Consider the following 72,089-nt stretch of genomic DNA (forward strand, 5'->3'; position numbering starts at 1 on the left):
TATAGTCAAGTGATGCTGAGGGAATTAGATTAGGAAATGAGACACTTAAAGTAGTAGATGAGTTTTGCTTTTTGGGGAGCAAAATAACTGATGACGGTCGAAGTAGAGAGGATATAAAATGTAGACTGGCAAAGGCAAGGAAAGCGTTTTTGAAGAAGAGAAATTTGTTAACATCGAGTATAGATTTAAGTGTCAGGAAGTCGTTTCTGAAAGTATGGAGTGTAGCCACGTATGGAAGTGAATCCTCGGCGATAAATAGTTTGGACAAGAATAGAAGCTTTCGAAATGTGGTGCTACAGAAGACAGCTGAAGATTAGATGGGTGGTTCACATTAATGAGGAGGTATTGAACAGAATTGGGGAGAAGAGAAATTTGTGGCACAACTTGACTAGAAGAAGGGATCGGTTGGTAGGACATCTTCTGAAGCATCAAGGTACCACCAATTTAGTATTGGAGGAAAGCGTGGAGATTAAGAATCGTAGAGGGAAACCAAAAGATGAAAACACTAAGCTGTCCGCAGCTCGTGGTCGTGCGGTAGCGTTCTCGCTTCCCACGCCCAGGTTCCCGGGTTCGATTCCCGGCGGGGCCAGGGATTTTCTCTGCCTCGTGATGACTGAGTGTTGTGTGCTGTTTTTAGGTTAGTTAGGTTTAAGTAGTTCTAAGTTCGAGGGGACTGATGATCATAGATGTTAATTCCCATAGTGCTCAGAGCCATTTTTTGAAAACACTAAGCAGATTCAGAAGGGTGTAGGTTGCAGTAGGTACTGGGAGATGAAGAAGCTTGCACAGGATAGAGTAGCATGGAGAGCTGCATCAAACCAGTCTCTGGACTGAAGACCACGACAACAATAACAACTTTGCCACAAAAGTGACATTGTTTCTTATTCTCTTTCTAAATTATGTTATACTTCTTATTCTTTAGTATATATTAAAAAAAGGATTGGGATATATTTCACCTCTCTCGTTGTTGTTTACGCAAGAGGCCAGCTGCTGTAGTAGCATATTTGCGTGAGTCGGGGTATAGTGCTATGAAAGTGTTGCTGCATTAGTTTTTGACTTGATAATTTTGTTTCCTACAATGTTGAACATTTTTAAAAAGCTTTTATACAGATTTAATATACAAAGTCTTTCATTAAACTTAATTTCACACATCTAATAATAGCTCTCGGTAGTGTTTATGAACGTTATTACTCGGCAAAGCCAACTGGTTACCTGGCTGGGGTGGCGGCACGGTTGTGTTAACGGACGAGAAACTGGGTCAGCAGGCAGTAACAGCAACTTTTGCAAAAAAAAAGAAGTGTTACGTACGGTATATCTCATCTTGGCTGCTCACGACCTTTCCCTGGTAGTATGCATACAACTATCATTCTCTATGAAGTCAGCTATGCCTTCAGTTTTGTCGTCTGCTGTTTTAAGTCGCCGATGATAATGTCGGCTCTTTCTTCGAATCTATGCCAACGGCATTTGTTATAATTTGAGTCTCCTCAAACTCAAATGTTTCTTTCCTTCAGTAGTAGTCACTCACTTTTTTGGCAGCATACACGGTCTTTCTAGTCGCGTACTGTCGTTAACAATAAAAACTAATGTTACAGCGACAACAGTTAGCTGACTTTGTGATCTAGAGAAATGGTTCCCTACCTGGGGGTATTTATACCCGACGGGTAAAATGAGATTTTATGAAGGGTAAAAACTAAACGACTCGATTTTCTTTCAGTCATGAAACTAAATTATTTTCAAAAAGTCATTACTATTATCATAATTTTGTAAGGCTCTGCTACTGATTATATAAGTTATCAATAATTACTTTTTCTTAGTTAGTAGCATTAATACGCTGGAGGCTACAGGCTCGTCACATAGTCCATCCACAACACACATATATTGCATTCAGTCCCGTTCAAACGGCTACTATAGTGTTCTATACAATTTCATTATTATTATTACAGAGTGGTTAGACACAAAATATTAACGGCCTGAAGTACCCAAATTTGAGCCAGTTCAAAAGTAAACAGATGAACAATGAAGTGATTTACGAACAGAAAGCATAGTGCACGCATCTAACCTTGTTTTATTTTAAATCGGAGTTGCGGTGTACAGGTCAAGCAACTCCCGCAATAGAGAGGAGTAATGCACGGGAAGCAAGTTGTGTAAGAAATGTGTGTACCCTCACTGCGAAGAAGTTGTGGGTAACACTTGCGGTGCACCACGAATTCCTTCGTCATTTATTCTAAGCGACACACACACACACACACGAACTACGTATCATTCCTCTTATCATTATACAGGGTGTTACAAAAAGGTACGGCCAAACTTTCAGGAAACATTCCTCACACACAGAGAAATAAAATATGTTATGTGGACATGTGTCCGGAAACGCTTACTTTCCATGTTAGAGCTCATTTTATTACTTCTCGTCAAATCACATTAACCATGGAATGGAAACACACAGCAACAGAACGTACCAGCGTGACTTCAAACACTTTGTTACATGAAATGTTCAAAATGTCCTCCGTTAGCGAGGATACATGCATCCACCCTCCGTCGCATGGAATCCCTGATGCGCTGATGCAGCCCTGGAGAATGGCGTATTGTATCACAACCGTCCACAATACGAGTACGAAGAGTCTCTACATTTGGTACCGGGGTTGCGTAGACAAGAGCTTTCAAATGCCCCCATAAATGTAAGTCTAGAGGGCTGAGGTCAGGAGAGCGTGGAGGCCATGGAATTGGTCCGCCTCTACCAATCCATCGGTCACCGAATCTGTTGTTGAGAAGCGTACGAACACTTCGACTGAAATGTGCAGGAGCTCCACCGTGCATGAACCACATGTTGTGTCGTACTTGTAAAGGCACATGTTCTAGCAGCACAGGTAGAGCATACCGTATGAAATCATGATAACGTGCTCCATTGAGCGTAGGTGGAAGAACATGGGGCCCAATCAAGACATCACCAACAATGCCTGCCCAAACGTTCACAGAAAATCTGTGTTGATGACGTGATTGCACAATTGCGTGCGGATTCTCGTCAGCCCACACATGTTGATTGTGAAAATTTACAATTTGATCACGTTGGAATGAAGCCTCATCCGTAAAGCGAACATTTGCACTGAAATGAGGATTGACACATCGTTGGATGAAACATTCGCAGAAGTGTACCCGTGGAGGCCAATCGGCTGCTGATAGTGCCTGTACACGCTGTACATGGTACGGAAACAACTGGTTCTCCCGTAGCACTCTCCATACAGTGACGTGGTCAACGTTACCTTGTACTGCAGCAACTTCTCTGACGCTGGCATTAGGGTTATCGTCAACGGCACGAAGAATTGCCTCATCCATTGCAGGTGTCCTCGTCGTTCTAGGTCTTCCCCAGTCGCGAGTCATAGGCTGGAATGTTCCGTGCTCCCTAAGACGCCGATCAATTGCTTCGAACGTCTTCCTGTCGGGAGCCTTCGTTCTGGAAATCTGTCTCGATACAAACGTACCGCGCCACGGCTATTGCCCCGTGCTAATCCATACATCAAATGGGCATCTGCCAACTCCGCAATTGTAAACATTGCACTGACTGCAAAACCAAGTTCGTGATGAACAGTAACCTGTTGATGCTACGTACTGATGTGCTTGATGCTAGTACTGTAGAGCAATGAGTCGCATGTCAACACAAGCACCGAAGTCAACATTATCTTCCTTCAATTGGGCCAACTGGCGGTGAATCGAGGAAGTACAGTACATACTGACGAAAGTAAAATGAGCTCTAACATGGAAATTAAGCGTTTCCGGACACATGTCCACATAACATCTTTTCTTTATTTGTGTGTGAGGAATGTTTCCTGAAAGTTTGGCCGTACCTTTTTGTAACACCCTGTATAAGTAAAAACGTTCCAAGAAAAGTGTTTGAAGTCACGCTGGTACGTTCTGTTGCTAAAATTGGTAATAATTGGAGGAGGGGATGTGGGGGCAACAGGTGGCAGAAGTGAAGTGCGGGGTTCTATGTCTGATTGTACGCAGGGGTAATGATGTAAGAAAGGTTGGGAACCACTGGTCTAGACGCTAGTGATTTTGGCTAGTAATACCGAGATCTGATCTGATTTTCGGTGATCTTTCCTTAGTTGGAAAGTCTGGAAGGAGATCCAACCATTCTTGCGAGACAAATTGAAAAGATAGATGAATACAAAAGCAACGAAACTGCCGCTAATGTCAGTGAAGTAGCATAATGTAGAAAGGCTTGCGTCGGCCTAGGTAACACAAGACGATTATTTATTAGCAGCAGGAGCATCAGCATTTTTTCTGATTAGAGAGCTAGACGCTAGACGTCTACGGACATTATTCCTTGCACGATTACAGATTACTTCTATAGGATCTATATCTAGGTAGTAATGGCAGTAGTAGGAAGAGAACAATTTTCTTGCAAAATTTTGTCAGTGGAATTAAGAGGAGAAGGTGAAAGACGTATGTATTCATTACCAGCGATGGCGAGGCATGACAGAATCTCTGACCAGAGAGTTATTTATCGTTGCTAGTCTGCGCTTGACCGCGCGAGTGTTCTGTTGTACTCTGTTTGTAGTACAAGTCAGTCTGCGCTAGTCTGCGCGAGTCTGCAGTAGTAGTCAGTCGTCAGTGGTAGCGAGTGGACGGTTGTACTGAGCAGAAGTCGGCATGCGTCGGCGGTGTGCTCTTCTCGCGACTCTGGTCACGATTCGGGACGATGTGTATTGTTGTAGAAGGTAAAGACGCAGTATTGCGCAAATCTAATAATGTATGTTAACTGTAATTAATTTGTTCAAAAAATGCCCCAATAATAATTTTTTTTATAAAGTAACTCTTTTAAAGAAAAACATTCATTCCATTTTAAAGAATATTTCCTATGCATTTCCTCCAAGAATCAAAATTAAATATACGCCAGCATTGCACGAAGCTGTGTCGATAAATAAGAGCAGATATAGATGCAGTTTTTTTATTGAGGTAAGAATTTTTGCTTTTTTATTCAGAATACAGGGCCGAAGGTCAGCGCTGCTGTCCTTATAAAATTTATCAGGTTTAATTATTTCTGTTGAGATGTTAGATACGGTTCATGGTTCATTATCTAATTAATATTATTGTGGGTTTATGATCAATTATTATTCTTTAATTTTTTGGGGAGTTTACGCTTGGCTTCATTTCAATTTAACTATATTTGGCTCCATTTCCATTTACATTTTTATTGACATAGCTCTGTGGAGAGGTTACACTTGGCGACATCCGGACCAGGATCGTATTTCTTTGTGAATCTTCTGAGAAGTAGTCATATATCTGCTCTTATTTACTTAAATATAATTAGCATTTGGCGCAACGCATTTACTAATCTTGTCACTTTCTTTCACAGATCATCGGCAATTCGTTGCTCTTTGTTGTATTCGTGTTTGTTGCATCTTGCATTGTCTTTGCTTCATTTGTGATTAATTTGTTTTGAGAAAAATGCCGCGAAAGACTGTTAACAGTACATCGCGATGTATAATGAGTGAAATAACTGACTTAAATAACATGACCGACAGTACTTGCGACACGCAGTATATTAATGACAGTTCCCCATTTACAGACAATCAATGCGTACTGATCACCGGTAATGATTTTATTGCTAATGATGAGCAAATTAATTCAATTGTGTCCTCTGTTAATTTTACGACAATTGATGACGCGGGGCGTTCTGTTGCAATAGCGCTACCCACCTTGACACACGCGGTTTGCAAAGTTTACGTAATGAACAGATATATTTTTCTAATGAAAATGAACAGTGTACTCAAAGTACGTCAGATTTATTTAATTCCGAGATAGTGACTAACAGTGCACATCCGATTGGCAAACCTTTTCAAGAATCACAGAATATCCAAATGGATACACAAAACGTGACAAATGCACATACACCATCACACAGCACAGAGAATGCAACAGCTACTTTTGGTTTGGATGAAATTATGGCAGTATTGCTACAGTTTAAAAACGAAGTTAATGAAAATTCCAAACAACAGAATGAAAGACAAGACGACAATCACAAACAACTTAGTGAACAGAACAAACAACTTAATGAAAAACTAGACAACAATTCCAAACAGCTTAGTGAACAGCTCAAACAGCTTAATGACAAACAAGACAACCTTAATGAAAATTTCAAACAACTTAATGAAAAACATGACAACCTTAATGAAAAATTAGACAACAATTCCAGACAGCTTAGTGAACAGATTACAGCCGTTGCCGCGCAGTGTCATGATACTAAAGAACAATTACTTGAAGAAATTGAGGCTCGCGCTAGGAAAAGTAGTGAAGAAATTAGATCTGTTGCTCAAGATTTAAGGGATGTGCAAACAGCTACAACAGAAACACTTAGGGACGAAATTAGTGCAGTCGGTAAACAATGCTCTGAAAAAGCAACACAGTTACGCGACGAGTTTAAATTAATGACAGCAGAACTTTCACGCACACTGGATACAAAAGTAGACGCGAAGTTCGACCAACAGAACAGCCAAATTGACGAACGCTTTAATCACCACCTACAAAACAGTGAAACGCGTTTCCGTAAATTTATACAAGAACAAAATAAAGTAAAACGACAAGTCATGGAAACAATTACTGCACAGAGACAGGAAGATAAACGTAAATTGTTTGCGAAAGCAAAAACATACGTAGACAATAATATTGCTACAGTATCGGACGAAATTAATACAATCAAGCAGTTGAACACAGAATTGGGTGATGAAATTTCTGATCTTAAATCAAAAACAGATACACACACAGCAGATATTCAGACAGTGACAGACAGACTCGAACAATTAGAACTAACACAGGATTCCGATGTCATCAAAGCTGACGTTAAAAAATTGAACGAAACCACACGTAAAATACAGAAACAAATTAATGCTTGTGACACTAAAACCGATGATCAGGTAAAAATACTGACTGAAAATATGATGAATTGGCCAGTCGTATTGACGTTATTGAAAATAATAATGACAGCAAATCAGACGATACTTCACCGGTTTCGTTTAACCAAACACCTGAATTCCAAAATCTACAGCAGACAATCAGTGAGATAGATTCATCTAATAATAAATTACGCAGAAAATTGTCAAGTTTACAGCAAGAGGTAACAGAGATAAGAAATATTTCAGTTCATAACACGTCACAGCATACGGCACATTCCGAACATTTCTCACACTCACACAGCCAATATAATTTGGGTAATTTACAGAGAGTACGCGACTTAAAATTCGAAAAGCTACGCGACTTAAAATCCTAAAAGACACAGACAAACAGATTCTCACACAAACCTGAACGTGTTCTCAAATTCAGAGACGATAATTTTGATTACGGGCAATTTTTATCTGTAAGAAAATCTAAGGAATTTAAAAATGACAGAGCACAGGTATACGCTTTGAACTGGATACGTCGATTTATTTTTGTACTTTCACCAGCTTGGTCTCTAACGCAGAAACTAGCTTTGAACTGGATACGACAATTTGGTCTTGAATTTTTACCAACATTTCGTGTAAAGCAGAAACCACAATTAGCATGGATACAGCAATTTATTTTTGAATTTTCACCGGCATTGCCTGTAATGCAAAAGCTAAAATGTATTTGCAGCGCGTAAATGACCTCAGGAGATTCATTACGCTTTAATGAGTATGTGCCGTAGCGTGCACAGGGCCCCGAGCCATAGTAGTGCTGTTTCATCTTTAGTTTTCTGCACTGCTGCCTTCTCTTCTACTATCCTTTATATCTATCAAAACAGCTCTTTAACTATTGCTCTACCTAGTATTAAGAAAAGTGAGTAAAGAAAACCCGATAAGACAAATTTTACCGAAAGTGACAATTTTTTTATTAGACGCTCTCGAAATGACAACTATCGCCGTAACTTTAATAACAGACAAAAATTTAATCATCAGTATGTGTAAAATTATTAGCAACAGGAACTACATTTTAGTAACAATAGAGGTTTTTCACCGCAATAGCAACAAAACCAGCCGGTTAGCATACCTAACCAACAATGCAGTGTACAAGGTCAACCCAAGCTTTAATGTTTCGCCGCGTGCACGTATTGTCTCAGCTCCGACAAATAGTAACGCAAAGCAACAAGGAAATAACTACGTACAGAAAATACACTATTTCAATTCCTATCGCAATGCGCCGTATAGAAATGACTATCACGACAGACGTAAAAATAATGAGCACAATTTTCAGCGTACATTTAATAACATTATATCTTATCAGCAGCAAGAACATCCGCCACAACAAATAATCATGAATGAACCAGACAGTAGATATCATCCCGAACGTTATACGTCAGGAAGAAATAACAGAACGGTTCAAATAGTTGAAATGCCACAGCATCCTCCTGAAAATAATAACACGTCAGATAGAATTTGATTAAATACAGTACAGGTTGCATATTCCAGTAACGCAAGCAATAATTTTGACACGCAGAATCTTGTTCACGAAAACGTTATTTGAAACATGCTTTGTTGAATGCACCACTTTTATCGCACCCAGATCTTACTAGAAATTTTTCCATTGCCACCGACAGTTCTAACACCGCTTTAGGCGTACATATTTTTCAGGAAATTGAAGAAGATGGTTGTATGGTAATTAAAAACATCGCATTTGCAAGTCGCATTCTGTCACCTGCTGAACGAAATTATTCCGTTACAGAACTTGAAACATTATGTGTTGTTTGGGCTTTTACGAGATTTAGGCATTTTCTTTATGGAAGACATACCACCGTTTACACAGACCACAGAGCGATAAGTTTTTACGTTCGGCTAAATTTACTCACGACAGATTAAGCAGATGGAAACTTTATTTGCAGGAATTTAATTTTACAATTGTTCACATTCCCCGCACACAAAATGTTGTAACAGACGCACTACCTCGTTCTCTCAGCAACAACCAGCAAGACATCGCAACCAACTTCTGCAAAGCAAATTTCAGCGTCATGTACATTCAACAAGTTGCATTTGAAAATTTCATTTCGTCGTCATTACAAGACATAGCACAAGAGCAGAATAAAGACAACGTATGGAAAGAGATTAAACACCTTTGGCAAGATAGGAATAATGTTACCATTAGAAACCATTACACTGTATGCAATGACATTCTGTTTCGCTGCTCTCATCCTGACAGCAACAATTAGTTATTATGCATTCCTGATGAACTTGTTAACAAATTAATCTGGTATACTCATTTAAGTTACGCAAATTACGGAGCCAGAAAATGTTTTCTTATACTGAGACAGAACTGTTATTTTACCAACATGGAGAAACGTATACGACGAGTTTTAGCGTCATGTAAAATCTGCCAGAAAGCTAAATCAGATACGACTTCACATATTCCTCCATTACATCCCATTGTACCTGTTAAATTGAGACATATGGCCGCTGTAGACATTTTTGGTCCGATTCCCAGAACTAATAGAGGTTTTTGCTACATCTTTGTCGCTGTCGAACTCACTTCAAAATTTGTTACCTTCACTCCGTTACGCAAAGCTACTGCTACAACTGTTTCGAAAGCATTTGTAAAACATTGTCTATTTCATGTAGGGCATGTGTTGAAAGTAATTTCCGACAATGGATCACGGTTTCGATCTGCTATATGGACACGTATGTTACGAGCTGGAAACATTTCTCCGATCTATATATCCAGGTACCATGCTTCTTCGAACCCTTGTGAACGATTAATGAAAGAAATTGGTAAACTGTGTAGAATTTACTGCCATAAAAAACATATTGATTGGGACACACACATACTCTCATTCCAGGATGTAATTAATTCCATACCAAATGAATCCACTATGCTATCTCCGTCTGTTATACTGAAAAATGTTGCACCACCTAACAAAATTAAAGAATTAGTAAACTTTCCTACATCTCGTCGACTACGACACCATGAAATAATTGACATTGCGCTGAACAACATCAAACGTGACGCAGAGCTCCGGAGAAGACAGCAAAAACAGCTAGTATGTGACTTAATGTCCTTCACCTTCTGACCTAATTACCTGGAATTACTGCAATATCCGTTTGTCCTGTATATCCTAATGATCATGGAGCACTATATTTGGTTTTTGCACTAATTCTACGTTGGTGTACCTTACAAGAACGTGGTGTTGACACGACATGCTGTCCACCACCGTGAGCGATGGAGATGCTATTATGGTCCCACTGTTTGGTGTACCTAATGTACTACCAAAAAGATAACATGGAATATTACTCCGACATTTCAGTGTCTTGGCTACGCTGATTAATACTTCTGCGAAAAGAACTTCAGATTGTCTCACTTGGTGTTGTGCTTCTGTAGAAAGATATGGACTTTCAGTGCAGCTGCGTGCAACCTAAAGTGCTACAACCATGATGCAATCCTTCCCTTTCCTATCCTAATTCTTTTTTGCTAACATGATTTGTATTCATGACCTATACATTTTTGTGATTTCCTGATATGTTCTGAACTACAGTGCGTGTGCACTTTTGTCATTTTTCTAACATGATTTCTACTCGTTGCATATACATTTTTTTTTATTTGCTGATATGTTCTGAAATACAGTGCATGTGCACTTATGTCATTTGTTAATATGTTTTGTACTCATTGTGTATATATTTTGTCATTACCTGATATGTTCTGTACTCGGTGCATGTGCACTATGTTTACTTCATGTTCTCAACCTATATATCTGTATATTCTGTGATTGTAAAGTTAGTTAGTTAAGAAAAAATTTGTTGCTCATGGCAAGTCCAAATGACTCACCATCGCTGCCAAATTTTTGCCCCCCAGTGGAGGGTTATGAAAGACGTATGTATTCATTACCAGCGATGGCGAGTCATGACAGAATCTCTGACCAGAGAGTTATTTATCGTTGCTAGTCTGCGCTTGACCGCGCGAGTGTTCTGTTGTACTCTGTCTGTAGTACAAGTCAGTCTGCGCTAGTCTGCGCGAGTCTGCAGTAGTAGTCAGTCGTCAATGGTAGCGAGTGGACGGTTGTACTGAGCAGAAGTCGGCATGCGTCGGCGGTGTGCTCTTCTCGCGACTCTGGTCACGATTCGGGACGATATGTATTGTTGTAGAAGGTAAAGACGCAGCATTGCGCAAATCTGATAATGTATGTTAATTGTAATTAATTTGTTCAAAAAATGCCCCAATAATAATTTTTTTATAAAGTAACTCTTTTAAAGAAAATCATTCCAATTTAAAGAATATTTCCTATGCATTTCCTACAAGAATCAAAATTAAATATACGCCAGCATTGCACGAAGCTGTGTCGATAAATAAGAGCAGATATAAATGCAGTTTTTTTTTATTGAGATAAGAATTTTTGCTTTTTATTCAGAATACAGGGCCGAAGGTCAGCGCTGCTGCCCTTATAGAATTTACCAGGTTTAATTATTTCTGTCATTCCTTAACGATATTTTGTGGGGAGTTAACATTTGGCACATTTTTTTGTTATCATTCATTTTCATTTCTGCGGAGAGGTTACAAAGGTTATTGCTCCTTAATAACAAAAATTAGAATTTTCTTGCCTCTGCATATTTTTAAACGTTCCTCCGCATTTCCCCAAGACAATCGGAAGTTTTCCTGTTATAGGTATAGAGGATAATGAACACCAAATAAAAAGCTGCACTCACAATAACGAAACATTGCTGCTGGCATTGTTGTTTGACAATACTCTTCCCCCACTTTCACTTTGCAACAATTATTTACAGCTTGGTGAATATGAATCTTCGGAATGTCTGAGTAAACCACTGGTCACTTTAATTATGAAGCTTCGATTTTCTAGTGTACTCATTCTGGCATCTTTTGAAAACGAATCGCATAGACTGAACAGTTTTTCTGAGATTTTCTTAGCTAACCTGGAAGTCCAATTCTGTACGTCAAAACCTGAAAAGTTTTTCATCATCATCATTTAAGACTGATTATGCCTTTCAGCGTTCAGTCTGGAGCATATTCCCCCTTATAAAATTCCTCCATGTTCCCCTGTTCAGTGCTAACATTGGTGCCTCTTCTGATGTTACGCCTATTACTTCAACATCATTCTTAACCGAATCCAGGTACTTTTTCCTTGGTCTATCCCATGCGTGTAACATGACCCCACCATCTAAGCCTGTTCGCCCTGACTGCTACATCTATAGAGTTCATCCCCAGTTTTTCTTTGATTTCCTCATTGTGGACACCCTCCTGCCATTGTTCCCATCTACTAGTACCTGCAATCATCCTAGCTACTGTCATATCCGTAACCTCAACCTTATTGATAAGGTAACCTGAATCCACCCAGCTTTCGCCCCCATACAACAAAGTTGGTCGAAAGGGAACGGTGCACAGATAACTTAGTCTTGGTACTGACTTCCTTCTTGCAAAAGAGGGTAGATCGTAGCTGAGCGCTCACTGCATTAGCTTTGCTACACATCGCTTCCAGCTCTTTCATATGTTGTCATCCTGTGAGAATATGCTTTCTAAGTACTTGAAACTGTCCACCTGTTCTTTGTTCCTCCTATGATGTGTTTAACTATGCCATTTGCAGAGCATTACCTGCTCCGCCGTCTCGTGACTCAATGCAAGGGGTCCGTATGTCAGTACTATCTGCTCTTTCAAACACCACAAAAGATCTGCATATGTTGCTGTGCAAGACCCATTGGGAGAAGAGAGGTTTTATAATGTATATATATGTATGTATGTATATGAATACTGTATAGGCTTTATATGCCTAGTTTAGATGTGTGTCTGTGACCAGCAATCAAAACGTCCTGCCTCCCGGGTGCGAACGCCGCCACTGATAAAATTTTGAATGAAAATCATCAACGATGGCGCCCGAGGACTTCCGGTATAAGAAGTCTCCCTCGTTCTGCTAATCGTTTTGTAAAAAGGGGGGAGGGGGAGGGTGAGCGGAGAGAAGTTCAGGGCATTCCGTTCCCCTTGATGTGGGAAGCTGCCCCCCAAAAGACGGACACGCAGCCTACGATCTCTCAGATGACTAATGTTTCAATACTAGTCCTAGTCTCCCCATTCGGACCTCCGGGAGGTGACTGCCAAGAGGGCTAGAGGTTTGAACGTGGCAGAGAAGTTAGGAAATCTCAAAATGGAAATGCCACGCCTCAATCTAGATGTAGAGCGGATTAGTGAAGGCAAATGGGAAGAAGACAAGGATTTCTGGTCAGATGAGTATAGGATAAGAGCAACAGCAGCAGAAATGTATAACGGCAGTAGGATTCGTTATGGATAGGTCGGTAGGGCAAAGAGTTAATTATTGTAAACAGTTAAGAGATGGGGTTTTTCACAACAGAATCGACAGCAATCCAACACCGACAACAGTAGTTCAGGTATACACGCCAACGTCTCAAGCAAAGGATGAAGAGATAGAAAATGAATGGCTTTCATTAAAAACGGCAGCCAGAGAAGTTGGAAAGAAAAACATAGTTACAGGGAAGGTAACTGCGAAGAAACCTTGTGTATCAGAAAAATACTTCAGTTGATCGACGAAAGAAGGAAGTACAAATCACTTACGAATGAACTAAATAGGAAGTGCAGGGAAGCTAAAGCAAAATGGCTGCCTGAAAAATTGAGAAAGAAACAGTTCTTGGAAGGACTGTGTCAGAATACAGAAAAGTCAAAGAAACGTTCGGTGAAGTTAAAAGAAAGGTCAATAACATCAATAGTGCAATGGGAAGTACACTGATGCGCTCTATCAGGGAAGGTCTTTTCTGCTGAGGTGGTAAAAAAAAAAAGGAAGCGACAGGGAGGAGGTTGGATATACTCGCCCAGTATCAGTATATGAATACAAAAGTTCTTTGGACGACTTAAGACGAAACAAGGCATATGGGATAGATAAATCAGTGGAAGAAGCGGTAACAGAACGGTTATTCACCTTAATGTGTAGAATGTATGAGACTGTGATATACCGTAAGAATTTCGGAGAAACATCATCCACACAATTCCGAAGATAGGAAGAGCCGACATGTGAGAGAATTATCGCACATTCAACTTAACGCCAAATTCATCCAGGCTGCTGACAAGACTAATATGGCAAAGAATGGAAAAGAAAATTGACAATCTCTTAGATGACGATCAATTTCGCTTTCAGGAAGGTAACGGCACCAGAGATGCAGTTCTGAAGTTGCAGTTGGTAATGGGAGCAAGACTGAAGAAAAACCAAGAAACGTTGATAGGAATCATCGACGTGTAAAAAGCGTTCGACAATATAAAATGGTACAAGATATTGGAAATTCTGAGAAAAATAGGGGTAAGCTATAGGGAAAGACGGATAATATTCAATACGTACAAGAGACAAGAGGGAAAAATAAGACTAGAAGTCCAAGAAAGAAGACTGGTGTAATCTTTCACCCCTACTTTTAGTATATATATCGAAGAAGTAATGGCGGAAATAAAAGAGAATATAGGATTAAAATTGAACGTGGGAAGATGGTCAATGACAGGATTTGCTAATGGCATTGTCATTCTCAGTGAAAGTAAAGAATTAAAGAATCTCTTGAATGCAATGGACATTTTAATGAGTACAGAATACGGATTGAGAGTAAATCGGAGAAAGACGAAAGTAATGAGAAATATCAGAAATGAGAACAGCGAGAAAATTAACATCACACCTGGGGATAACGAAGTAGATGGAATTAAGGAATTCTGTTTCCTAGGCGGCAAGATAACCCATGATGGATGGAGCAAGAAGGACAAAAAAGCAGACTAGCACTAGCACAAAGGGCATTCCTGACCAACAGAAGTCTAGTAGTATCAAACATAGACCTTAAACTGAGGAAGGAATTTCTGAGAATGTACCTTCGGAGCACACCATTGAATGGTAGTGACAAATGGACTGTGGGAACACCGGAACAAAAAACTATCGAAGCATCTGAGATATGGTGCTACAAATTAATGTTGAAAATTAGTTGGACTGAAAAGGTAAGGAATGATGAGGTTCTTCACTGAATCGGCGAGGCAAGAAATATATGGAAAACACTGACAAAAATAAGGGACATTACGGTAGGACATCTTTTACGACATCATGGAAGAACTTCCACGATACTAGAGGGAGCTGTAGACGGTAAAAACTGTAGAGGAAGACAGAGATTGAGATAGATCCAGTATACACTCCTGGAAATTGAAATAAGAACACCGTGAATTCATTGTCCCAGGAAGGGGAAACTTTATTGACACATTCCTGGGGTCAGATACATCACATGATCACACTGACAGAACCACAGGCACATAGACACAGGCAACAGAGCATGCACAATGTCGGCACTAGTACAGTGTATATCCACCTTTCACAGCAATGCAGGCTGCTATTCTCCCATGGAGACGATCGTAGAGATGCTGGATGTAGTCCTGTGGAACGACTTGCCATGCCATTTCCACCTGGCGCCTCAGTTGGACCAGCGTTCGTGCCGGACGTGCAGACCGCGTGAGACGACGCTTCATCCAGTCCCAAACATGCTCAATGGGGGACAGATCCGGAGATCTTGCTGGCCAGGGTAGTTGACTTACACCTTCTAGAGCACGTTGGGTGGCACGGGATACATGCGGACGTGCATTGTCCTGTTGGAACAGCAAGTTCCCTTGCCGGTCTAGGAATGGTAGAACTATGGGTTCGATGACGGTTTGGATGCACCGTGCACTATTCAGTGTCCCCTCGACGATCACCAGTGGTGTACGGCCAGTGTAGGAGATCGCTCCCCACACCATGATGCCGGGTGTTGGCCCTGTGTGCCTCGGTCGTATGCAGTCCTGATTGTGGCGCTCACCTGCACGGCGCCAAACACGCATACGACTATCATTGGCACCAAGGCAGAAGCGACTCTCATCGCTGAAGACGACACGTCTCCATTCGTCCCTCCATTCACGCCTGTCGCGACACCACTGGAGGCGGGCTGCACGATGTTGGGGCGTGAGCGGAAGACGGCCTAACGGTGTGCGGGACCGTAGCCCAGCTTCATGGAGACGGTTGCGAATGGTCCTCGCCGATACCCCAGGAGCAACAGTGTCCCTAATTTGCTGGGAAGTGGCGGAGCCGTCCCCTACGGCACTGTGTAGGATCCTACGGTCTTGGCGTGCATCCGTGCGTCGCTGCGGTCCGGTCCCAGGTCGACGGGCACGTGCACCTTCCGCCGACCACTGGCGACAACATCGATGTACTGTGGACCTCACGCCCCACGTGTTGAGCAATTCGGCGGTACGTCCACCCGGCCTCCCGCATGCCCACTATACGCCCTCGCTCAAAGTCCGTCAACTGCACATACGGTTCACGTCCACGCGGTCGCGGCATGCTACCAGTGTTAAAGACTGCGATGGAGCTCCGTATGCCACGGCAAACTGGCTGACACTGACAGCGGCGGTGCACAAATGCTGCGCAGCTAGCGCCATTCGACGGCCAACACCGCGGTTCCTGGTGTGTCCGCTGTGCCGTGCGTGTGATCATTGCTTGTACAGCCCTCTCGCAGTGTCCGGAGCAATTATGGTGGGTCTGACACACCGGTGTCAATGTGTTCTTTTTTCTATTTCCAGGAGTGTATAAATAAGGGGGTTGGCTGCATTACCTAATGTGTGATCATAAAGTTAACACAGGAGAGGAATTCGTGGTGGGTCACATTGAGCCAGTCAAGAGACTGATGACTAAGGAAAAAAAAATATATTCTTCATCTCCATAGGTCAGTGCTCATTCCATTTGTCTACCATACGGAGAACTCGGGTTCAATTCTCGGTATTTACAGCTGTTTTTCCTTTATGGGTGGACTGGAACGAGGTCCCTACTCCCTGTAAGACTAACTGTGGAATTACTTGAATTGGAAGTAGCGATTTCAATGTCTGGAAATCGAGAATGGTAGCAAAGGTGGTGCACTGACCCCGCTGGGGCTTTATACCGCATCTTAATTAGGACACGTGGCAGAGTACGACACGACGGCCGGTCTGTATTTGTATTGCAGACTGTTCTGGAAATGATCGCGAGATATACCTGTGTGCATAATGTCTTAGTAATACCCAGTGTGTCCGCAGCTCGTGGTCGTGCGGTAGCGTTCTCGCTTCCCGCTCCCGGGTTCGATTCCCGGCGGGGTCAGGGATTTTCTCTGCCTCGTGATGACTGGGTGTTGTGTGTTGTCCTTAGGTTAGTTAAGTTTAAGTTGTTTTAAGTTCTAGGGGACTGATGACCATAGATGTTAAGTCCCATAGTGCTCAGAGCCATTTGAACCAATACCCAGTGTGCTATTTAGAGTTCCAATATTTCACTCAGCAGTGGAATTCAGTGTAGTAGGTATCCATATTGGAGAGTAAAATTTCATACAGTTTCCTGACTCTAAATACCCTGAATGGGAAATTGGTTTTAACGTAAATAATTACTTTCTTAAGTGCAAAACTTTGATTCGTTTCTCACCTAAATTTACCTTCGTAGTCTCTAGTCGCTACATTCTGTGTGGCTACAAAGATTTGTACCTGGTTTATTGTTTGTGGTTCGAGGGACTCCACCTCAAATACTACCTTGTGGAACTGTTATTTTGTTTTAGTCTCTATAACGCAGCGACTCGAGCCTGAAGCAAGTTCCTGAGCGCCAAACACAGTTAATACTTGGCAGTTCCAACGAGCTGCCATCAGACTGGGTGTGGTATTCTTATCAGGTGACTAGGCTCATCAAAGATGCAAACAACAAATTTTTGTGACTCAGTAAATTCAAGAAATAACATACATTTTAGACGTACACACATTCAAGATAGACATTTAAAAATTTTCTTCCTTTTATTTGTCAATTTGATTTAATAATTCAGTTTGAAGTACCTCGGTGTAAACGTAACAAGTAGTGCCATTTCTTAGTGGCGCATGGAACTTGTTGTGTAAAGGCTTTTTTTTTTTTTAGCTTGGCGTGTCAGTTTGATGAACTTTCATCTTCGATAAATATTTTTTCTCCACAATCGATCATCATAAACGCAAAGTTCTTCAAACCATTGATCTCAAGTGGATTGTAGGACCTAGCTTTAATATCCTCTAATAGCATATCGACTGCTGTCAAGAATTCTTCCAGGTTATTGCCGTTGGCATGCAGCAATTTTGTTTGTATGTCAATCGGCAGTCTGGATTTTAATACTCTAATCAAGTCTTTGGAAGAAATTGGTTCAGACAAATATTTTGTTTTGTTGAGATATCGCTCAAAATATTTCCTGAGCATTCCAAGTCTTGAATTATATGGTTCTGGGTTATATACTTGCTTTCTTATCCTTTCCTGTATTGCAGGAGACCAATATTTGTCGATAAAAGCCTGCTCAAAATCTGCGTACATAAGATAAGTGTCTATTGCCTCACTACTCCACATAGCTCCGTCTGCTACCATATGTCCACTTACATAACTAATTTTCTGTCCTTCTGTCCAGATCCTGGGTAAAACTCCTTTAAACGATTTTATGAACACGATGGGATGAATAGATTTCTTTTCTGGATTGAAAGTTGGAACTTGTCTATATTTAATAAGTTTTTCCTCCATATGAAGTGTTGCATAATCTGATACACGATCCTGCATGCCACTACTATATGGGGAATTATCAGTATGTCGATGTTCATGTACACCAGCATTTTGTTGGATGTGAGATGGATTAACTCTCTCGCTTGTGTAGATGTTCTCGGAACCTACTGACTGATAATCTTGGTCAGACTGACGCATATCGCAATTTGTTTACGCACCTCTTGCAGACCTTTGAAAAATTCTTAGTGTGCAAGCTCTGTGTCTATCAATACTTCTTCGAATTGTTTCCGAATTTTCAATAAGTCGTTTGATAATTCTTTGTTCTGAGAATCTCTGTCATTTATAGCTTCGGTGACTGCAGTTTGAACTTTCAGCTCAACAGCGTCCGATAATTGCGAATCACGCTCACCGAGCCACTGATTGAAAACATCGTAAAACTGTTCCATCTCATGTGTAAGCTGTTGCTTAACCACGTTAGCTTGCCCTATTGTAACGTTATGTAATTGTTGTGACAGGTCTGTAACTGTGGCCGGTAGCTGCTCTTGCTTTTGTGGTGCTTTATCAAATTTTAACTGAAGATTGTTAACCGCTTCGGGTAGGTGCTTGTGTGCATCCCGAAAAATTTCAAACTCTGTTATTAAAGCTGTCTGCGTAAGAGAAACTTGTTCTATTTTAGTTTTAAGTTCCTCTTGCGTATTTACAATTTGCATTTGTGAAGCTGTATTCATTATATTGGTCTCTGATTTAAATATCGACTGTGATTCTGCTACTTGTTTTTGCAGGGCTGACGGTAGTTCGTTATGAGACGCAGCTTGACTTTCTCAAAATTCTCGAGACATTTCCTCTATTCGTTCCAGTAAAACTATCATAGAGTCAACTACCTCGTGCGCATTAGTTTGAGGCACACTAGTTTCACCCGATTAAGCCATCTTGGTCTGAGGTTGTGTCTTAACCATATAATCACACAATAATTAATACTAAATAATCCGTTAAAAACGTGTGTAACAAATACTGTTTACTCAGTAGCTAATGACGTGCTAATGGTTATGCAGATGACCGTTTTGTGACAAATAGTCGCTTTGAACTGACACACAATTTGTAACACAAACTACCGCTAATCTACTAAGGAAGTATGTGCCTATCTACACTTAACTCTTTGCTACTACCCATAGACGAGTGAGAAAAATAGAATATGACAACGTACACTTACTCCTTGTAGATAACTGCGATATAGACTGGCATATCTCCGCTATTTATCTCCTTTGTTGTAACTTTGTTCTCTCGTTTCGTCACAAATGGTTACATGAAAAAGAAAATGCAATTAACATCATACAATATGAATCACAATGACAACCGTGTGTTTGTGCTCATGTATATTGTCCTGTCACGGTCGCCAAATGTGGTAGATTTTTTATGTGTTTGTCTATTTTTTGTCTGTCTGTTGTCGATGTATTATGCTCGCAGTAAAAGGTCGTAACAACGTGATAAAATTGTCTCTGATAGTGCTGTTGAAAGAATTACTGTTTGTTGCGCGTATGAAGAGTCTTGGGAGAGACAGCTGGATATTTTAGCTACTACTCATACATGAGATTGCAGGTTCGAGTGCTGTTGTCCACGTCTCTTCCTGTACATGTCGCATTCAACTTGAAACAATTCTGCTATTTCAGTACTTCCAAAAATACTAATAAAGGTCGTGACGCTCACCTTTGTTCTCATGATATAATAACGGTTTATTGTGTCTCTTGTACAAGTCTCCACATAACATCAAAAGAAGCGAACAGAAAACTCTAGTTACCCTAGTTACGAGTAAACCACAGAGAGAGTAATATTCCGGGTCAAAGATATAATTATCATAGAGTTTCTCAGATAACGTCTTTGCCACTTAGCTTTCTCACAGTCGATTCAGTACATTACATATTTATTACACTATAGCTTGTTGAAAAAAATCTTTGTGATAATCTTTCAAAAGTCACTGCAACCACATAGTAAATCTTCAGAAACAGTACAGTATCATTGATATTAATAGCAGTGTTGTCCTGTGCATCAGTAGTAATGTATCTTGGGTTGTCGGGTGTTCTGCCGGATATCAGCGTCGTACTTGCACGATATTTCGATCACGTAGCTCGTAACCTTCATCAGGTGCGACCTGAGACTGCTCCTCGAGTGGACCTGGTCCAGTATTTATGAGGAGAGGGCATTGGAGACAGCCACATTTAAACCCACATGCTTCTTTAGGTATGTGGATGACACCTTCGTGATCTGGCCACATGGGATGGACAGGCTCAATGAGTTTCTTGAACATCTTAACTCATGCCACCCTAATATCAAGTTCACCATGGAACTGGAGAAGAATGGCCAGCTGCCATTTCTGGATGTACTAGTCCAGAGGAAAGCAGATGGATCAATTGGCCACAGTGTGTACCGAAAACCAACACACACTGATTTATATCTGCAGGCCAGCAGCTGTCACCACCCTGCACAGAAGAATGGGGTTCTGAAGACTTTGGTCCACAGAGCACATGCCCTGTCAGACCAAGAGAATCTACCTATAGAGATAGAACGTCTCAAAACAGTTTTCTCCAAGAATGGATACACGGACAGACAAATTGAGAGGGCACTCCAACCAGCCACCATACCACAGGTTCCTGAAGAAGACCAAGATGAAACAAAGAAGGTGGCATATCTGCCCTATGCTGGCTCTATTTCTGCCAGAATCAGTAGGATCCTCCGTAAACACAGTATCAAGTGTGTTTTCTGTCCATCCAACAAGATTGGGGGACTGCTGGGGAGTGTCAAAGACGACCTGGGATTACGAAAACCAGGGATTTACAATATACCTTGTCAATGTGGCAGGTCCTACATTGGCCAGACGACAAGAACTGTGGAGATCAGGTGCAAAGAACATCAGAGGCACACTAGATTAAGACAGGTGACTAAGTCAGCCATTGCTGAACACTGTCTAGAACTAGATCATGCCATGAAGTATGAGGATACCAGGATTCTAGCACAAACACCCAGATTTTGGGACAGTGTTATAAGAGAATCGATAGAAATTAAAATGGCTGACGATCTTATGAACCGTGACACAGGATACCAGCTAAGCAGAGCCTGGGATCCGGCTCTGGAATTGTTAAAGGAGCAACGGGGCCAGCTGCAACACTGCACAAACAGAAGAACCAGAGACATGGAGATGGAAAACGAGCCCCTGACGGACTGCCAGGAGCACCAGACCGAAGATGGAACACCCAGAAGTGGGACTGGTGGGCTTGGACCGCAGAGGGAACATCCAGAGCCGCAGTGGACGAAAAACGGAGCGGCAATGCTCCAACAGGTCGTGGTGAGCGGGCGCGGACGGCAGGGGGAACGCTTGGTACCCCAGACCGTAGATGAAACCCCCAGGAGCGGGGTTGGTGGGCGCGGACCGCAGAGGGAACACCTAGAACCGCAGCGGACGGAAAACGGAGCAGCAATGCTCCAGCAGGTCGCAGGGAATGGGCGCGGACCACAGAGGAAGCGCCTGCAGCCGTTGGTGGAGGGGGAAGGCCATAGGCATAAATACTGGACCAGGTCCACTCGTGGAGCAGTCTCAGGTCGCACCTGATGAAGGTTACGAGCTACGTGATCGAAATATCGTGCAAGTACGACGCTGATATCCGGCAGAACACCCGACAACCCAAGATGTCATTAGATCGCCGGGAAAGCCTGAAGAGTTACATCAGTAGTAATGTAGTTTCTGGGAATGGGTGTCTGAGTGCTTATTATTGTGCCACGTTGTTGTTATGTAATTACGGTGCTATATGATATAAATCATTTGCAATACCTAAGTCAACATTCGGTTATCATTGATGTTTTCTTTCCATCTAATGTCAATTTCACAATCGTGCACGTACAAAAAAAAAAAAAAAAAAAAAATTGCTCAATTTTTCTTGTAGCACGGCGTTGGAAGAACGTTACGCTCACGGACATTATTACAAATTAGAAGGGTAATTATACAATAACCTCCGAGGAATGCATTACAAATGTGGCTTTATTCCATCAGTTTGAGAGAGTCAATTGGTGCCGTAGCTGTAGACGTAATTGTGTGCTACGATCCAGACCCACATCTTACCAACTAAAGATCAGACCATCAGCGACTACAAGTAAAGGTCTTCTTCCTTGCCCAGTCTACCACGAAGTGAGAGCGCTTGGGCCGTACGCTCTTGCTCTAGGGAAAATTGTTCTGCCTAATGCCTTGCCCGTATCTGTAGCGGTTGTTCAGAATTCATTAACAGTGGACACTGATTCGTACAGAATTCGTTCGTTTGAATCGTTTATGTGGTCATTAACGGCCAGCCTGCGGCTTATAGAAGCTTTGTTCTTTTGGAACATTGGTGTAGAATCTTAGTACTACTGAAAGGAGTCTACTGGGGCACATTTGTATGAGGCATCTGAATATGATTTTTATAAAGGATGTATGTCTTTGATAGGCTTTATGTGGCTGATTGTGTAAGATCGCAGACCTAGAGATACTGCTTATGGTGTGAGATTATTATAGTGTTGGGGTAAGAGAGCGCTTCACGCTCAATTTTAGGTAGCTGTCTGTGAGGGAAAGACGATGGAGCAGGCAGTTTTTGCGGTGTGCTGTGTGAAGCCACAAAGTGTCAGATTAATGTAGGTATGTCAATATTATTGAACTTGGAAGCACAAGTCTTCATGCAGACAAGAACCAATGTACCGAAGTCTCATTGTATCCAAACGAACCATTATTTTCATAAATAGAAGCACATAAAGGTGTGAAATGTTCCTCTATTTATGAGCATAATGGCTCGTTAGGATAAAATGAGACTTCAGTACATTGGTTCTTGCTTTCATGAAGATTTCTACTTCCAAGTTCCACAATATTGACATACCTACGTTAATCTGACACTTGGTGGCTTCACACAGCACACCACAAAAACTGCTTACTCCATCGTCTTTACCTCACAGACAGAAACCTACAACTGTCCGCCAAGCGCTCTCTTACTCCAACAAAATAATAATCTCAGACCAGAAGCAGTATATCTGGGTCTGCTGTCTTACACAATCACCGATATAAACCCTATCAACGACATACATCGTTTATGAAAATCATATTCGGGTGCCATATACAAATGTGCCCTAGTAGACTCTTTTCATAACTCCCCTGCGGGGTTTAACGAATTTGACACATATTTGGAAGTACCTTGTACAACAAATGTGTGGTAAATTTGGCTAACTGTACAACATCATTAAACTCGAAAGAATTAATAGTGCTCAGGTGCACTAGTATAAATCATAACCTGGTTATAATATGAGTAAATTGTCTCGTAAACAAGGTTGCTGACAAATAAATCGTATAAGGCAAAATCAATATACAGTCCTAAAGGTCAAGATAATGGTATAGGATTGGGCAAGGCAAAGATGAGTCATGGCTGAAGCCTATGAGCATGTTGAAGTGACTGCATCATAAAGTCCATTTCTTTTTGTTTGTGCAGGTTCAAAAACTCAGTAGTGACCAATGTGGATTACATTCAGTGTACCAATACATCTGAATTCCATATATTTTTTCTGTCATGTGCAGAGATACAATTGGTACTCGGCAGCAGATTACCACAACCGTAGCTGGCGATCTTCATAATGTCAATAATGTGATGACCAGTGTCATCACTGCTCTTCATAGTGGAGATTCTTCTGAGACCGAAAGAAATATATAGTCACTTATGTTGAAGTATGAATACCAGTAGTAAATTGCTCCAATATCATGACAGAGGTAGGAAACTGGACAATAGCAAAGGTAAGGTAGTGGAACGTGACCATTTCTACCTATGTCAACATCGAGTAATCTATCTGATCAGAAAAGGTTCAGTATCCTAATGAAATTACAGACTGGATGAAGCAACAATGCTTTACATCAGAGTGAATAGGCAAAATTGAAAGTGTACTCTGAATAAGAGAAAATCTATAAGTGTAGCATCAGGCTGCCAATTAGACACAGAATAACCTAACATTACACAGAACATCACTGTTTCATAACATTGTACTGTGGCTCTCAGTGGCTTTGTATATGCAGTATTGACACGTAATTACTTAAGAAAACCTAACAGTAAAATCAATAATTGAATGGCTCCAGGTGGCCTTGTACTTGAAATACATACAAATCTTAATAACTAAAGCAAGTGTAGAGAAAATATCAATCAGAGGCTCCAAGTGGCCTTTCTTACATACATAAATTCTGATCTTAGTAGCTATAAATGTTTTGGGCTCCAAGTGGCCTTTCTATATACATAAGTGCTGATCTTAGTAACTAAATGTGAGAGAAAACATAATTTCTGGCTCAAGGTGGCCTAGTTTTACATAGCATAAACATCAAAGCTGAGAAAGTATCAGAGACCTATGCATAATTCTGAATGAGAATATGTAACTCGATATGTTTTTTACAGGAACAATGAGCAGTATTGTATGGAATTACGGCTCTGTATGGCCTCTATGAGTACATATTAGACAAATAGAATCATAGAATCAAAGTATGGTATCATTTTAGTAAATACACAATATTTATAAGTTGTGTAGCACCCTTGGGGCTTCATAAATTTCAATGTAGTAAATGACCTATGTATCTAACAATGTGCATAGCTACAGGGTAGGATGTGGGAATGATTGATATGGGTAGTGAACTTAACTGTAAAGAAAATGATTAACTGTCAATCGTCATTTGTCTTGGGACAAGAACTGTTATGGCCAAAGCAAATAAACAAAAATGTGATTACAGTATATGCAAGCATAAAGACAGAAGTACTAAGTGCAATATAACTCACTAGCTAGGGAAATTTAACATATCATAATAAATCATAAGATAAATATGCAAAGATGAGCGTGAATTGCAGAAATAGTGGAACCTGAAAATGTGATTATTAATCTGGAAAAAATGCAGTCATACATGCAAACATAAGAAGGCAGTATCATATGCAGTCTCATAAGGAACGGTGAAAAAAGAATGTTTTTAGGCGCAGAGCTTCAGAGACAGTCTCCCACAAACACCTTCAGTCACGTGGCAGAAGAGAAGACAGATTTTCCTAGAAAGGACGCAATATAGACAAAATACATATTAGCATCATAAAATATTATAGAAAAATTATGGACGTTTCAATATGATCCTCATTATTGGAGTGCAGCTCAGGGCATGTACACTAATTAAACATCAATATTCCATAATTATTCCATAAATTTTGTGCAGCACATGGCATGAACACTCAGCAAATATTCTTATGCCTAACACATAATCCAGAGAAAAAATATCTTTAATCCTAAATCTTTATAGGCAATCTCCCTAATTTATCTAGTACACCAATAGGAAAATTGTTATAAAAACGTGGCAGGAAACAGTGTGAATAATGTCAATGGTGTTTAGTATTCCATATAAGTTGCTTATGTCATGCTTTCTATGTAATACAATTCCTGCACATCTCTACAGGTGGCAAATTTCACACCTTCATGTGCTTCTATTTAAGAGCATAATAGCTCCTTTGGATACAATGCAACTTCAATACATTGGTTCTTGCTTGCATGAAGACTTTGTCTTTCGAGTTCAACAATACTGACAAACCTACATCAAACTAACCCAAAGCACACTATAGAAACTGCCTATTCCATCGTCTTTCCCTTACAGACAGATACCTACAACTGAGCGCCAAGCGCTGTCTTACTCCAATACTATATTAATCTCAGACGAGGAGAAGTATCTCTGGGTCTGCGGTCTTACACAGTCATAGATATAAAGCCTATCAAAGACATACATCGTTTATAAAAATCATATTCGGGTGCCACATACAAGCGTGCACCAGTAGACTCCTTTCTTTACAGCGCAATGAATAAATGATTGATAACTCTCGCTTCTAGTAGACTGCTGACATTTATCCTAACCACACCATCTTGTCATGTGCCGACTCGATTTTAATTGTGCTAGTTAACTGACTTAACAGGCATGTAAGTGTTCCATTTCAATTTTTATGATGAAACTATGTTACCATCACTTATACGTTTTTGTATCACAGTTCGGCTTTTTGTTCCTATAATCTAATCTACAACTTTGTTCATCGATCTATTGGTTCTTTTAGTTATGTTGTTACTCGAGTCAGAATGAGAATCACTAATTATCGCTATTAATATGTAACATATATTGCTTATTACAGGGCAGAAACTTCAATTGTTCAGTTGTTTCAGACCTACTCCACGTGGTTTTTATGGGGCCATGTCGAGTTCTTCCGTTTATATTATTCTGCGCTGGATCCCTATGTTGCAAGCAGTACTATCCACTGCTGGCGAAACCAGCGGCTATGCATGCAGCTGCAGAAAATAGCTGACGCTATGTAAATAATCCTCGAGTGATGTGAATTTAAGCGTCAGCTGGGGAGATAACTGTTTATAAAACGGTACGCTGCCAGTTGACATTTGTTGACCTGAAGCACGTGGTCTATCTGGCATCGTAACTTGCTCGTTTGCCGAGACGTGTTGGTTGCGACTCTGCGGCTTGAGAAACAACTGTGCCCAACATGGACAGACGTTGGAAAATATATGGAAATGGAAATGAGAGTTTGGCGTCATTGGTGGGGAGGCCCCTAGCAGGGCAGGTCCGACCGCCTTGGTGCAGGTCTTATTACATTCGACGCCACATTGGGCGACCTGCGCACCCGATGGGGATGAAATGATGATGAACACAGCACTCCCCGAGCGGAGAAAATCCCCGACCCCGCCGGGAATCCAGCCCGTGCCCATAGGACGGCAATTCGTCACGCTGACTACTCAGCTGTTGGGGCGGACTGAAAAATATATGTACACATGGGATTAGGTGTCTATGTTGGAGCTTTCAGTGATATCAAGCACAACGTCTTGAGTAACATACACAAAAAATTACGGAGAGGTGTAACCAATGTTTGATTTACGATGTAATTTATTACATTATCTGTATTTCAGGCTTAGGCTATTTTGAAGTGTAACAACTGAAATAAATGAATACACAATAAAAATACACATAGCAGAAAAGAAGAGCAAAACCATAATATTCTTATTTTTCTCCCTCTTTGAATGCTTGGACCTGTAAGAGAATCTTTAAAGCTTTTGTGTAGATGGTGTTGTCACTTTCAGCGGTATTTATATCCATTTCTTTTGTATTATGAATCATTATCAAACATGATCTTGTGTAAGATGGTTGTAATCCTTAACGATGTTTATAACTATTTATTTTTATAACGGACCATGTGTCAAATATCTAATGATCTCAAAAGGCTTAACTCCTATGTATCTTAAATTACGAAAGTGTACGTCCCAATATTTACATGCACACTGTGAAGTTAGTTCTCCGTGCCATATGACGTAAACATAGGTATCTTGTAGCAGAGATAATGTGACTATCTTGTTAAATAAACATTTCCGCATCTGCTTTCTTGACAAACGATAGTTGACATGGTGCAGACTGATGTGTCTGTCACGATCATTGACTATCGTTTCGCTTAGACTTACATTGGATTCTGCTCAGACACAGTGGAACGAAATGTAAACCTTTGAACTGGTCATTATTTCACGGCCTTACCTTGTTAATATGTCATGCAAGTCACCCAGCCAATTAATATAAGACAAAAATTGTTCTCACTTTCACTTACGGAACAACAGTTTTATGTAATCGAAGATGAATATTTTGACGATCACCACCCGCATCCTCTACCAACTACTCTGCTTCCATACTGACACCTCCGAATATCCTAAGCTACCCGCAAAATCGTCGCTACCCACCTCCTAATTTTAGCTCTCCTCACTGCTCCTGGTATACTGCCCTTCCCCTACCAGCGCATTCCACCACACTCTCCGTGTGCTCTCCCAAAGAAATTTCTATCGCCTTTCCGTATCCGACCATGAAATTCGACCTGATATATACCCATCCTGCCAGATCTTAAAGAACCCTCCCCACCTCACCCGGTCAATTCTCCCTTCCTCTCAACCCACATCCTAGATCTTGGTCCGGAACGGCATGCCTCTTATGCCTCTTCACCCTCCCGAATTCCTCCTCCAAACATCTGACCACACAAGCACTCTCTTAGGCACTACTCCAATTGTCACATTCCCATGATACCCCTCTTTCTGGCAGAATAACTTCACTCCTCTATGTATTTATTTCAGTCAGTCAACACATTGGCTTTTATCTTTTGCGAAGTATTCATTTGACATTTCATATTTGTCAGCACTTAATTAATCAACAAATCTGCCGTTTTTATTTTTCAGTTATGCAACTGTATCGATGTCCCTTTATTATGTCAAACATTCATTTTGTCAACTGCCGTGTACAGTTTAATAGATACCTTAAAATTTTTACTCACATATGGCTGAAGAGTGGCGATTTGTATCCGCTGACAGGCTCTCCCACCCCTTATGGCGAGAGGGGAATGAAATGACAATAAATAAAAAATTATAACGATAGTCAATATTGGACAAGTGGGTAAAATGACAGTAAAGAAAAAAAATCTAACGATCATTTGTGTTCTGCAGATTACACATGATTTATAACAAGTAAGTAAAAAAACAAATCATTTAATCTATATAGTAATCATAGTTTTGCCCTACGACTAGACGGCACAGTAGCTCAGCGTGTCCGGTCAGATGGTTACCTGCTATCTGTAATTAAAAAAAAAAAAAAAAACTGACTGAATGGATCACCAATGAACTTGATCAGCTGTCATGGCACATTCGCGTAGCGCATCTACCTAGTAAGCAGGAGAGCTGTGTTCGAATCCTAGCGCTGGTATAAATTTTAATTCATTGCTTCGGTCTACATCATTATCATAGATAATGATGTTTATGTCAACATTCCAGCTGACGTAGTTTTGCCATATCTTCGACATAATCATTAAGACTGTGGTGTGGATACCAGTTGTGTTCGGAGGGCTGCATGCATATGTTCCTCATTTGAGGAGCACTCAGACATCGTGTTGCACCTCAATTCTCCCACTGCATCATCCGATCGTGTCCTACAAAAAATTTCTGGTACTATTTGGAACAAGGGATGAAATTTTTATTTTTCTAGATGTACCTGAAGATACAGTCGATCTCTTCTCCACGGAACTGACGCCATTATCTAGGCCAAGGGCGGCATTAGCATGATGTCTCCTGCGGCGACAAATTCTTTTGTTGTGTATGCTGAAACAATGTGTAACACAATCAGACATCTGATGATACATAGCATACCTGAATGTGACTAATGTAATTAAAATCAGTACATTCGCATAAGTAAAAACTGTTTCACGGTATATTCAAACAAATTGAGATGTTGAGTGAATATTTTACTCTACTTTGAAGTGTCTGTTGTTCTGAAACGGCCTGGAAGATTAAAACTGTACGCAGGAGCGGAAGTCGAACCGATACTTGCATTTCGCGGGGAACAGATTCTGTACTACAGGGAAGCTGCAGTTCAGGAGTAACACAAGGTTGTAGCCCGTCCTCGGTGTTATTCAGTCTGTGTGTAAGTAATAGAACCCAGTACGTTGTCCTCGATGGTGAGTGTTCATCGGAGGTGAGGGTATCATGTGGAGTGCCCCAGGGAAGTGTGGTAGGTCTCCTGTTGTTTTCTATCTACATAAATGATGTTTTGGATAGGGTGGATAGCAATGTGCGGCTGTTTGCTGATGATGCTGTGGTGTACGGGAAGGTGTCGTCGTTGAGTGACTGTAGGAGGATAGAAGATGACTTGGACAGGATTTGTGATCGGTGTAAGGAATGGCAGCTAACTCTAAATATAGATAAATGTAAATTAATGCAGATGAATAGGAAAAAGAATCCCGTAATGTTTGAATACTCCATTAGTAGTGTAGCGCTTGACACAGTCACTTCGATTAAATATTTGAGCGTAACATTGCAGAGAGATATGAAGTGGGACAAGCATGTAATGGCAGTTGTGGGGAAGGCGGATAGTCGTCTTCGGTTCATTGGTAGAATTTTGGGAAGATGTGGTTCATCTGTAAAGGAGACCGCTTATAAAATACTAATACGTCCTATTCTTGAGTACTGCTCGAGCGTTTGGGATCCCTATGAGGTCGGATTGAAGGAGGACATAGAAGCAATTCAGAGGTGGGCTGCTAGATTTGTTACTGGTAGGTTTGATCATCACGCAAGTTTTACGGAAATGCTTCAGGAACTCTAGAGGAAAGGAGGCGCGCTACTGAGGAAATTTAGAGAACCAGCATTTGAGGTTGACTGCAGTACAGTTTTACTGCCGCCAACTTACATTTCGCGGAAAGACCACAAAGATAAGATAAGAGAGATTAGGGCTCGTACAGAGGCATATAGGCTGTCATTATTCCCTCGTTCTGTTTGGGAATGGAACAGGGAGAGAAGATTATAGTTGTGGTACGAGGTACCCTCCGCCACGCACCGTATGGTGGATTGCGGAGTATGTATGTAGATGTAGATGTAGATGTACAGCAGTAAAGGAAACCTACAAGAAATTTGTAACTTGAACAAAAATTCAGGAAGAAAATATAAAGACATTCAGCTGTGCGAGGACACAGTAATTCAGTCAGAGACGGTCGAGGACCTTGTAGATCAGTTGAATGGAATAGATAGTGTCTTCCAAAGAGATGTAGAACAAGGACAGTGAAAGTCGGATTAAATCAGGTGATACTCAAGGAATTAGATTAGCAAATGAAATGCTAAAAATAGTAAATTAATTTTTCTAGCTCCATGGAAGTAGAAAGGATGTAAAATGTGGAATGGAAATACATGAAAAGAGTTTCTGAAAGAGTTAATTTGTTAACATTGAAAAGAAATGTAAGTTTTAAGAAGCTTCTCGAGGAATATTTGCATCGATTGTAACCCTGCAGGATAGTGAAACTTCTATGAGGAACAGTTCAGACTAGAGGAGAATAAAAGCTTTTGAAATGTGGTGCCACAGAGCAATGCTGGTGACTAAAAGAGCAGATCGGATTATTAATGAAGTACTGAATCGAACTGGGGAGAGAGGGAATTTATGACACAATTTAACTAAAAAAGAGACCAACTAACAGGAAAAGTCCTAAAGTAATAAGGAATCATTATTTTGGTGATGGAGGGAACTTTGAGTGGTAAAAATTGTCCAGGGAGACCAAGGTTTGATTGCAGCAGGTGCCAACGATTTAGGTTAGAACACTTACGCACTTCTCTTGCCAACTAATCTAAGTGGTGACAATTTACGGCCGCGCGGGATTAGCCGAGCAGTCTCAGGCGCTGCAGTCATGGACTGTGCGGCTGGTCCCGGCGGAGGTTTGAGTCCTCCCTCGGGCACGGGTGTGTGTGTTTGTCCTTAGGATAATTTAGGTTAAGTAGTGTGTAAGCTTAGGGTCTGATGACCTTAGCAGTTAAGTCCCATAAGATTTCACACACATTTGAACATTTGACAATTTACGACCTACTTCGCGCGTAACGTTCTGAACTGCATAAAATTGCTCTCCCTGCGTAACTTGGTGGGTTAACACTTGTACGAGAAAGGATTCTACGAGGCCTTGGAACAGCCTAGGTTTTGGTTCTAGAACCGATCGTTAATGCATAGGCATAGGCTTTATTTGCTAGATCCGTTTCAGTAAAATCATTTTGACTCGTGACCATGTTATGATATAAATAGAGCAACATAATGTCCCGATAACAACAGCAGCATAAATTCTATAATAGAGTAAAAATTCTGTGGCTAAGGCACACTCCTGTGACTGGTAGGGAGGCACGTGGGACGAGATTTCTGAGCTTTGTTAACTTTTTGCAGAATACTTCTGAAGATGACGCAGACTATCAAGTACAAGGTTCAGAAACGTGACGATAATCTGTGTTTACTTTATACATGAGAAATGAACATAGTGCAATTTTAAAATTGAGACTTCTCCTCAACTGTAGAGAATAAAGACAAACACAAAGAATAATGTGTCATTGACATAGAAACCTTACTTTAAAATGAAAGATGATTAGACCAGTTAGGTGAAAAGTACAAACGTGGAGTCCCATAAAACATCGCTTACAAAAAGTCTAAGTAATCTACAAATGTATCTGCGGTTCTGATACTTCGGTCAGAGTGAGACGTAATGAACAATTTTGAGTTATTCATATAACGTTTCCACACTTTTGTATTCTGGAATAAAAGTGTTCGAAGTCATTTTCCACTGCAAAGCAATTTCAGTTTGAAGAGGAACTTTAACAGGTGTTTCGTTTAGTTGATAACCACGACGCCTGCCCTTAATTTGTTAATGGTAACAGTGTCATGCCATTTAAACCAGAATTAATAAAACATGGGGTATGAGTTTTGAGCTGCCGGATAGCCCAGTTCCAAGTTTCTTTGAAGTTATTCTTTGCCGTTGTCAATAGCAGGAGACATGAAATCTGTAGATTTAAAACATGTGTGGATAAAAATCTTACGTCAAGATCTCAATTTTCTTACTGATTACGGGTTTTGGCTCATTACCGAACCACCTTCAGAACAATCTACAATGTTTTTCAGCATCGTTGTATTTTTTAGAGTTAGGTCGCATTAGTTAAATAAAAAATCCTAGAGATTGGCTATGAAAAATAAGCTGATGCGTAATGAGTGTCATACACGGAGTAACATTTTAGACTGATCAGAAGATGACTTGATAATGAGCCAAAACCGATAATCATTAAAGGAGAATTGCGATCTTCGTATATAATTTTTATCCACACATGTCCTTTGAAGTTAATGTTCTCATTGATAAAAATGAACATTCTTTATGTATTACCTGCAAGACTTCGACTGTAATCACAGCTTGGGAAGGACACTATACTGAGTGCAAACTGTGGCACATTTTTGGCAAAATGGTCATCGCTTTCGTTGCTCTTCCTACTGATATGATCCGGTAGCCACATGAAACATATTTTAGATTGATCTGAAAATGGCTCGGTAGTGAACCGAAAATTGTAATCAGAAAAGAAAATTTCCGATCTTGACGTAAGATTTTTAGCCACACATCTTTTAAATCAACAAATCGCATGTCTCCAGCTATTGAAAAATGTGAAAAAATACTTCAAGGAAACTTAGAACTGGGATGTCCAGCAGCACAAATCTCATACCCCATGTTTTATTAATTCTGGTTTGAACAGAATAACACTGTTACCATTAATAAATTAAGGACAGGCCGCATGGCTACCAACAAAACGAAACACCTGTTAAAGTTCCTCTTAAAATTGAAATTGCCCTACAATTGAAGATGACTTCCAACATCTTTATTGCAGAATAAGAAAGGGAGGAAACGTTATATGAAGAACTCAAAATCATTATTTCTCACTCTGACCGAACTGTGAAACCTGCAGATATATTTGTAGATTACTTAGACTTTTTATAAGTCATTTGTTATGGCACTTCAGGTTTGTACTTCTCACTTAATTGGGCTAATCATCTTTCATTTTAAATTAATGTTTCTCTTTCATTGACACAATGTTCTTTATGAAGACATTTCTATTTCGTTATGTTTTACAATGACCTGCGCTGTAGGTTTCGCTGTTTTTTCTCGAAGTTGCTGTTTCATTGAACAAATGAGTATTCATGGAGTGGGAACATTTTAGGATTTCTCTGAGCACTCTTACATGTAATGTGACATATAAGACTGCCAATAAGTCGCCTATTAGTACGGAGTTCTCTATTGGGAGCAAGAGTGTTGGGCTTCGCACTCATACCCCGTTGTAGAATGCATCTCGCGCAGAGAAACGCTTTTATTTCAACATCTGGCAACACTGTGTCAACGTTCAAAAAGCAATACAATCTAGACAGGATTGAGATTTCCGTGAAGTTTGGAAAAATAGGCTAGAGCCATTGGCTGACACGCTTTGCGTTGGTATGGATCATATGCCAATACGGAATTAATACGGATATTGCTTATAAGTAGCACAGGTAGACGTTCGATTCCAAATATAGTATACAATTTTAATTTGCCAGAAACATGCAGTGCAAACAGACTCCACTTTATGGTAATTGACTAGGGTTGAAAGAATATTCCGAGATTGTTACCCTTTTGACAGGTGATGGTACGCTCAGCTAATGTATATCAGAAAATCGGAGTACAAATGGACGTGAAGCAGCACATCCTTACTTTCGCCGTTACTCTTATATTCTCAGAGTGCAGCGTTGTGAACCAAAGCCCAGATCAGCACCGGTACGAACAAACACCTGTGTGAAGGACACGCGGTGTGTACTTGGGAAGACCCAAGGTCTCCAACGTAAACCGTCGGTGCCACTTTTGCTGCAGTTAGTGACTCACGACTTATTTCAAAAACTTCTGAATCCAGAAGAATGCAATTGCTTTGTTCCTTAGCGGTTTGGTAGCGAAAGAAAATGTTTCTGAGTCAGTGGTTATAAGTAAACCCTTAATAAAGAACGTTATATTGATTAATATTTTCTATTTAATGTGAATACTTAGCTGTCATATTGTACATTGTATCTCGTATTACCTCGTGATGCGTACAAAAGTTTCATGCTTTCTTCAAGTTTTAGGTATGAATTTACGATTGAGTTAGTAAATTTTAGGCAATTTAGAAGCGATCTCGAATTCAACATAACCCAAAGGGCCATGAGACTATTTGGAGGTAGGGGCTTTGTAATGAAAAAACTGTATGTGTTATTTTTTTTACGTGCCTTGCACCCGTCGTGTACGGATAGAATCTTTAACTAGCAATAAAAAAAATCCTTGGTCCCGGGACCAATCCCAACCAGAGCTTAAATTTAGAATAAAAACCGTCAGCAACGGCGATGACTCCTGATATTTTTGAGCTTACGCTGATTGTTCGACCGTTTAGGGAATTTTTCCAGCCGAAGGGCAAGTAGTGGTTCTGAAAGTGTCTCCGGTCCTCTGGCAAGGCCTTTGGAAGAACGAGGGTGCCCCTTTATATTAAAGGAAGCTGTCAAATTAAACACCTTTCAGCTGTCAATTTTCAACCCTATTTTATTGGGCAACGAATTTCAGCGTTTTACTACGCCACCTTCAGGCCCCTGACTACTCGGCAGGTGACAGTTGAAGTGGTCACTGTGACAAATATCTATTAACACCAGTATTGCTGGGCCATGTTTTGATCACAAGCGAGGTAGATTATTCCTACACGTCTGTCAGTGGCCTGAAGATGGCGTAGGAAAATGGTGAAAATGGTTGCCCAGTAAAATAAGCCTGGAAATTTGACAGCTGAAAGGTGTTTAATTTGACATCCTCTATCGAACAGCCCTCTATCGAACAGCAACCATCGCTAAAAAGAGGGACACACAGAGACTTTATATCAAAATTCTTCGCCATTGATGATGATTTCATCTGTCAGCCGTCGTCTTTAACTCAGATGGCAAGCTGTAACAGCAGCGACTTGATGAACGATGAACGATTTATTAATTAATTTGGAATATTGGAGGAGTTCATACGATATACATCTAATAGAAGTGACAACGTACGAAAAGCACATTTGAACACAGAATTGTATGATTGTGAATCATGAATCGCGAGGAATAAGCGCAGGAGAGAAAAGAAACAGCTGAGATATGGTGCTATAGACGGATGTTAAAAATTAGTTAGACTGATAAGGAATGAACAGCTTATCCGGGACACACCTGTCACCTACCATCTTCAATCGAAGAGCAGTGCTGCGACAGCATGTGATGAACGATGAGCAATATAATGGCTCATTTTGGGGAGGACGTAGAATACGCATCTAATAGAAATTTCTGAGAGTGTGCGATGAGACTTCAAGAAATAAGTTACACTCGCCATCCCAAGTTAAGCCATTGCGCAACAAGATTTTCAGGAGAGGGTATTGGGTATTCTGCAGACACAGTTGTTCTGTGGTACGGTTTAAGAGCTGCATCACAATGAGCGGATGAAATGACACAGCAAATGGAAAAGTACTTTGGTTCAAACGTGAAGGACAGTGCGATTATTGTGGGCAAAGTGTATAAATTGCATGCAGAAATGGAGGTCAAATTATCTCACTATATAGATTACATGAAATGTCACTTCCAGCCATAGTGATGTCAACAGTTGATGCTGATCAGGATGAAAGGCCATCGACGCTGAACAGAGACGACAATGTAGAGGCAGTTGAGACGGATAAGTAGCAGTCACTGAGTTTCCACGATGAGGACATTCACACAGTGACTGTGGAATTGCTCCGTGACCAAGGAGAGGATGCTGACAGTCGAGCAACTGAATGTTTGGTAGCACGTTCCGATCGTTGTTTAAAGTGACTTTGTGACTATGTTGTAAAATAGTATTATGTATCTGTGTCACTCTGAAGTGCAGTGTACCATTCAGTAAAAGTTACTTGGCCCTCATAATAATGAATAACTTATGTTTTGTAGTGCCCCATTTTGCAGTCCAGCATCGTACGGAAGTTAATTGAGATCAGGGTAAATACAGAAAGACAAGACAATCGAAGCACTTGAGATCTTGTGCTATAAAAGGATGTTGAAAATTAAGTGAAATGATAAGAAAGGATGAGGTTGCACGCAGAACTGGCGAGGAAAGGAACATATGGAAAACATTGACAAGAAGGGCGGACAAGATGATACGATACGTGTCAAGACATTAGACAATAATTTCCGTGTTACAATAGGGGACGTCAGAGCTTGGAATGCTTCTATCAAATGATTGAGGACATTGGGTGTAAGTGCTACTCTGTGATGAAGAGGTTGGCACAATGGAGGAAGACTGATAGTCCTAAAAAAAGGCGTAATAAACTTTGCAATGTAGTACATGTGGTTAATTGTATCGTTGTAGGGGGGAGGCTATGATCAATGAGGTCCTCAGTTAAGGCTTCAGGGCTGGGAGTCCATGGTCTGTACCGCATCATTTCCCCTCCAGCTGCGGGGTAAAACGCTGACTGCATCAAAGGCTCGGGGGTATTCTGAATTGACAGAGCTGTGTAGAGCACGCCACTGTTCCTTAGGTTACAAAATAAATGATTATCTTTGGTTCGCATCAGCGTTTTCGACAAGAAGCAATGGATCGTTGTTCGGTTCAACACAAGTCTACATTCTTATTTTGTTTAACTTAACTCCTTCTCTTTTTCTGTCAAAATTATAGAATTTTGAAAACCCTATGTTTTTTCTGTATATGCACATTTGATAAAGCTTTGTCTCCACTAAAACTGTAGTCTAACTGATTTATTTTATGGTTTCCATCTTGGAAAGCATGTTCCGCTACGAGTGGTTCGTTAGTTTACCTCATGTGGCAGTTTCTCTTGTTAGCAGTTCTTTTATTTCTCTCTACATCTAATATCGATTCAGCTCCATACTTGGCCACGATGCGATCGGTATTGTATATTGATAATAAATATGGAAAACTATCGTGCCTTTCTGTTTGAACATTGTTCTCCAAAAATACTGGACAAATTTTCATAGGGTTTTCGATGGTATCTTGAGCATAGCATGAACTTTAGTTCATTTGAATAGGATAACGAAAAAAAGATATCGTGTTTTTAAGTTTTACTTAAACCGTCTCGTCTGTCTGTTTGTCTCTCTGAACACGCTAACCTCCAGATGTACTAAACGTTTGTTTATGGGTTTTCTTAGATAACTCGACCATACCTTGGACACCGTAAACGCATTATTTCATAAAAATCGGATCACGAAAAAAAGATAGCGTGATTTAAAGTTCTATCTAGAACTGTCGTATCTTTCTGTGCGTTTGAACACTCTAATCTCTTTCATGGGGTTTCACATGTAACTTAAGTGCGACTATTTCTCAAAATCGTATCACGGAAAAAAAGATATCGTAATTGAAAACGTTATCCATATCAATATTATAGATGTGAAAGCAGATCTGTCCATTACGTTTTCACGACTATTCTGCTGAACCGATTTCGATGAAATTTGGTACGTAGGTGCTTTGGATCCTCAGGAAGGACACAAGCTAATTTAGGAAGTATGTAGTACAAGATACTAGGGAAAATACTTATCCTTTAAAAAAAGCTACATACCCTCTGGTTTTTTATCTTTATCACGTTTGTGGAAGTGCTTTTGTTGGTTGGTTTGTGCAATGTGATATGATTCAAAGCAATGAATATAATGCGTATACAATCTTAATCCATTATTTGTTGCATAATGTACATATTGTAGAATGTATGGCTACTTCAGTAGCGAGATGCATAGCTGTCTACTCCTGACCATGCCCCTCTGCATGCACTGTCCATGCCGACGCATCGTCCATCAGTACAGCTTCGGGGGGGGGGGGGGATGGAGGAGGGGGGGGGAGAGGAGGGTGCACATCACATCATGAGCTATGGTTACCTGTACAGACGGATGCGTGAGGGCAGCCGATGTTATTGCTTGTACAGATGTACAGTAGGTTACTTACTCACCATCATTCGTCATAACAAAAACCCCTGATACGCGAGCACAGCCATAGGTAATAGCTAGACTTGTTAATAAAAGGGAGACAAACCGTCTCAGTTGGTGGCCATTACTCATTAGTTTCGGCTTTCTTCCTTGGATAAAGTTCTCTTTACACCTTCTTACTTGAGTAACCACATTTCTTCAACGCCGGCCGTAAGTGACAAACCGGTAAGTAAATTTTATTAGTCATGTCCACCAAGATTTTAATGAGATCTATCTCTTTTTCTAGATTCCTTATGAATGTATCGATCAGCGTAGGTAGATTTGTTAATTATTTCATGAGCCAAACTCCCGTCCACGCGTTTGATTACTGACAGGGGAGAGTGTTGTACCTAGAGGATAGTGTACTTGATAGGTACTTCAGTCTGATGGCTGATTGTAGACTTACTAGAGACCGTCGTAAAAAGTTTATGCCATTTTCTGTAATTTTTGTAGCTATTATGTATGAGGTTGTGTTTTGCACATCATTTGTATATATTTCATGATATGCACTTTTAAGTACTGTATAATATACTAAATCTATTTCTAACATACTGCTAATTCTTCAGATATAGAATTTCATGGAGAGCAATATACTATATTTTTTAGAACCATGCATCATCGGTCGTGCGCTAATAACTTGAAACAGAAGACTTTAGTTTGGAACATGTGTCGTTTAACAATTTTATCCATCTTGAAATTGGAAATTTGTATTTGTTTCAAACACCTTCTGTTTCAAAATGAATAAACTTTTAACTGATTTTGATAAAAAGGTGTCAACAATTAGGCTAGGGCGCCCATGGCTAAATTTGATAAAAAAATTCGATACTGTATTGGAGATACATTATAATGAGACAGTGGATAAATAAAATTAACACAGTGATAATAGAGATATCTATTTCACACTCGGGATTACGTGTGTTGGTACAGTGATTACAGAGCCCTTCGTACGGTAGGTTTGGAAAAAAACTCTTTCTGGAGATGAGTGAGTGAACATAGGTTGTCCACATGGAGTGGTTGCTTTGAATCGGTCCCTGAACAGTTGCAGTATGGAGAGATCTATTTCACTTATGTTTAGTTTATGAAAGATGGAACTCCAGCACACAGCATTCACTGCGCACCCGTGCTCACCTACCGCATGCAATGAGCTCTCATCCGCCGCATCAACGCGGTGGTCTCCTCAGGTCGCTGGCAGTAAGAGGATATGCTCTTTCTGAGGTTGACAGTTTATCAGAACAAATTAAAAATCTGAATTCCTAGTTCAAACAGAATGGATATTTCGTCAAGCAGATTAGCAGACTCTCGGAATTTGGACCATCGTTAATATCACAGGAGAACGGATGTTTCACTTATGCTAGGAGCGTCTTTACTAAATCTGGGAGGCTTTAAAAAATACTCAACATCGAGGCTTTGCGGTCCCCTGTCCGAGAACAGAGAGCTCACTGGCTGCGTTAAAAATGATTTGAAGCTAAGCAGACCCAGCGTTCCCCTGATTCTGTGGCAAAGCTTACATAATGCAGAGACCGAGCGAGGTGGCGCAGTGGTTAGGCACTGGACTCGCATTCGGGAGGACGACGGTTCAATCCCGCGTCCGGCCATCCTGATTTAGGTTTTCCGTGATTTCCCTAAATCACTCCAGGCAAATGCCGGGATGGTTCCTCTGAAAGGGCACGGCCGACTTCCTTCCCCATCCTTCCCTAATCTGATGAGACCGATGACCACGCTGTCTGGTCTCCTTCCCCAAACCAACCAACCAACCAACATAATGCAGACAATTCGTTCGATTCAGGACAGGTGTATAAACACCATCGCCAGAAAAGACTTCAATCTGTAGTCACCAAAAACTTTTTTGCCAAAGGGTACTAATGAAATATGAGGACACACAGTTGCTGGTGCACCTTTGAACTGGAACAGGGTTAGGTGAGAATCTGAACACCTGTCATCCCGCCGGATACGAATCCAGTGTCTTACTAGTACCCCACATGGTCGATCCCAAGATATGAGGTAGATAAAACAATGAAAATGCAGGATAAAATTTTTTTATTGTATTGTGTGTTTGTCACATGATGCAGAGTCAGTACACAAGAGAAATTGTCGTCTTAGTTAACCCCGAAGCCGTGGTCATCATCATTTGTCTTTCCACGCCAGTTGCAAGCCTGTGAAACATGAGCCACGATGCAAGATCCCACCGGCAGCGTAGGAATTTCTCGTCACGCTGACCGGAGCTATTTGCAGCAGTCACATTCCGCTAAACGTGTTTGCCCGCCCACTGGAGGATGGTACACACACAACCCGTTGTATGACGCCAAGCGCATTTACCGAGGTGAAGACCTTGGAAACCTCACGATACCAGTCTGACTCAGAGTAGCAAATGTGCGATTCCCAGCGGTTTACATTGTATTGCACATCTTCTCATGATTTATTATCCTGAAAATGAGCAAGTTGTTTCCGAACACTCATTGAGGTTACAACGCCAGAAATGTTTCCTAATGTGAACTGCTTTTCATCCAGGAAATGGAGTACCAACTTCAAAATTTAGCGTTATCCCTTGACTTCCTCTTATATCAGAGCCCATTACTTAATTGTCATAAAAATAGCTTACACTCTAAGCCGTTCTCAGATTTGGCGATATCATACAAAAACACGTTACCGCTATAGCTAAACAGTATATACAACAAATACTAAGATGCAGTGCCTAACCTCAGTTGTTTGCCTCACTTAACCAGTGGAATTATGGTACCGCACAGAATTATCTTTTCAGAAAAAAAAGAAAAATCATCAGATGCTCCAAGGGCAGTATCTCTGAAGTCTACGGTCAGTTGAGGTATTACGATGAAAGAAATGGAAATTAAAGGTTAAAGTTCACTCATGGCTACAGAATGTAAAGAAAAGTAACAAAATATTTCGCTTCATAAAGGATTTAATATTGGCATCGAAGAATTGGTATAAGCATTGATAATACAGTGTTTTGGGTAATTATGTGAGCCGTGAAAGTCTCTTGAAATGTTGAATTTTATGCTTCCAGAACTGCCAGAAATAGGAGCGGCACACTTATTTGTAGCAGGTGAAACCAACTCTCAATTTCGTATCATTTGATGTCTGATGAAGTCGTATGACTATGGTCCCTTCAGAAGGAAGATATAGGTTGTATAGGTAATAAGCCATGCGACCTGATATCACAAAAAAATAATAGTAATAATAACCTCAGACATTCCACAGTGGATGGAGTTATCTAGAATGAAGTACAGTCTCAAAGAAGCCGCATAAATATTCAGTCACGTCTTGATAAGATTACGAAGCGCTGCAAAGATTGGCAACTTGGTATAAATCTTCAGAAATGTAAAATGATCCACTTCACAAAACGATAAAAAGTAGTATCGTTTGAGTAAAGTACCAGTGAGTCACATTTGGAATTGGTCAACTTATACAAATACGTGGGTGTCAAATTTGGTATGGATATGACATGGAACGATCGCATAGGCTCAGTCGGGGCTAAGACAGGTAGCAGACAGCGGTTTGTTAGTAGAATACTAGGGAAATGCAATCAGTCTAAAAAGGAGGATGCTTAAAAATCACTCGTTCGTCTCATCCGCCGATATTGCTCTAGTATGTGCGACCATAAATAAATAGGGAATATTGAACTTATTCAGAGAAGGACAGCACGAATGGCCCCAGGTTTGTTTCGATCCGCGGGTGAACAACACGAACATGTACAAATAACTGAACTGGAAGGCTCTTGAAGATAGACTAAAGTATCCGGACAAATTCTACTTACAAAGTTTTAAGCACTAGATTTAAATGATAACAACCCATAACATATCGCTCACGTAGGGGTCGGAGAATGGACTAACTACAACTCGGTCAGAGGCACTTAAGCGGCCATGCTTCCCGTTTCATATACGTGAAAGCAACGGGAAAAAGACGTGCTAGAATGAGTGTTATATTCTGCCATGCACTTAACAGTGGTTTTGCAGAGACTGGATATAAATGCAAATCGTGTCGTGTTGGAGTGTGGCTGAGTCAGAAACCTATACAGAAAAACATATCGGATTAACTGAATTCTCCGCTAGCGCTTGGTAGAACATGACAACAATAATGTTTTTCTTGTGTAAATACTAACCAGTTACTCGCAAACAACTTTTCTGATTAATAAGGTGTCATCTCAATGTCGCAACGACAGATAAAATCAGTTGGTACTTAGAAATTCAGTAGTGACGCAGAAGGAGAGTTAATACAAAGCAGGGAATTGCTCACGCTGCTGCTGTTGCGGACATACCTGTGGCCACATGGCAGGAGGGATCCTAGTGAAAGACAGGCCTCGTGTTCGCAGAAAGCATTTCGTCGTGGGTATCTGCGGTCTAGTGCCGAGTCATCGCGCCTAAAACACTTGGGTTCAAGGAAAAATCCCCAAATGTCTTAAGCCGTCTGCAACGCACGAGAGAGCTGCTCAGTGCCGAAACAAACAGAGCTCCTGGGCAAACTGTGATTTCGATTTGGTTACGAGAACCATTCAGAAGAAAGCAGTTTGCCTTCAGGATGTTCTTCCATTTATGTACATGTAAGAAAAAAGAAGTAAATAAAAGGAAACGGTTTTATATTACTTTTTGGCGAAAAATTCTAAGTATTGTCAAAGAAAACACACTAATGACTGTTTACGAAAGGGATACTGCTCACGATCTCGGTTACAGTTTACAAGCGCGTTTGTTAATGTTACACTAGGAAATAGATTTTTCCTGAAACCTTGCTAAGATGCAATAAAAGTTCGTGCAACGTAGGCAGATGTGTGCTCTATTTTCCAATAAAACGACTTCAATGATTTCTGTACCAGAAGTGGATGAAGATATCTGTAGGATAACATGCACTTAAGTTACTGTCGACTACAATGCTACATACCATTTTGTGCTGAAGAAATCTGTCAACAAAGTGTAGGCCGAAGTATTTTGCGAAAGTTTCAAGGAAAAAATTCGATTAAGTTCTCAATGTTCACATAAAAAACAGCTGTGGCCTAAAGTACAATGAGACACAGAAACAAACAGGCATCGTAAGACTGTATGTGGAAACTGACTGCTACCACACAATGAACAAAAAAATCTTATGTGGCTAGGACCGTGCTTTGAGATTACAAATAATAATAAACGGAAACTGAATAAAATTATAACCTTGTTAAGTAGAATTGCAGTTTATGATCATTTACATTTCTATTACATGTCTAATAACTAGTGACGTAGGCCACAGAAATAATGTCGACAGCAGTAAATGTTGAGTTGGGGTAGAAATAAAGAGATTCACAGATGTGATCAGGTAAAGGTCATCAAAGAGGTGTTTTATGAAAGAAGTCTGGCATCAGATTTCTGTCTAGAACTGAGAGATTTAAGAAGTGACGCTTTCTGAGAGTGATACGTAGGTATGAAGAGGTTAGAACAGGAGACCAAAACTGACGGCAATGTTTACAAGAAACAGTTCCCTCTTCCGAAAGCTGATGCTAAAACAAATCGTCGGCACGGATATTTACTCTACAAATAGAGTACGCACAATGGCGTAGTGGTTCTGGCGACTAGAGCGTAAGGTAAAACCGTATATCAATTGCCAAACTTCTGCAAGGTGTCTCATGGAGCGAGAACGTATGAAATTGTCTGTCGCAGGGAGATAGCTTTGTGCAATCAGAGAGCTACAAGATACCGGCACCGGAGTTCACCTATACTCTTTTTCCTTATTTCCACAATTAACCAGCACACTGAAGTTACAACATCGCAAGTTTCACTACCTACTAATAATCAAGTCGCTTATAGTCTTGTGCTATTTGTCTACAAGATTAGACCAGAGCATATCAGCTCCTTATTTAACGTCATTTCTTGATATCCAGCCATTTGAAAATTTCAAATAGACTGGTAGTTCCTGCTTTCTCATACTTTCAAAATCTCTTCAAGTATTCCTTACGTTTCTTCTTCCATTTCTCTGACCATTTGTTGTGGCCTTTTTTATGCTTCTTTGTGAAGTTATGCTTCGTTACTAAAGTTACAAAGACTAAGCGATTTATTAGATTTTCTTCGTCGATGTTAATGCCCTATAAATCGTCCTTACTTTTCTTCTAACCAACTGATCTTGACCTTACTTGGATTAATAGTGTTGACTAGTCTTTTGGTTAATTTGTCGTCCATTCTAAAAAATGAACACATGCTGTTTATCAAGCTGTATACAATGACGTTTGTGTGTATGATATAAATGAGAATTATTGAGAACAATGCTTCAGTCCATGTATTGATCCAGTGCTAATGTTTAGTGATGCTCCTATCAGTTTGAGAGAAATACGAGTAGAATTGCTCATGTGCAAATAAAGAAATAATATATTACTGGAAGTCTTTTATTTTATTACTTCAAAATCTTCTCATTATAATGTGCTGACGTGTAGTAATTATAGCTCAGTCAGTAAGATGCTAGTTACTAATTGCAATTTAGTAGCTACACATATAATTATTATTACAAGATAACTGAATCTTCCATCGTTTCTTGGTAGAACAACATTATAATAAATGAAAAGCGCTAGTTTGCTTTTGTTCTACAGTATTACCTTTACTGTGTTAATCAGTTTTCAGCTTACACGGCCGTCTTTAGACATTTACTGAGTATTGTCACCAAAGAAGTCACAATGTTTGTGAACAACATTGGAAAAGAAGTTATACATCTGTATTGAAGCAGAAATATGCAGCAAATAACATCTTTGACAATGTGGTGTTACTGCAATGTAAATAGTAAAGCGTTGAATAGTAAACAACATTAATGGTAAAAAAATTAATGGTATACTCAAAACTGTGACTATGTAACAGTTTGCATTAGTAACGAAGTAAAATAAAAACAATATTTGATGACACTATTACAAAAGTTATCAAACATGGGAAGTTATACAATTACCATATTTAAAAAAAGCCTTAACAATTGAAACTAGAGTCAGATTTGATTACATAGACACTTTCAATAAAATAAAAGAACTCAACGAATAGAGGAAATGGGAGAATATGTAGGAACAGACAGTGTGGGAAGTAATGAAAAACAGAGAGGATTATGTGAAGTCTAGGAGAGGGGAAGTGTTGAGCTGAGTCTGGTCATTTAGGATTAGATCAGGGCTGTGAGCTAGATGCTTGTTAATTTCCAGGGCTTCCAGCGGGTTGAGTTTATGGCTTTTTTTTTTTTTTTACTAAGTGAAAACATGGGACTCTGGCTGGTAGTTGTGACCCTCACTCAGTACACGCTCAGCAAATGCGGAGTCAGAACTCTGCAAGCTCCAGCTGCATTCATGTTGAGGCAGCCTGGATGCTATGTCTCTGCCTGATTGACCAATGTGAAACTTGTCACAATCAGAACAGGTAATTTTGCATACCGCACTGTTCGCTAATAACTGGATCTTATCTTTGCTATTGAAAATATACTGGGCTGTGGTGTTCATGTCACAGCAGGAAAGGATTTACTTTCAGGCTTTCAACGCTTTGGCTAAAATCTGTGATAACTCTCCTGGATATGGTAATGTACACCATTTGTTGCAGACAGTGGATGGGGAAGCAGAGGGAGCATAGAGGAGGGGTATAATTTTCCGTTTTGGTTTCCTATACACGATGAGGTCAATAAGGACTGGACTGTAGCCATTGGCTGAGGCAATAATTTTTGTTGTACGAATATTGAACTCTGCTTCAAAATCATCTGAGGACATGTACCATTGAATGGAAAGCTGCATGTTTGTGAACTATGGGGTGTTGTGAGCAAGAAGGTATTACTGTGTGTGTACTTGTAGTTTTTCTATAAATTTTGAAATAATGTCTCTGTGTACTGATGTCAGTGGTGAGCTCTAAGAAGTTTATGGATTTGTTACCAATCTCCATTGTGAAATGAGATGTCTTGTAGTACCAGTCCACATAAACAGGACATCATCCAAATATCTAAACCATTATTTGATGCTTGCACTCAAAAGGTCTTTCTTCAGAAAAGATCAAAATTGTCCATAGATATTTCAGCCAGCAATTGACTAAGAGTGGAATCCGTAGCTAAGCCGTCTAATTGTTTATAAAGAATGTCTTGAAACTGGAAATAGTTCTGTGCCAAGCATGTCTGTGTCGCCCAAGTCATTCAGTTCCACAGGATTGAGTAGGGGTACAAATGGTTCAAATGTCTCTGAGCACTATGGGACAACATCTGAGGTCATCAGTCCCCTAGACTTAGAACTACTTAAACCTGACTAACCTAAGGACATAACACATCCATGCTCGAGGCAGGATTCGGACCTGCGACAGTAGCAGCAGCGCGGTTCCGGACTGAAGCGCCTAGAACCGCTCGACCACAATGGCCGGCCGACTTGTACATCAGCTCTGTCAAAATATCAATGCATTCCACTGTTTTTATGTTGGAAAACGAACTGCAGACATCAAAGAATACTAATTTATCACAGTGTGAGACAATATAGCTTTTATCTTATTTACAAGGTCCTCAGAGTTTGAAATCCCATGCTTTGGTTTGAATTTACTCCTGCTCTTAATTAATGTGTCTAGTTTGATAGTAAGTTCGTAATATGAAGCAGTTCTAGAAGGCACTGGGTTCATATTAGTTAACAGTTTTGCTTCAAAATCAGAGAATGTGCTTTTGCATGAACTGATTGCACATTTAACACCCCCTTTGAATAATTTAGTAGGGTCTTTAGGAAGGACTTGGAAGCTCGTGGTATTCAGGAAATCATTAAATTCATCCACATAATCACGTTAGTTGAAAAGTACTATATTGACGCCGTTATCAGATTTTGTGGCAACGATCCTTGTTGTTGTAATTTGCGTTTTGAAGACTTGAAGGTGCGAAAATCAATAGCTTGTGGAATGTTATACTGAAAACTGGTTTCTTTTTTTACAGTGGTGTCTTTCATTAGAGCGTATTCAATATCTATTTTCATAACATCCAGTTGTTTCTCTTATGGAGTGTGGGAAGGAGCATATTTAAAACCTTTCCCAAGTACTTTTTGGTCATTTGGCGACAGAATCAAGTAAGGTAGATTAATTACACGCTGGGAAAACTTTTTTGCGAATTTGAGATTAGAGGTGCACTCACATTCCTAATCATAGATAATTTTCTGTTCTGCCGCAGAAATACATCATGAATAAGATGACTTACACTTCGACGAACTTCACGATCAAAAACGTCACAGTGGTGTAACTTCGATGTGACAGCCTCACGTGCCACTTTTAGATGAGTATACACGTTGACAAGAACACGATACCATTTCTTCATTTCCTCCTCATCCACGCGCATCTTGGACGTCAGTGGCTTTATCTGCAGCGGCAGATATTCTTCTTGACTTTATGGAGACTTACTTTGACGTAATTTTGCGTTGCAGACACTGTTTGTTAAACCAAATTTCTTGTGTTGATTCTGCTTTTTGTCTCAGTAATCTCCTATAAAAGACGAATAATTGTTATGGCACATTTTATCATGTTAACTGAATCTTCCGTCGGTTCTTGGTAAAACAATATTATAATCCATGGAAAGCACTAGTTCGCTTTTGTTCTACAGTATTACTTTTATTGTGTTAACCGGATTTCGGCTTACAAGGCCATCTTCAGACATTAACTGAGTATTCTCACCAAAGAAGTTACAATGTTTGAAAAGAACATTGGAAGAAAAGTTACACATCTGGACTGAAGTAGGAATAGCATCTTGGACAATGTGGTAGTAATACAATGTAAAGAGTAAAAAGTTGTTATGCCGTAAAAACTTGTTATTACAATTGACTTATTCCTATAAAAGCCTATTGCATGTCGATGTAGTTGCTTTAATTGCAGGGTGGGTGAAGCATCCTAGTCACAAGGATTTTCTTGGAAACCACTGGTCCCGTGATAATGTAGAAGACCAGAAGAAGAAAAAGAATGGGACAATCTTTCCTGATACCATACCCTATGTGTGATAATTGTGAGTACATCCAACTGCAGTAAGACAAATATACTCATGTTCCTCCTAACATAACTCGATGGAGTACACTTTGAGCATTTATGTGTATTTCCAGAAACGATTTCTCAGCCTGAATACCAACGATTACAGGAGATATAGCAAGGTGTCGACGATGTGACCTACATAACATTAAGTGAAAACAGTGACACCCCTCCACCAGAAAATGTTAAGCCAAACACCCTGCTCGTATGTGATGATGTTGCTGTGGATCAAAGTCGAAGATACTTCTGTTTTTGTCGTCATATAGGTGTTGACGTATTATTTGAGTCAGACGTATTCTACAATCCCAAAACAGCCTTATAGCGTTCAAAAAAGACAGTTTCAATTTAAAGCACATTTACGAAGACAATTTAGAACCTGGTACGTCATTTAATGAATTTGAAAAGATATATTGCGCCTGCTGGAATCACGCACAGTACAGGTTTCATGTTAATGACAAAACAAGAAAACTGAATGATGGTAGATACAGATGAAACTTCCAAGGGTTTATATACACATATATACAAAGGGTGGAGAAAAATGGTCAGGGAATTTTAACACTGGATAGTTGGTGCCAATAGGAACCAAAATTACCAATGTTGTGTAGGGCGACAATGTACCCTTTTTAAACTACGGAAACTTGTCGCCAAGCGCTCCGATTAGCCGTGGGATTGCCGTGTTGCCGTTCGTCGGTTGACGGGCAGCGCTATGGATATCGGTTCACACATGCAAAAGTCCCTCGCCCCGTCACTGCCGCAACGTGATACGCACGTGTCGGATAGCTCTTGCTGTTTGTCTTCACCTCACGTCAGAGGCATTCACACGTAAGCTTCGCTTCGGAGCACTCACACGTCACCTGTGATTTAGTCATACAGTGAACATGGCTGTACAGTATTCGTTTGAAGAATAACGAGATATGGTTTTTGTTTATGGACTAGGCGACGGTAATGAGCATGAAGCTCATGGTGTTGGTGTTAGCCCACCCTTAGCCTTGATGAAAGGCATGCGTTCAATCAGATTCGGGAAGATTTCTTGTGGAATAGTAGCCCGTTCTTCATGCAGTGCTGCACTGAGGAGACGTATCGATGTCGGTCGGCAAGGCCTGGCACGAAGTCGGCGTTCCAAAACATCCCAAAGGTTTTCTATAGGATTCAGGCCAAGACTCTGTGCAAGTCAATCCATTACGGGATGTTATTGTCGTGCAACCACTCCCCCCCAGGCCGTGCATTATGAACAGATGCAATCGCCATCCCCGAATTGCTGTTCAACAGTGGGAAGCAAGAAGGTGCTTAAAACATCAATGTAGACCTGTGCTGTATAGTGCCATGCAAAACATCAAGGATTGCAAGCCCCCTCCATGAAAACACGACCACACCCTAACACCACCAGAATTTTACTGTTGGCACTACACATGCTGGCAGATGACGTTCACCTGGAATTCGCCATATTAACACCCTGCCATCGGATCGTCACATTGTGTACCGTGATTCTTCACTCCACACAACTTTTTTCCACTGTTCAGCCGTCCAATGTTTACGCTCCTTACACCAAGGGAGGCGTCGTTTAGCATTTACCGGCGTGTTGTGTGGCTTATGAGCAGCCGCTCGACCACGAAATCCAAGTTATCTCACCTCCCGCCTGCGGGGGATCCTGATGCAGTTTGAAATTCCTGTGTGATGGTCTGGATGGATGTCTGCCTATTACACATGACGACCTTCTTCAATTGTCGGCGGTCTCTGTCAGTCAATTGACGAGGTCGGCCTGTACGCTTTTGTGCTGTAAGTACCTCTTCGCGTTTCCACTTCACTATCAGATCGGAAACAGTGAACCTAGGGATGTTTAGGAGTGTGGAAGAGTTGCGTACAGACGTGTGACACAAGTGACACCAAATCACCCTGCCACGTTTGAAGGTCCTGCACGGGACTCTGATTAGTATATAACAAGACGTCGACTAAGTATAAAGTTATCAAGGCACAGAACGCTGTTTGTGAGAAATTGTAGCTTCTAAGATTAGGATGTCTGAAATGTGAGCAAACGCTAAAAGAAAGCTTTAAGTCAGTTACTGAGTCTCTCAGGCAACTCCTGGCAAAATTATGTAATTGATGATGCCACTGCCGATTTCATTTAACGTGACAGTGATGCTAGGGTAGACAGAATACATGGCATTAACATGGTAAAACCAAACATGCTGGCCAGGCAGCCTATAAGTTGAGCAGATAGAACAATACAGATTGATGATAGGGAATTTCATAGAACACTTGGAGTACTTAACCATACATTATTAACCTAAAGATCTTCAAATGTATGGCGAAATATTAGATTTGACAAATGTGTATAAGAAAGCTGATGGGAGATTAGACAGTGAAATCCATTGTAAAACCTGTATTAGGTGCAGAACGTAACAGTGGTAGTGGTATGGTCATTCAGCATAAAAGAATGAACAATCGATTACTATGTACTATGACGATCCCAATCAGCTAATGGATTGGCTATGAACTCTCATGGCTTCAGCTGACACTGGTAATGCAGCTCATTGTTTCAATAATTTAGAAGCTTAGAAACAGGGGTTACAGAGGCACCGACTTGTAAATATTTTTTTTTTGGGGGGGGGGGGGGGGGAAGAATCATTTTATTAGGTACTACATTTGACAGATAACTTTGAGTTTCCATGTACATGTTCGACACTCCAAACCAGTCGTATTTGCAGATGACACCAGTGTATTGATTGAACGTGTAAATAGAAAGGCTCTTAGGCTGTATGCTGAAGTCACAAATGAAACGATTTCAGAGTGGTTCGTGAGGAATAAGCTACTGATTAACCCTTAAAAAAAAAAGGAAAAAACCGCCAATATACAATTCCACACATAGCAAAATTAAAAATCCATTAAAACCAAATATTTCTTGATCCTGCCTCATTATAGAACGAAGATAAGTTTTCACCCTCTGCAGACAAGAAAATGATCGCTCAGCCGTGCAGGACGTTACCGGAATCGTCAGCACTACACGCATGAATTTCACTAGTTCAGGCAGTAGGTCAAACAGGTGGTTTTCCTGTTTTAGGTATTTCGCTATGTCATCCAACGAACTAATATTCGCAGAATCAATACTTTGGATAATCTCATGAAACATGCTTCGGTGGTGAAGAAGAAATTGTTCAATTTGATTTACAAACATGAATGATTGAGTTTTGAACTGTGATTCCAAGAAGCTGATAAATGTATTCATTGTTTCATAATACAATCTTCTATATTTGTCACATACTTCAGTGAATGTTTCTACAGATGAATTGATGGAATCATCTTATTTCTTAGGGACTTTTCTTCTACGGGGTAGTTTTGGGGAATCAACATCCATATCTTGACATTTTGAAGTTACTTCACCCCAGAATTATTCAAAATTGTTTCTCATAAATTTAACAGAAGTTACAAGAGTGGAAATCATCTTATTGACCTCTTCTAAGTGTAGGGATTTATTCTGTAGTGCTATGTTTACGGTAATTATGTGACCAAACTGTTTTACCAAAAGTGATAACATGAAAAAGAAATCATATGTCTGCATATTAATCAAAAAGCCGTTTACTTTGGCCCCAGTGTCTGAATTTTCATTTCTTGAAACATTTAGAAAAAATTCCTGAAGTTCTGTATAGTTGCACAAAACTGAAGTCATTGCCAAGTATCTTACGGCCCACCTTGTAGGACAGAGTGGTTTCAAATTTGTAGAGGCATTGGCCTTCAGGTGAGCAAAAAGATCTGATATTTTAGGTGAATCTTTCACAAAATGTATTAAGTCCTTCATAACATTCAATGCATCTCGACATTCTGGAACTGCTTTCACAGTATTTTCTAGTGTCAGATTTAAACAGTGTACAAGGCAGTGCACAAACATAGCTCTCTTCTCCATTTCCATAAACTTTGCCTGGATACCATTATATAATCCGGCCGTATTAGCTGAACCGTCAAAGCATTGCCCCCTACAATTAGATGTATGCAAATCAAATCGTCTTAAAATGTCGATAATAATATCAAACATAGCCTTAGCTGTGGTACTTTGTATTGAGTATTGCTCTAAAAAATATTCTTCTATCGCTAGTGAAGCATCAACAAATCTTATACAGATACTCAATTGCTCTTTGGTGGCTATGTCTGTTGTTTCGTCTGCTATTATTGCAAAATGATCTGCACTATTGATATCCTCCAATAATTTTCTAAGAAGTACATGATTTAAAATGGCCAAACTTTCGTTTTGCACCTCATGGAATGTCCATTTGTAAGTTTCAAGCTGTAGCCATATTAAAAGTAGCTGGTTATCTTCACATTGGAGGCGTAATAAATTGTAAAAGTTACTTGTTTCATCAGTATGCCCACGTATTGCAAGCCCCTGCACTGCTAAATAACGGAGAGAAGATATGATGTTTAGTAAACAATCTCGGCTTTCTTTCATTTGTGCCATTTTTGGAAATCTGGCTAAATACATTGACATTGAATTTTAAGGATTTGAATTTCAGTACAACTTCCCTGTGGCAGTCCGATGCTTCATGCACTTTCAAGTTTTCTACCCCTTTCTTCCAGTTCGAAACACCAGTTTCCTTGAAAGTTTTTTTCCATTTTGTGAGAAAACTGAAAACGTTTTTCTTCAAACGTTTGTCTGAAAATTTTGCAAAAAATAACATCTTTTATCTTATTGTAATCGATTCATGCAAATCGCTGTCTCCAAGAGGGCTGATACAGCGTTTTTTTTTCGGGAACAGTGTTTTTTTGTGACCGCCACAGTTCCGTCACTATCTGTGTCTTTGTTGTCACACACAGCAACACTAACACTGGGCCTAGCTTCACCATCGCTAACGCTTGCCACATTGTCACATTTATTCCTAATTATAAACTTGTCCATTTTAAACTGGACAGTAAGGGACGAAAGATTAACTACTGAACCGAGTCACAGTAAGACTAACTGACCACTGGCGATGTCCAGCTCCGGAATATTTACGTTCGCTGCCAACATTAGCTGCGGCCTGCGTAACAGTACTGTGCGCCTAACAAGAAGTTGCCATGTAACAGTAGTGTTGATTAATGTCAGGGCCGGCTCTAGGGAGGGGGCGGGGGGGGGGGGGGAGGGGCGAACTGTGCCATCGCCCAGGGCGGCAGATTTTTGGGGGCGGCAAATCCATCTTGCGTAAATGAAGGAATGTGAGAATAAATTCGAAATACAAATTATTCATAAAATCAAGGGTCTTATTGAAAAGTATCTATGGTACAGAAACAGTATGCTCCTATTTACGAAAGAAACGTTTCCTCCTACAAAAATGGCTTAAAATGTATTGCACTATAAACGTATTACTGACTGCTACTTTAATCTTAAAGACATATTCACAACAAAGAGACGAATGAGTGTGATATGTGAAAATAAGGCTTCATATATGAAATATATTGTGGGAAAAGTTGACTATGTCGCAAAAGGGGGTGGGGGTGGGGAGAGGGGGGGGGGGGCGCTTAACACGTTCGCGCTGGGCGGCAAAATTACTGGAGCCGGTGCTGATTTTTGTGGTGTTGTACCTAGTGATCGGCAATAGAATTTACAAAAATGAATGAAGAGTCTTTAACGGTACCTAGTCCTTCTAGCGATCGCCATCAAATTCGGTGTCACTATTGCTCATTAGTTTCTTTTACAAGCTGCCAGCAGGCTGCTGTGGGGGGAAGTGGAGCCCGTCCTAGCAGCCGAAGCGCTGCGAGCTCAGGGTGAGCTTTCGTTCCCCGCATACATCCGTACATGAAAAATGTACGAATAGTACAGATGCAGGGGACAAACCCTGTCACGACAGTTCGTCATATGCAGAGGTTGGAGGAGTAGCAGAAAGGAATACACAATAGCTCGTAAAATAGGTATTTTTTTCCTACATAATCATTACATATTATTATGCAAAAATGTATCTGCAAGTTTTAACAAATTTCTGCGATGGAGCGGTATGACATACACCACTACTCGCTATTCACCCACCTGAAGGCAAGTATTCTGGAACATCTGAACAGAACAGTGGCATCAAATGTGGACGTTCTTTAATCTTCATGGTTCACACGAATGGATACATACTCTCCCACAATTAACTGCGCAGTTTAATAGAACCAATCATCACACAATAAAAGAGAATACAATCTGCAAATGATAATGAACTCTTAGCTGCAGTATACAGTCATATTAAAATGGTCGATCCTTGCAATCAGAAATTTAATGTCGGTGATTTAATATGTATTTCAAAACAAAAGACAGTATTTGAGATCTCATACCTACCAGACTTGTCAATAATGGGGTAGCAGACCACCCCCTCCCCATAGTAATCTAACATGCATGATAATAGACACATTGCATGGGGTGGTGGTATTATCGACAAACTACCAGTGGAATACCTGGATATAACTACTGTGGACCTGGAACAAAGCTACAAAAACATTTGGATTAATCTGCTCAACGAGGCGTGTATGGAACACGACATTGCATACACAGCAAATAATGATCTCCCAGAATGTCACATTACAGATCGAATTTCACCAGATAAGGTTAGGCCAATACGTGAGAGAAGGGATATAGGTATAGGTTAATGCACTGCAGCATTTGCAGTTGATAAAAAGAAGTGTGGTAAAATTAAGTCAGGTTATAAACGCCACACGTCGTGCACTAACGAAGAAGAAGATGATGACGGTGAAGTAGTAGAAGAAGAAGACAGAGCAGGACTGTTGAAAAAACTATCTTGGGACCCACGTAAGCAATTAAAAGCTAAAAGCGCTCTGAAGCAGAAAAGGGCTTAAAGCAGCCAGGATTCTACCAATACCCTAGACAACATGTCGAATTATTCCCTTCATCAACCCAGCACTCGCAGATCTCTCAGCAGTAGGTTTATGGCTGGTGGTACTGCGGCAATTGCAATGACTGTCAAGAACTCTCTGAAATCCCAGGAGCAATTAGAGGAAGCAAGAAGACAAAATCTCATGATGGAAGGAGCAACCATTGGAGAAGGACTATACTTGAAACCATACAAGAAAGGCTTAGGTATCTTCATATATAATAAAAAACTCATTAGCCACCTTACCAATAGGGGGCTTACAAATATAGATCTGCTTAGTTTTGTCAGAAAAAATTCAACGTTCCAAGATTCCACAGTCTGTGCGAATAGTATGTGGAAATCCTGAGAATGCGGAATTGTGAATTTAGATATTTCTGGAGGACCTGGAACTCACTGGATGACGTACGTTAAACACATACAACTAATGTCTACTGTTTCGACAAGTTTGATCACCTGCAGCCTCCGGAAGAGTTACAACATACATCACCAGCAGAAGACCTGTGTGGTCATTATTCATTATATTCCTCCCGACATTTACGAAGAAGGATACATAGGATGCATTAAGCTTTAATTCACCAGTTGAGGTTCCGATGCAACGTCGTATCATCTAACTGTAAAAGAACGTTTGTCCATATTACATGTAAATTAATTTCCACCAGTTAATTTAAGAATTGGAAATTCGAGCATTGCACTGATTGGGCTGGAGACAAACAACAGCCTCCCATATGTTAAGGAGGCTAACAATAAACTGCATCTGGAAATTAATGGTAAAAAAAGAAATTGTGAAAATAGAACCAGTGCGGATAGTCGCAATGTAGATGAGGTTTTAAAACGATCTGGAATGGGTATTGAGTTAAGAGCTAACATTGATACTCTAAAATCTGAGATATGGACGACAAATCAAATGATCAGCATTAACCATAAAGGTTCAATAGAACTGCTACTGCGTTTCAGAAAGGGATTAGTTTTGAAGAAGGATAATAGTAAATTTTATAAGTGTGGTTATACTCCCCATCAGTACAATCTGTGTTGAGTTTAACATTGCAACAAACCTCAATGATTGACTGATGTTTAAAATATACGGATTCTCCCCTCAGTTGTATGAGGGTATACGATTGTTGAGACTCGCACCAACGTTCTATACTTTCCAAATCATGTTAGACGTTGGAGTACCTAGAACAATGTATTGTGGACCAGAGTAATCGGTTTGCTGGCTTTCACGATGAAGAAATCATTGTATGGCTACATTTTTAGACAGGATGGGTGTAAGGTATAAAATAAGAGCACACAACCCATGGCACAGGGCTTTGCAGCAGTATCATAAGGTAATAACACATGCAAATTCCTAGTTTCTCAGATCAGTAGGCCTGAAACCCTGCAATGACATCACTCATTATAATGGCCCTAGTAGAACACGATATACGAACTATACACCAGAAACGCCCCACTCTCAAACCTCATGCTTCAACCGCAGTTACAGAGAATGACGAAATTAGGATTCTAATCCAGCTCCAAGATGCTTTAATCATCCCAAATGGTTCAAATGACTCTGAGCACTGTGGGACTACTAAACATTGAAAGTTGTGTTGTGTATAGCACACTTTTATGTCAGCACATACAGTGTGCAACTAAAAAAAAATTTGACACCATGATAAACTATTCCACATACATATAATATTTGCAACGCTGTCACGCCCTCTCAATCTCTCTCAGCACACTCATCAATCGAATAGTGTGAGTACCAGCCAGTTTCAATCCTACCCTCACAAAAGATCGACTTATTGTCGTGAGGCTACAGATCGACTTCTGAATGCAGCACAGTGTACACACTGTGCCCTGGCGACTGAATATTAGTTTTCTGCACCGTATGCTGCAGCTACAGTGAAGCACCAATGTACACTCCAAATAGTCTTCAATCCTGAGTGGTCTTGATACCACACAACTTACATCCTTCACCTGCCTTTCAATCTGCACTTTCCAATCTGTGATATAGATAAATTCGATTTGAAGCCGATAAACTCCACGACTAGACCAATCCACATGTCTCGTCTTTCATAAGGTCTGTAACATTCTTCTTCTTTTTTGTATTAATTCTGTAAGGATTATCGCCTGCATAGAAAGATGTGTCAAAGTCATTGGCGTGACACTTTATTACTTTATATGGATTACAGCCCTTTACCCAATCGATGAAGGTATCTACAACCATACAAAGTAACTCTGGACATGCGAAATGCGTTTTTGCAAACTCATAATGAAACCGATACCTGTGGAGTTTGTACAGGTCTAACAGTCATTGGCGTGGCACCTCTTTACTTTGTATGGATTTGTAGCCCCTCACTCAACAGATCAAATTATCTACAACCATATAAAATAACTCTGTATGCGTGAAATGCGTTTTTGCAAACTCATAATGAAATCTATACCTGCGGAATTTGCACATACTCGCACAGACGTTTTTTTCTGAACTGGACTGTAACCTTCGCCATCTCCACAGCAACGAAATTCTTCTTGAATGCTGTGACCCATTTGATATTTTGACTGGTGATATATTTCCTTACACCATAACTCATAACCCATTCCGTTCTAATATGAAGTACATGGTGTTTCCTCGAAAAGTTCGTCACGAATCCCTCACTCTAAGAAAAGAAGCATATCAATATCGTTTTGTAGAGTATTATGTCCCAAGACTATTAAGGTGTTGTGTAATAAAAGGTAGGATCCAGAGTATTTGTGGTCATGCATACACTTCAGAATTTCTAAAAAAAACAGCAGCCGATAATCACACATCCGTGTCCATACTCCCTAATTTACGTTGCTGAACTCCAGTCAAGCATTCACAGCATGCTCATACTCTGCACCTAATATGACATCGCCTGTAAGGTTACTGGTGAATGCAGTTACGCCAGGAAGTCTAATTTTATTGAGTTTTTCTGTACAATCCAATTACTCATATGGGAAACCCTCCTTTGTGTCATCTGCATATGCACTCTGAGTGATATGCGCATCCCTTTGAGGTAGACTTCCAACAAGTTCCCGAAGTGGTGTCCCCGTAAAACGTAGCGAGTCTAGGGCGTGGAGTGTAATTCTTGGCGTCATTCATTTGGAGAACGAGATGTATTTCTAAACACTCTCAGGAAGGACACAGAACTGATTTTTCTTCATATTGATATTGGCCAAGTACTTAACAAGAAAGTGAGCATCACAACCGCTCTAACTGCGAGAGATAAGCTGTATGTGTCATGGTAATTTATACTTCAAGTTGCATGTATTATGAGCAGCACCATAGGAGTTTACTGTTAGATGACAATGGTCCCTACGAATAATTTCTTCTTCTCTATCTAACGGGTACCCAAAGATATGACAGTCAACTGCCCTACTGCACAAATCATCGTTCTCCTTCGACTTGGGAATGTTGGTACTGTAAAGCTAATCAACTTCCCATGAAAGTTTATCGAGCTCAGCGACCAGCCAAATTGCTGGATTATCCACAACAAATGATTTTTGGCGGTTAAGACTCGAAGTGTATGAACATACAACGTTGTACACTACTTCATGTGGTACATGTTTTTCTGTGAAAGTACTGTGTGAGGCTGTAGGGTTTCCTTCACAGCATGTCACAGGAGCAAGGAGGCACTCAGAGTCAGCATACAGTGCAAAGGGACATACCTCCTGATGGCGGGCATTTTCAGACTTCAAGAATTTGTTTTCGTCAGTGGCATTTCAACACACACAAGTACCTTGGTAGAACAGACCACAAGACGCTTTGTTAATAACTCTCCTGCGGAAAACACGTTCAGGCATCTAAGGCAAAAGTGCCATTTTCCATGACTGGGTGACACTTGGATGGAGAGAAGATGAGGCCTGTCTATGATCCACACAGTGATTATTATTATCCCCCTCGGAGAATAGCAGCATATTTACATGCAGATCATGTTGACTGGCAAATTCAGGGAAATGAAGGGGTTCGACATCTTTGCTCGTAACTTCATAATCATCTCACTTACACTCCTTCACGCCATAAACATGACCTGATATACCAGTGTACTGTGCCTAAAATTTAGGCACGTCCTGAAGTTTAATGGAGGACTCGATACTGGCAGGGTTATGAAACACATTAACGTCAATTATCTCGACACAGTCGAGATGTATGCTGCAGGTGGTCCTTATAATTTCTTTTACAAGCCAGAAATGACCATGCAAAACAATAATTTTTTACTGGGGAACTGACCATGCAAAACAATTATTTTTTAACTGGGACATTTACATATGCCTGCTAGGCTGCTATATCCTTGAATTGGGACATGTCTGGACCCCCCTCCCCCCTATAAGATCACAGAGAGGTATGGATGTCTAGGTATAGTATTGGGTGTGTGCTTTACCTGAGCCCCAAACTTCCGTCTCGGAAGGCTTGGCCTGTAAAGTGCTGGGTGAACTCATGAAACCAGTTAGCGATTGAGGTGCTCCACGATACCATGCTATTTTCGCTCATATATGTATATATATATATATGCAATACTTGTCTCCTCAACATGTGAGTTCTGTTTGGTGAGATGCGTGAGTTCGCACCACAGCACAGAGTTACTCTTTATAGTGCGGTACTGCAAAACATTAAGACTTATGAGGAACTCTGTTTTCAGAACAGGAAGGCACGCTTTGAAAAAATGGTTCAAATGGCTCTGAGCACTATGGGACTTAACATATGAGGCCATCAGTCCCCTAGAACTTAGAACTACTTAAACCTAACTAACCTAAGGACATCACACACATCCATGCCCGAGGCAGGATTCGAACCTGCGACTGTAGCGATCGCGCGATTCCAGACAGAAGCGCCTAGAACCGCTTTGTCGCACCGGTCGGCAAGGCATGATCTGAGTTTGGATCTCTGTGCCCTCCTGCTAGGCTCTCTATGCAAGAAAACGAGATACACCCCTCAAATGTATTCTTTATCAATTTATTCTCTATCAATTCGTAGTTTAATTGTGGCACTCTGTTGCTGGTGTGTTGTCCATCACTAAGAAGATGGGAGAGGGAACTGCCACTAACCACAGTGTCACAATTACTACTACTACTAAAAAATTATGTGTTGCTTCCATCCAATTGATGAAGATGACTGTGGGCAAGAGCAGGAAGGTATATGTAGTGGCGGATGCACCTTGGCAGGTCATCAGTTTAGATGAGGAGGAGTAGATGCTGCATCAGGCATGAAAGAACACTCAGGCTGCAGGAATTGTTGCTGTGTGTCAGCTGCAGCAGTGACTCCCAGCCCTGAGGTGGATGGTGGCAGTAATGTCTTAATAGCCAGAAGGGTGGGAGCCTACAGGCTGTTTGTCAGCCATAGCTGGCAGAGCAGTGCCATGGTAGGGTTGGTAGCGAGGGCTGTGATTGCTGTGGCTACGACTGCAGGGGCGGCGGCGGTGAGGTTGGTGGTTGAGGCTGCGAGCCATGCAGCTAGGAGAATTGTCCTAGCGGGCGAGCCATATCTGACAGGACCGCGTTTTGGTGATGCCATCTTCACTTGTCCTGACACACACTGACTGAATACTGATGAGATGGTGGAGTGGCTCACACCGGCTGGCACTGTTGACTTGCTGACTGCTGCAGAGAAAGAATAACTTTAAAAGGTACATGTGTTAGAAACGAATAACTTTAAAAGGTACATGTGTTAGAAACTCGCCTGCTGAGGCTGGAAACCAAGAAAACATTATATGTATTAAAAAGAATAAAGATTGGTACATAAACTACTGTTGTCACCCTCAGCCAATGATGATACCTTATCCCAGAGGTCATCAGTAATTGCCTCCGCCCACTCTGGTATCTCTTAGTCGAATTCGTGAAGCCACAGCTTCTGTTACATTTCTTCCTCCCATTGTGACATCTTCTCGTCTGAACTAGTGTGGAGCCATTTGTCTAGCTTCCCTACCAATGCTGTCGCAACATACCGAATTAAACATATAAAGCATCATGAAAAAAAAATTAAAGAAAGGAATATGTACTTACGTGACAACTGTGGTGGGTTTGCTAGAGTGGTGTAACACCACCCTCAGACTCATCAGGCTCTTGCTCCTCGAGATTGATTGCAGCAGAGACACACATAAACAAATTACAACACTATAATAAACAAATTTTAATGGGAATATGTACCTACATGACTTCTGCTCTGTCTGAATTGCTCCATGATCTCTGACTCGTTGGCTTACCTGCCTACAGTCTTCAGCAACCGATCGAGATTGTCCAGTATATCTGCGATAACAGCACGAAGAAGAATGGTTGCACACTAATAACACTTGTCAGTGCATTCAATACTACAATGAACACGAAATAGTATTTTTTAGAGACAATATCCACGATGTCAGACTCTTTGGGCTACCTCTTATTAGCTTCTAGCTGTTGATCGAAGTCGGCCAGCATTTCTGGAATAAATACTATAACAAGAACGAAGAGAAAATGTAATACTCGAAATTTTTCTAACGAAAATATACTATTAACACCCTGATTTGACAAACAAATGCTACGAAATTCGTTTCAACTACCAAATTTTGACTCATACTGCGAAAGAAAATATCTACTTAGATGGCACTTCCTCCTCGGACTGCCTTAGACACTTGCTGCCACTGGCACTGTTCCTGCTTCCACAGACATTGGCGACAAGCACACAAGCTAATGTAGCCATGGACTGACTATTAACACACAAGTATAAACACAGGCTAGATCAGAATGTGGATGACTGTGGAAGGGTAGGGTTTATATAGACTGAAACTCTGCCCACTAATTTGGCAGGAACCAATAGGAATACTTATAAAAGAGGAAAACTGAGGAGTGCATTTGGCAGGAACCAGCAGGACTAATTCTAGAGGAAGAGAACCCAGGTCTGTGGGTTCAGATACTGTTCACATTCTTCTTGACCATCCACATACAGAATGCTGATGGGAGTACAGGAAACATATTGTTGAGCAGCCAGTCCTAGGATTGTCTTTGATCCACCAGCTACAAACCAGATGTTCCACATCAAAGCAAGCTGCCTCTAGCGCAAATTACCCCCCCCCCCCCATCCCAATTCAGGTTGTCAGTGACATGTAAGAGTGGGATGGATATGTAGTCAGCTATTGCTCACAAGGGATAATGTCCTTCAGCTTGAAACATACGGTTAAGTGCCTGGGTGTTGCAAGAAGAAAAATAGGACTGCTTTTACGACTCTGAGGAATGTCTCTGAAGCATTCACTTGTACGTGGGGAATGTCTACAGAGCACTGTGCGTGGTTAGTCAGCAAAGCAGACTGCAGACAAAGAAAGATAAAGCCACTGCATGTCTGTAGAGGATTATAGTGGCCCACTGGCAGAGTGGAAAGTCCAGACTGCTAGAATCATTAGACAGGAAGTCCATAGGTACTGTCTGGGTTGTGAGCATAGTAGTTCTCTGCGCCACCACCAGATAACACATGCACACAATCGCCTTCAGGGCGACTTAGTTCCCCAGCCTGTATGCTACTGTGCTAGCAGTGCCTGGCAGCTGGCTAGCAGCTAGTGATCTGCTGACTGCAACACCAGTAGATGTAGGGCGATATGTGCTCCCAGTGCTCAGTGCCACAGCTCACATGTTTGTGGGGCTGTGGTCCCGGCACTTGGCGCAATGCAGTAATGGCGTGTTCTAGCAACACGCATTTGTTCGAAGTATTTAGCTGACGGTGCACATATTATGAAAGATCCCATCTGTGGTGCATGTTAGTTGTGTTGGTGTACTGTTTTCAGGATCTTTATAGGTGCAGTTTAAGCGTTGTTTACGATATCAGTTTTTGCAATATGTTTGGGTCCCTAGATGATCTTTATGGTAGCGTTTTTTGCGAAGTGTTTGCATCTTTAAAGATGAGGTTTCTGCTAACATATTTTGCAATGTGTTATTGAATCTATAGCTGTGCTTCTGTTTTTCTTATTGATGATCTGTAACAGTACAGTTACGTAACTAGGATGTGTAGTTGTTGGAAAATGTAATTTTTACATCTTCCACGCCAACAGCTAGGTTTTCCTGATAATTTTGAGCGGCACTGGAAAATTTTTTCACAGGATAACACGAATAATACCTAAAATAAAGAAACAACTACACTATATCCTTCCATTCCAGTAGCTCAGCACTGACTGAGCGTTTCCCACCGTTTTCCAGGTGAGAGAGGGGAGGGGTAGGAAGTGGTGAAGTGGGGAAGGGGGAGTGGAGAGGAATTGTGGGAGGTGGAAACCCCATCTGTTGATGTAATCAGTGTGATGTTGCCACATGTACAGACTCCATCTTGAACAAATTTGGTAACAATGCAGACTGCCTTTGTAAGAAGTTGGCCCCACTGCTAAAGTGGTCTGAAAAATCGTTAGTATTCCTGATTCATTATTCGTAATGAGTTCTTCAATAATGCAATTGGCGACACATTTTTGTTCCATTTTGTTATTTTTGGCTATACTACATATTTAGGGAACAGTTTAATATTACCATAATTCTTCATGCTATATCTACCATATATTGCTGCTAAATGCAGTGGCTTCCACATGGTAAATTGTTGTTTCCTTAAGTAAATAATACAGGGTACAAAAATATTCAACTGGGTTGTATGTTATACTTTGTCACTATTAGTAACCTTCGATCACATCGAATCACGGAAGAAGGTATTAAGCAAAACACTGACTTCACTATTTAAGTACGGTACAAACAATCTTTATATTATACGAAGTTAGTATGTTTTCGTCTCGAAAGTTGAATGGGGTTAGGACTTACGACCAGAGCTTTTCTTCTATATTTAGTTCTCTGACAAGGTTGATTTGGGAGGATAGCAGGACACAGGGTGCTGAGTGGAAGGAACAAACACAACTAGAGGGTACAACAAAAATATAGCTTTTATCTTTTATTTTTCCGGTACACAGTACTCTGGCAGAATATAAAGAAAAATTAAACAACTTGTGGTTTTACAGACAAGCAATCTGAGTAGCACAACTGAAAGTCAGAAAAAATGTTTAGAAAGACTTTAACTGAGGTAAACATTTAACTTGAAACAGTTAAGTAAAATTTGACCTTACAGACAGGCTCAGCAATGTAAGTAACATATCGAGATTATAAACAAATGTATAGGCATACGGTATTAAAGCAAAATTTTCATGAAACAATTAAGAAATTTTGATTCTACAGGCTGGCTTATCTATCTAAATAGTAAATGGTCGTAGCCCAATATCTTATAGAGGCTTAATTAAAGCAAAATTCATCTTTAAGAATATATTAAGCAAAATATGGTTTTACAGGTATGCTTAGCAATCTGGATAACAAAACAAACTGAAGTACATAGTTTACACAGAGGGCCAGTCACAGCAAAACTCAAGTTGAAACAATTAGGTAAACTTACAGGTGGGCTCAGCAATATGAATAGTAAAAAATACTATAATCCAGTGTTTAAACAGAGCTAAATTTTAAAAATCTAACTAAAATTTTTCAGTTCCATTACATAGCGAAAATTCAGATACTTGAAAATTCTGTAACTTTACTCAAAATTTAGATGTAAGGCAACTTCCTCACCATATTAAGGGCACATATAGAATGTTGATCATCTGCCGGTCCCCTTAACTGACCTAGGCACTGAGCTATGCTTGGAGTTTCAAAGATGTTACACGAGTAGGCTGAGTGATCTGAAAAGACTGAACAGCAATTAATACACGCCATTCTACTAATCACCAAAATAATTGGTGGCAATTTGATCGAGACTTATACTTAACTCTAACAAAACCAATAAATATAGCACAAGAGGAATATTAAGGTTTGATTTAAACTAATGACAACAAATGTCACAATTCGGAAGGAATCGAGCAACATTCGAAAGAAACTTATACTTTCAAATAAATGTGTACAACTGAAAACAGCGTGGTTGCGCAGAGCAGTCCTTAAACGGAGATCACAATTTTTCAGACATTAAACGATAGGAAGATTGCGCCGATCCATTCTGAAAGAAACAGCGAGCATTCTGTGTCTCCTCACCCTCCCTCTCCCCCCTCCCAGGTCGTGAGCAGAAGTTCCAGAATTACGGTAAGAACAATGTTATCAAGCCGGATGTTCACAGATATATGTACTGACTTGGTAGAAAATCCTAAGAAATTTTGGTCTTATGTCAAAGCGGTAGGTGGATCAAAACAAAATGTCCAGACATTCTGTGACCAAAATGGTACTGAAACAGAGGATGACAGGCTAAAGGCCGAAATACTAAATGTCTTTTTCCAAAGCTGTTTCACAGAGGAAGACTGCACTGTAGTTTCTTCTCTAGATTGTCGTACAGATGAAAAAATGGTAGATATCGAAATAGACGACAGAGGGATAGAGAAACAATTAAAATCGCTCAAAAGAGGAAACGCCGCTGGACCTGATGGGATACCAGTTCGATTTTACACAGAGTACGCGAAAGGAACTTGCCCCCCTTCTTGCAGCGGTGTACCGTAGGTCTCTAGAAGAGCGTAGCGTTCCAAAAGATGGCACAAGTCATCCCCGCTTTCAAGAAGGGACGTCGGACAGATGTGCAGAACTATAGACCTATATCTCGATCAGTTGTAGAATTTTGGAACACGTATTATGTTCGAGTATAATGACTTTTCTGGAGACTAGAAATCTACTCTGTAGGAATCAGCATGGGTTTCGAAAAAGATGATCGTGTGAAGACCAGCTCGCACTATTCGTCCACGAGACTCAGAGGGCCGTAGACACGGGTTCCCAGGTAGATGCTGTGTTTCTTGACTTCCGCAAGGCGTTCGATACAGTTCCCCACAGTCGTTTAATGAACAAAGTAAGAGCATATAGACTATCAGACCAATTGTGTGATTGGATTGAAGAGTTCCTAGATAACAGAACGCAGCATGTCATTCTCAATGGAGAGAAGTCTTCCGAAGTAAGAGCGATTTCAGGTGTGCCGCAGGGGGGTGTCGTAGGACCATTGCTATTCACAACATACATAAATGACCTTGTGGATGACATCGGAAGTTCACTGAGGCTTTTTGCGAATGTTGCTGTGGTATATCGAGAGGTTGTAACAATGGAAAATTTTACTGAAATGCAGGAGGATCTGCAGCGAATTGACGCATGGTGCAGGGAATGGCAATTGAATCTCAATGTAGACAAGTGTAATGTGCTGTGAAGACATAGAAAGAAAGATCCCCTATCATTTAGCAACAATATAGCAGGTCAGCAACTGGAAGCAGCTAATTCCATAAATTATCTGGGAGTACGCACTAGGAATGATTTAAAATGGAATGATCATATAAAGTTGATCGTCGGTAAAGCAGATGCCAGACTGAGATTCATTGGAAGAATCCTAAGGAAATGCAATCCGAAAACAAAGGAAGCAGGTTACAGTACGCTTGTTCGCCCACTGCTTGAATACTGCTCAGCAGTGTGGGATCCGTACCAGATAGGGTTGATAGAAGAGATAGAGAAGATCCAACGGAGAGCAGCGCGCTTCGTTAGAGAATCATTTAGTAATCGCGAAAGCGTTACGGAGATGATAGATAAACTCCAGTGGAAGACTCTGCAGGAGAGACGCTCGGTAGCTCGGTACGGGCTTTTGTTGAAGTTTCGAGAACATACCTTTACCGAGGAGTCAAGCAGTACATTGCTCCCTCTTACGTATATCTCGCGAAGAGACGATGAGGATAAAATCAGAGCGATAAGAGCCCACACAGAGGCATACCGACGATCCTTCTTTCCACGAACAATACGAGACTGGAATAGAAGGGAGAACCGATAGAGGTACTCAAGGTACCCCCCGCCACACACCGTCAGGTGGCTTGCGGAGTAGGGATGTAGATGTAGATGTAGATCTTGAGATGCTGGACGGGCTGAGATGGCTGGCAAAACCAAGCCAAACCAAATAACAAATACACCGACGAGGTTTAGGAATACAGCACACTGCAGGTAGGGAAGATTTAACAGTAATTACCGATGGTGAAAACAGAACAGTAACATTCAAATAAAGTGGCTCACCAAGAAGTATGTCACCAGCAGAGCAGCTCATACACACTCAATGTTGCAAGAAGTTTCGTGAGATTACACAGCTCCTATGAAGCACTGCATCAACGATTAGGCACTCTAAAGTCACCACTCCTGTTCAGGCGCGTCCTTGCCCACATTTCGCCAACGCCTAGCACTCCTTCACACACACACACACACACACTGCCATTCCACCGGCAGTCTGCACTGTCCTTTCTGTGCCGCTTGCAAACTGGCTGTCCTTCAACTCCCTCTGCAGACTCTCTTCCCAACTCCACGATGGCTCCCACGTGAGACATTGATCAAACCTCAGAATCCACAGCCAGAACTATATCTGCAAGGTAAACCCTCTGGCCAACAATTGGCCACCATATACTTGGAATGGTCATATCAAAGGTACACCATTCAAACACCTGTAAGATTACTGACTTGCTTCTGTATTAAGTGAAACAGTTATATTTTAATTTGTCTAACCCCTACGTCATTAATATGTTATTGAAATGTGTCTTGTGTATGAGATTAGTTTCAACATGAATCATCTTGGAAGTTTTTCCCGCCTGATAGCTGTGCTTCATTTGGCTCAACAAGAGGACCATTGATAGAAGTGGGTTGCATGACTCCAGTGCATGTTCGAAAGCAGGAAAAGATATTGACGTTTGTCAAGTTTAGATGTCGAATTTCTTGGTCCATTAAGAAGAATATAATAATTCCAATCCCAAAGAAAGCAGGTGTTGTCAAATGTGAAAATTACCGAAGTATCAGTTTAATAAGTCACAGCTGCAAAATACTAACGCGGATTCGTTACAGACGAATGGAAAAACTAGTAGAAGCCGACCTCGTGGAAGATCAGTTTGGATTCCGTAGAAATGTTGGAACACATGAGGCAATACTGACCCTACGACTTATCTTAGAAGATAGATTAAGAAAAGGCAAATTTACGTTTCTAGCATTTGTAGACTTGGAGAAAGCTTTTGACAATGTTGACTGGAATACGCTCTTTCAAATTCTGAAGGTGGCAGGGGTAAAATACAGGGAGCGAAAGGCTATTTACAATTTGTACAGAAACCAGATGGCAGTTATAAGAGTCGAGGGACATGAAAGGGAAGCAGTGGTTAGGAAGGGAGTGAGACAGGGTTGTAGTCTCTCCCCGATGTTATTCAATCTGTATATTGAGAAAGCAGTGAAGGAAACAAAAGAAAAATTCGGAGTAGGTATTAAAATCCATGGAGAAGAACTAGAAACTTTGAGGTTCGCCGATGACATTGTAATTCTGTCAGAGACAGTAAAGGACTTGGAAGAGCAGTTGAATGGAATGGATAGTGTCTTGAAAGGATGGTATAAGATGAACATCAACAAAAGCAAAACGAGGATAATGGAATGTAGTCGAATAAAGTCAGGTGATGCTGAGGGAATTAGATTAAGAAATGAGACACTTAAAGTAGTAAAGGAATTTTGCTATTTGGGGAGCAAAACAACTGATGATGGTCGAAGTACAGAGGATATAAAATGTAGACTGGCAATGGCAAGGAAAGCGTTTCTGAAGAAGACAAATTTGTTAACATCGAGTATAGATTTAAGTGTCAGGAAGTCATTTCTGGAAGTATTTGTATGGAGTGTAGACATGTATGGAAGTGAAACATGGACGATAAATAGTTTGGACAAGAAGAGAAGAGAAGCTTTTGAAATGTGGTGCTACAGAAGAATGCTGAAGATTAAATGGGTTGATCACTAATGAGAAAGATACTGAAGAGAAAACTAATGAGAAAGTATTGAATAGGATTAGGGAGAAGAGAAGTTTGTGGCACAACTTGACTAGAAGAAGGGATCGGTTGGTAGGACATGTGTTGAGGCATCAAAGGATCACCAATTTAGTATTGGAAGGCAGTGTGGAGGGTAAAAATCGTAGAGGGAGACCAAGAGATGAATACACTAAGCAAATTCACAAGGATGTAGGTTGCAGTAGGTACTGGGAGATGAAGAAGCTTGCACAGGATAGAGTAGCATGGAGAGCTGCATCAAACCAGTCTCAGGACTGAAGACCACAACAACAATATCGTAAAATTTGCATCCATATTCAAAGACTGATCTCAACAGATTGTTATACAACATAGCACAGTTTTTAGGCTAGTTTCCTCCCATTTGCAACCACACACCTCAGTGAATGCATCTGCGTTACATTAATCTCAAAGGTCTCATTCCTAGAAACTTAGCCTGTCTCCTGAATACGATATTTAGTCCGCATAGCTTTATTCTACCAAGACAATAAGGAATTTTTATTCATTTAAGACACACAGTGAATTTGTTCCGCCTTATCTCCATATATTTCTCTTTCAGCCATATTCTCAGCGTTGATCTCCAAGTTCCATTATTTGTCTCGCTGTTTCAAGAGGTAGTCTGTCGAAAAATAGAAAAATACATCACCAAATTTGAGGCAGCTACTCTAGATGAGAAGCATTTGTCAAGATGTCATGTATATACTACATACAGGGCGTAATGGATATAAGTAGAGATATTTTAGTGGTGATTGAGGGCCATATACTAAACAAATGTCATCAGTATTTACATTATTTGCTAATTGATAATTATAGCTATTAGAAATCATACGTTTTTAGGTTGGACAATACCTCCAAGTCCATAAAAAAGAGCACGCCATTAATGCTTATTTTCCCCTGCGAAGTGTGTCAGGTGTTGAAATTTGGGCATGAGGACGAAAAATGGCTGATCTACACTGACAGGTGTAGTCCACTTGGTGGTGCACCTATGACTGTTCGGAAAACAACAGGTCATATGTAAAAAGAACCAACACACTGATGTGTGTACGTATACAGGTGTCATTTATGAAAATATCTGCACTTATACCTATTACATGGTGTATAGGCAACAGCATGGTATGGACTCCTGAGGGAGACCACTGTCAATTATACAACGCTTGATGGTATGCAATTAGAGTGTTCTTCTGACAGCATATATGTTATGTGAGCGGTAAGATTAACTAGTAATCTGGTTGAAAGAAGTTTTCCATGGTGTCACGAGCTCCAGCGACATTACTTCCCACCACATTGCCACTCCAGCAAGGATGGGAGTAAAGAAATTACAAGTATTGTACCTATACTGTATACCATATATTTGTAGGTGATCAGTGTGTATGTGCAGTGTGAAATTTAGTACACAGAGCACCAATAGCTCTAATTGGCTTGGACATTATGTCAAATTGTGCCTGGATTATGGTAACCAGCAAGTAATTCCAGCGTACTTCAAATCTATGCAACATGTTCGTTAAACGTAGATGTTGTTGGTGGGTGAACATTTTGGATTGGCAAACGTCGAGCACACTCTGTTATCTAACTCATTCACTAAATTTCACAAGCATTAGTTGGCATTTTCTGTGACCTATGTAAGCATCTGACTGTCTGAATCACAATTTTGTCCTAGATAAAGTGAATTTTATGGCATTGTTGGTATAGTCAACAAATGAATAACGTCATATCTAATCAAAAGAATGCAGAAAGCTATACTTATTAATTCAACCATTGCAGTCTGGGGACGTTATTCTGATTGGGGAGAAATCAATATGGGGTTCATCGAACTTGAATCTTATGTCCACTATTGTTCCTTATGTATGTAAACGACCTTCCATCTAATGTAAAGCAGAATCAGTTATTTTTGGATACGCCTCTAGTATTATAATCAATCGATATATACATAGAGCAAAAGAAACAATAGTAAACAATCTCATCATCTTTAGGTTGAAGCTCTTCCATCTCTGATTACAAACAAATTTCTGTTTAGAGATAGTCCACCTTGAGCAACTACAACAAAAAACATAAAAATCCAGGAAAAAGCACGGCATGTGACAACAATGTAAATGTACAAAACTGTCTGTTTTTCACATTTGTAGATATTGTGCTAAAAGGTCAAATTTATATGCACACAAGTAGCGAAGAGCATTTTTCTTGTTTTATAGATAGATAATGAAAGTCAACTGATGATGCTGGAAATTCAGCTTCAACATTTGTGGGAAATAAACGGAAAGATAAGAACTGTATTTTGTTGATGGTGGACCCTCTCCAAAAACAAGTTTCTTAAATGTATCATTGACTGGTTTTCAGAAGACAGTGTGACCCTCGGTTATAAAGGCAGGCCATATCGCGTTCAACGTGTATAGGGGGTACTACACTAACGATAAGTGTAACACATGGCGAAGAAATAATTAGGTGCACATATTCAAGTGAATTTGAATCGAAAGAAAAAAACATGCTTTGGAATTCTTAAAAGTTCATTTGCACATGCATTTAGAATGATTGCAGATCTTGAGGAGAGACAAGTCACTAAACTAAGACGTTTTGCATATTTTCATTCAATAATTTCGTATGGAATAATGTTCTGGGGTAGCTAACCTTTAAGAAACACAGACGTCATTGTTGAAAAACATGCTGTAAGAATAGTATATGACACTCACCCACAATCACCTTGAAGACAGTTGTTTA

The sequence above is a fragment of the Schistocerca nitens genome, chromosome 9 (assembly GCF_023898315.1).
Source record: "Schistocerca nitens isolate TAMUIC-IGC-003100 chromosome 9, iqSchNite1.1, whole genome shotgun sequence".
Taxonomy (NCBI): Eukaryota; Metazoa; Arthropoda; class Insecta; order Orthoptera; family Acrididae; genus Schistocerca; species Schistocerca nitens.